Source organism: Cibotium barometz, chromosome 55 (assembly GCF_041138505.1).
Source record: "Cibotium barometz isolate CiBa-2024 chromosome 55, ASM4113850v1, whole genome shotgun sequence".
In the NCBI taxonomy this organism is placed as follows: Eukaryota; Viridiplantae; Streptophyta; class Polypodiopsida; order Cyatheales; family Cibotiaceae; genus Cibotium; species Cibotium barometz.
In genome coordinates this window covers 9795079-9867167 of record NC_141100.1, presented here as the reverse complement: position 1 = coordinate 9867167, position 72089 = coordinate 9795079, and the positions used below count along the sequence as shown (strand labels likewise).

Sequence of the window (72089 nt, the reverse complement as noted above, 5' to 3'; positions counted from 1 at the left end):
ACCTTTGATGTGTATATCTTTATCTTAACCTAGGGAGAGAAAGGGAGATGAGGAGGCTGTGAGGTTTCATTCAAATGTGTTTTTGATTCTAAGAAGTGACCGAAGTCCAAACCCCAACTTCGTGTCACATCTTTTGGTGGAGTTGACGGGCAGGTTTTACTTAGAATTATTCTATTTCAACCTCAAGGTCTCGCATGATTAAAGGAAAGTTATTTTGAAACAAGTAAATTTCCCTTGTCACTACTCATCTTTTGGTGCAAGATGTTCAACATTCCAGTGTTCCGTGGATCGGAAGGAGAAGACCCGGGGAGTTATCTCCGAGAGTTTAACCGAGCATGCCTCTTGACGGGTTGGTCTATGAAGGAGAGGGCAGAAATACTTCCAGATTTCTTGGAGGGTATGGCCTTAACTTGGCATGAGGCTTTGCCAGAGGAGTCCAAGAATGATTGGGAAAGGTTGACCAAAGCAATGAAGGAGAGATTTGGGACAGTGGAGTCGCCAAATGCTTTACTATTGCAATTGGATCAAATTTTCCAAAAGGAGGGAGAGTCAATTTTTACCTTTTCAGTGAGGTATGAAGCCTTATTCATCAAATATCAACAAGTTGCTTTACATGTTGTTGCTTCTTCTTCTTCACCTTCTATGGAAGATTCAAAGAGTTCTTTAGCAATGGAGCACCTTAAGATGAGCAAGTTTATTAGGGCTTTGGATCCCCGCTTGCATGGAAAAGTTCTTAGCAAAGATCCCACTAGTTTTAAAGAGGCCCTTCGTATTGCTTTGAAGAAGGAGGCCACTCTTCATATTGAGTCCACATTCCAATCTTCTCCAAGTGTGCCAACCCCACCACCCACAAGTAGAGATAGCCTCAACATCTCAGGTACAAGCTCCATCCTTGGATCATAACATTGCACAACTTATGGCAGAATTTGCTGATTTGAAGTTACACTTGGTCAATGCAAGGCCACCTAGGGTTCCACGAGCTGAGGATAAACCTAGGGATAGAAGTAGTGTCACATGCTATGAATGTCAAGAGAAGGAGCACTATCGCACTGAGTGTCCAAAGTTGAGGAAGAGTGAGGATAAAAGTTTAGCACTTTTAGAGGAAATATGCTCAGAATAAGAGGAAACATTGATGCCATTAATGGCAAAAAGGGGTCGTAAAACTAGAAGCCAGGAAGAAGAAAAACAAGAAGATAAATCTGAAGAAGAGGAGAAAAATAAGAAGAAGAAGAAGTCATCTAGGAGAAAAATTGGACAATCTGACTTTCCTCTTGGTTATGACCTCTTAATAGATCTTAGGGAGAAAACAGCACAAATCACATTTGGGCAGCTTTTGGCACTCTCTCCCCCAAGCTCAGAAAAGAATGGGGTAAGCTGGCTAGCACAAGGGAATCTAAGAAAAAGAAGAAGAGGGATAATGGGACTCCTATGGTTCAGAAGGTGGATATTGATGTAGGAGATGATGTGCCTGTGAGATTGATGTCATCATTGAGGGGCAAACAATTTCTAATGCATACATTGATGGAGGTGCGTCAATCAATGTCATGAGTGAAAAAACAATGAAAGATACTGATTTAAAGTTGTCTTCTACTAACTCTCCCTATCGCATCAAACTTGCTGATAATACTAGGGTGAAAACCTTAGGAATTGTCAGGAATTTGGGAGTGGATGTATGTGGTATTTCTGTGCCTATAACTTTCCAGGTCATTCCTACAAAGCCTGATGCTAGGGCTTACCCATTAATATTGGGTAGACCATGGCTTCGCCAAGTGAAGGCAATTCAAAAGTGGGAGACAGGTGATCTTATTCTACAAGGTGAGAATAAGAAAGTCCACTACAACATCAAGAGTTGTCGCAAGAAAGTGGTAAGAGGTGAACCTTCAACTTCCGAAAGTTCAGAGTCAGAGTCATCCGATGAAGAAGAGACAAGTGGTAGCTCCGAGGATTCCATCTCAGAAAGAAGGAGAGGTGGAGGGAGTTGCATTTGGTAGGGATCGAGGGGATGCTGAAGACAATGGAGCCTTGGAAGGGGAAGCTTCTTCAACCATGTGCAAGAAAGGAGATGTGGACCTCACTAGTCTTCACCAACAGAATGAGCTTCTTCTTAGTCCATAGCAGGTACTGAAAGGGAGAATTACCTAAAAATGTTGGATGGATTTCCTAACCTTTTTGCAAACAGCTACTCACAAGTATGCCAAGTTACCCTAGTAGAGCACAAGATTGATCTCAAGCCCCAAAGTAAGCCAGTGGTACAGCGGCTAAGGCGTTTAGGAGTAGTGCAAGCAGAGGTGCTTAAGAAGGAGGTAACTAATTTGCTTGAAGCTGGATTTATTTTTCCAATAGAGAATTCAGAGTGGATTTCCCCAGTTGTAGTCACTCCCAAAAAGGGTGGAAAATGGTGTGTGTGTGTGTGTGGACTTTCGCCCTCTGAATGCATGCACAAAGAGGGATTGTTATCCACATTTCTTCTATTTTGGAACTTCTCATATCCTAGGTTTGACCCTGACATCTCTTAGGCAGAGGAAGGCTGGAATCATCTTCTAGGAATAAAAACCTTTTGAAAGGTGATGGTGCTGGCTTTGGTGGGACTTTAACATGAAAGGCTTTGGCAAAATCCTTCGCCATCTGAACTGCTTCGACCATGGAAATAGGTTTGGCATTTTTGACTAAAGTATCCAATGGCTCGTTCATTCCCCGAATGAATCTGGCCATCAGTTGTTCTTCATCCAATTGTGGGGAATATTTAAGGAGAAGGGCAAAAGCTTGGTGGTACTCTTTAATTGTCCGACTATCCTGCTTTAGTTCCAAGAACTCATTCATCGTAGTTTCATCAAGAAAGCCTGGGGGACAAAACCTCTTTTTGAGGTAAGCCTTGAGATCAGTCCAGGTTTGGTTATTTCGGTCGAGACGATTTGTCTCACAGTGGTTTCTCCATGCCACTCTAGCTGTCTCCACTATCCGATCAACCTTGCAATAGCCATTTTGCTCTTTTCATTGTACCCGGTGACATCGAAGTATTCTTCCATTGATTTGATCCACTTCTCCACAGTCTCGCCCAAGTTTTCCCCTTCACCCTTGAAAGATCCAGGCTGCGAACTATGAAGAGTTTTACGAACATCCAGGTCGAGCTCTTCTTCATTGAATTGGGGGTTAACATTTCTACCACGACGACCTCGGTCCATGTTCCTATCAATACGAAAAATTCTTGTTAAGTCTCTTTATTTATGATTCAATCCGATTTTTTTGATTCAACTGATTTCGGGGTTCTCTAAATAGGTCGGCTCCCCACAGAATCAAGGGATAAAGATACTCATATAGAATGCATTATCAGATAACAATTCATTCAGAATATCTCATGAACAATCCTCCATGGGGATTGTAATTTTTCAGATTTTTAATCTATCATCCCCCTTAACTTGATCCACTAATCAAAAGTTAACAGTAGCAATCTACTAACACAATCCACTAATCTCATAGTGATTGGCTGAATTCAATTAACGTCATTCCAATTAAGAACATCATCACAGGGACTCGTCCCATTCATCCTCATTGTGGTTTTGCTCAGCTTATTACATTTCAACCAATTTTCAGGAATCATCATTTTTCAATCAAAATCCAAATCAATTCATCAGTTCACAACTAGAATTTAAAAATCATATCAACCACATTCGAATTCATCATCTGGATAGCATTAATGCTTATAATTTCAAGTCTTAGATTTACTCGTATCTACTGCCAGTAAAGAGTTGCAGTTATACCCTCGGTATATATGGGTAGTCACGGTCTGTGGAATTATAAGGTAATGTCTAGGCCTCAAGCAAGTCAGGGATTCCATACAATTACGACCTTCCACATCTGAAGACCCAATTATCAAATTACAAATTTCAGTTTGAATAGCAAATTATATGAATTTTGTCACACAATTACAACCTTTTAGTGCTTTTTGATAAATTTTTGACATATTTGGCTTCTCGGTTGATCCTCATTAGCCAAATAGCTCTGATACTAACTGTGAGATCCCTGTCCCGAGTGCTAGCAGCGGAAGTAGCACATCTTGCACGGGGCAGGGTCCCACACTCGGGGCCTCGCCCATGGATATCCGGACAGGTGACTAGTTCCTCGATTCTTCCAAACCGAACTCGGAAAAACTTCTCTTGCTCGGAAAGCATGGGCGATTCTACCAGGATAACTTTTCCCTAACGTAGTCAAAAGCCTTAACTAACTGAGCTCATCTGACCGAACCTGTAAGTCCCATAGTCAGATCAGGGAAAAAGACTGTACTTGGATCATAGAGATCAACGCTTTTTTCCTCATTGAGAGGCACAGCCGTTGATTCTTTTCCATAGAACAATTTTTGTCCGGGATTTACTTCATCTATCGAACTAAACAAAAATTGAGTCTCGATTTACGGATCCATCAGTCCAGCCTAACCCCATCTAGTCCCATGGGTTAGCCAACCGCCCAACCACTGTAGTGATGGGATCCAATATACAATTTGGTTAGGTTTTGTCCTGGGGGTACCAGGGAAAAGAGTTCCCAGGCCCCCTAGCCGGATGTTCATGCAAACATAAAACTAGTCACACCACTTACACACCCAATATGAAATTGCCTTTTTCACAGATTCAGTCATCTTTAAAACAATCATTTAATGAAACCATAGTATCACTGATCACAATCCTCCAAAATATCCGGTTGAATCCTAATTTCTAATCATTCCTTCACCAGAGTATCTATGGCATCATTGGCAACCAGAAAGCTCACCACCTATTCACTCAGGGGCCTTTTCGATAGTTCCTAGCTCATAGTACTCGGCAATATAATCACTTATAAAAATCAAGATGGAATCTCTGTTGAAGATCAGCAAGATCAACCAACATATCCATATAAAAGAGCCATGGACTCATCCGTTGAGGACCAGCAAGGTCAATCAACCAGATCCATGCCCGGTTTCAGAAAACAACTCTTACTCCTTATTTCAATATCTTCCACGATGCACGTGTGGGTATCATCGGCGACCCGGAGCCCGAGCACCGTATGGTCAGCACCCTCTAGGATCCTTCGCAGGTCACCTAGCACTTCACTCATAGGCCGCTTCCTTGGTCCCTCATCCACCGTACCAGAAGCTACCGAGGCTGGTCAAGACCTCGGCCGACCTTGCTACGCGAGACGTCCTCCATTGACTCTCCGTCAGCAGTTGCAACTTTATCAGTTAGGTCTCCACAACCTTAATTACAAGACGGTCAAAATGCTTCCCCAGCATTCTTGACATAAAACAGTCATTTACAAACAGGTCACAAACATAGTTTCTATATTGAACTCTAGTCTTCCCACATTATTTCACATCAATCCATATTACTTAGTCCAATTCCAAATCATATGTGTATCCATTCTTGACCGGATACATCATTTTCCATCCCATCACATCAGATTCATTCACTTCACATAACATCCATTCTTATCTTTCTTAATTTACATTACGTCTCATCACATACATTTCTCATTATATCTCATTCGTTCAGATCTTATATTATTCATTCACATTCTGATTCACATGACATCTCATCTCATCTATTCGCTCATATCGACTTCATATCCATCACATTCATATTTGCATTCATTATTCCACACACATCCACATTCGTACATCCACATTCATACATCCATTTTCACATTCACATCTACATTCATACATCCATTTTCACATCCACATTCATACATCCACACACACATCCACAGTCATACATCCATTTTCACATTCATACATCCACACACACATCCACATTCATACATCCATTTTCACATTCACATCTACATTCATACATCCATTTTCACATCCACATTCATACATCCACATCCAAATCCACATTCATATTCACATCCACATTCATACATCCACATCCAAATCCACATTCATATTCACATACATCCATATCTACATCCATATCCCCATCCATATCCCCATTCACACATTCACATTCACATTCACATACATCTACATTCACATTCACATTCTCATCCATACATCCATATCCACATTCCACATCTACATCATTTCTTTCACATACATATAACTACATCTATTCTTTCACATACATACATCTCCATCTATTCCTCGTTCATTTTCATCTAATTGATTCGTTTCACATCCTCATATCTATTTATAGAATACAAGAGAATTCTTATTTTCGATATAAAAATTTTTTACGCATATATTTATGCATAAATTCCATTTTAAGGAGATTAACACTTTCGAAATAAAAATCAATCTTTTATGCATCTTCCTATGCATAAATTCATTTTAAATGAGAATGACACTTTTGAATAAAAAATCAAATCTTTAATGCATCTTCCTATGCATAAAATCAAAATTGACGAAAATAACTCTTTTAAACTAAAAATAGATTTCTTTATGCATCTTTCCATGCATAAATCCAATTTAGTAGAAATTACACTTTTAGAATAAAAGAATTTTTCTTATGCATCCTATTTATGCATAAAATCATTTATGATGAAAAATCACTCTTTTAATATAAAAAATATATCTTTTATGCATATGATTATGTATACAATCATTTATGATAAAAATCACTCTTTTAATATAAAAAAATATTTTTTATACATATGATTATGCATACAATCATTTATGATAAAAATCACTCTTTTAATATAAAAGAATTTATTTTATGCATCTAATTTATGCATAAAATTATTTATGATAAAAGTAATACGTTTATAATAAAATAATAATAATCTTTTATGCATACCTTTATGCATGAAAATCAAATATGATAAAAGTAACACTTTTATATAAAAAAATAATCTTTTATGCATACTTCTATACATGAAAATCAAATATGATAAAAGTAACACTTTTATAATAAAAATAAATTTCTTTTATGCACTCTCTTATGCAAAAAATCAAATATGATAAAAGTAACACTTTTATAATAAAAATAATTTCTTTTATGCACCCTCTTATGCATAAAAATCAAATATGATAAAAGTAACACTTTTACAAAAAACTAATAATCTTTTATGCATACCTTTATGCATGATAATCAAATATGATAAAAGTAACACTTTTACAATAAAAACATAACCTTTTATGCCTTAAAAATTCATTTTGATGAAAGTAACACTTTCATAAGAAAATTATTCCTTTGTGCATAAGAATCTATTTTGATGAAAATAACACTTTCATAATAAAAGAAAATTATTCCTTTATACATAGAAATCTATTTTGATGAAAGTAACACTTTCATAATAAAAGAAAATTATTCCTTTATGCTGCATAGAAATCTATTTTGATGAAAGTAACACTTTCATAATAAAAGAAAATTATTCCTTTATGCATAAAAATCTATTTTGATGAAAGTAACACTTTCATAATAAAAACAAATTATTCCTTTATGCATAAAAATCTTATTTTGATGAAAGTAACACTTTCATAATAAAAGAAAATTATTCCTTTAGACATAAAAATAATAATAATCAATATGCATCCTCTATGCATGAAAATGACACTTTTAGAGTATAGAATTGATAGGAATTACTCTTGTAGAGCGTAATAATAAAAGATAGTTCTTATTTTCGAAAAATCTTATTTCGCCATAACCTCCTTTGTATGGTTGACCATTTTTCAATTTTTTCTACTTGATTTTATCATAAAAATTAACTCTAATTGATTTAGAGTAATCTATACTAATCAAAATTCACTTATAAAAGAGAAAATATTATAAAAAGTTTAATTCTAATAATTTTCACTTAACTAGGATAAAGAAGGGTTGATTCTAAGAAGAGAGAGGGGAAAAGCCTTTCGATCAAGGCAAAACATCCATTTGTCACTTCAAACAATCATAAACATTAGAAAAACATAAAATCAATAAAGAAAAATACAAGAATCTCTACTTACATAATTTCTTAGAGCTTTCCTTTGGCTTGATGGTTTGCTTGATGGTTTGAGGGTTCAACTCTTGTTTGTAACAAGAGTGGCCACCAATCTTTGGAAGAGGGAAATGTCAAAAACTAGTGAATTATTAATAAATTCACAGTTCTTGGCTTGGGAGGAGCAGAGTAACAGTGCATAAAACTTCACCTAAATATCTCTTTTTTAACTATTAACCTTGTCCTTAGTCAACTCTTCATCTTATGTGAGTATTTACTCATTTTTGGGTGGATTTTATTTATTTCTTCCATTTATCTCCTCCACACATTTGGATGAATCTTATTGGTCCATAGGAACCTTAATTTAAAATTTCGAAAAAATCTTCACCCCCAGGATAATGCCTCTTGAACAGATTATACTTAATTTCTAATGCACCTTCTGAAATTCTTTTTGAACTTTTGTTTCAGGGGAACTTATTTTAATAAGATGAGAAATTTTTCTATCCAAAAATATTTAAAAATTGAATTACCACTCTCTAGAAGATTTTCTCTCTCTAGGCTAAAACTGGTAGAAACAAGATCTTTTATATTTCTGAAGAGGGATTTGATTACAGGGAAAGATACTAAACATCCTGAGAGGCTGGGGGAGGAATCTTACGGGTAGGATATAAGATTCCTCTCCCCTAGTTTTTGAGATGTAAAGGTGAAATAACCTTCCCTTCATTCTCTTGTAATCATCCCCCCCTCAGAAATGGAAAAAGATCTTGTTTTCCCTGTTTTGGCCTTGAGAGAGAAAATATCTAGAGAGAGATAATTCAAAATTGAGATATTTTTTGATACAAAAATTCTCCTGATATCTAAAATGAATTCCCGTGAAATAGAAGTTCAAAATTAACTTTCCAATGCGCATTAGAAATGAATTGAATAGGTGTATAAGAGACCTTAGCCTAAGGGTCCACATTTTCAAAAAAAATTGGATTAAGGTCCAAAAAAGGTTCCAAAAGGCCAATAGGATTAATCTAAGTGTTAGGATGATAAAAATGAAAAGAATAAAAGAAAATACTCCAAAAATGAGTAAATGCGCACATAAGATAAGAGTTGAATGAGTACAAGGTTTATTTAGTTAAAAATTAAGGTATATTAGTTAAAAAATGGGATATTTTGATAAAATGATGCATTTTTGACACCTCAATAAAGGAGTGAAAGCCACTTGAGGTAGGCTCCTTTTTTATCATCATTACTTGGATTTTTTAATTCAAAAAAACCAAGATATTGCATCTTTCCTCTCTCCTAATGCAAACTAGATCAAAAAAGGAGCCAAAGTGATCCAAATCTTGTTCGAATTGGGTGGCTCTAGAACTGAGTTGTGGACTTGGTTATTACTGGCCTCCCTCACCTATAAATAGACCCCCATTCCTTTGTATTTTCATATGGAGTAACTTTATGCTAGTGTAATTTTCACTTTAGTATATTTCTATTATCTCTCTACCTTGCCTCTCCATTGTGAAGCTTGGGTCTTCAATAAACCTCTAAGACTTCTTTCTTGAAGATTACCCTTTCTCCTTGGTCCAATCCTCTTCCATGAGGGCTACACCATTTTTGCAAGGTAAAGAATCAAGCAAACCAAGGGTAAGCCTAAACAATGTTGTTTATGCTCTCTTTTTTTAATGTTATTCTTCTTCCCAACCTCCCTCATGCTTGGGAAGAATTTTATTTTGTGGTTTTTCTCTTAAAACATGCTTTTCTTGATTATGTTTAAGCTTAGGTTAAACATAAATAAACTAATTCTTAGGCTAAAAGTGTGATTTTAACCATTCTCAATTCATAGAAATTGTGGGGAAGTTATGGCCAAATTTTCTTATTAGAAAATGAAGGTTTATACATAAATAATTTTATTCTAAAAAAGAGAAACTTTGAGTATTATCTTTTCATAGAAAATGTGGGAAAGTTATGGAAAAATTTATAACCTTAGAAAATGAATTTATGCATAATAATTTTTATGCTAAAATAAGTGAAATTTTAATCATTATCATTTCATAGAAAATGCGGGGAAGTTATGGTAAAATTTATATCATTAGAGAATGAATTTATGCAAAATAAATTTTATGTTAAAAGAGGAGTTTTGAACATTATTTAATAGTCAAAAAAACAAAGAAGGTTATGTACAAATTTTTTAGAATGATTGAATGGATGTGAAATGATGTGAAATGATGTGGGATGATGTGATTGGATGTGAGTTGATGTGGGAATGATGTGATTGAATGTGAGTTGATGTGATTGGATGTGAGTTGATGTGGAAATAATGTGATTGGATGTGAGTTCATGTGGGAATGATGTGATGTGATATGGATTGATGTAGAAAAATGTGAGAAGATGAGAATGATGAGGAATAATGTGAAAGGATGTGGAATGATGAGAAAAGATGAGGAATAATGTAAAAGGATGTGGAGTGATGAGAAAATATGGGAATTTTGTTTGGAACTATCCTGAATCTACGGAGCTTCTCTGTACCCTTTGGTGAAGATGTCAGCGACCTGATCCTGTGTGCTGACATAAACAAGGTCAACGTCTCCTGCCAAAACCTTCTCTTTGACAAAATGGTAGTGGACCTCTATATGCTTCGTGCGAGCATGAAAACTGGGTTCCTGGCCAACTATATACTACTAATGTTGTCATAAAAATAACAACTTGTCTATCCACTGATAGACCCAAATCTGCAAGTAGCTTTCTCAACCAAGCTATGTTGCCATAGTAGCACCTCTATACTCGGCCTCTGTAGTACTAGATAGAGTAACCGTAGGCTGCTTCTTGCTGCTCCAAGTCACAACAGCACTCCCCAAAGAAAACATGAAGCCACTAGTAGATCTCCTATCAGAGATACTACCAACCTAATCAGCATCTGTGTACCCATGTACACATATCTCTGTCCCAGTTTCATGAAATAGTCCATAATGCAAACTAGACCTCACATACCTCAGTATGCATCTCAATGCATCCAAATACTACCAACCCAATCAGCATATGTGTACCCATGTGCACATATCTCTGTCCCAGTTTCATGAAATAGTCCATAATGCAAACTAGACCTCACATACCTCAGTATGCATCTCAATGCATCCAAATGCAGCTTCCGAGGAACTTGCATAAACTGACTCACCAACCCAACAACATAGCTCAAATCTGGCCTGGTGATCGTCATGTAGATCAAGCTTCCTACTATGCATCTATACATAGTAGAATCCTCCAAAATCTCTCCTGAATCTGCACTCAACTTGCCATTTTGATCCAATGGCACTGACATAGGCTTATAGCCTGTCATACTATACATAGTAGAATCCTCCAAAATCTCTCCTGAATCTGCACTCAACTTGCCATTTTGATCCATGGCACTGAGATAGGCTTACAGCCTGTCATACCATACTTAGACATGTCCAAGCCATACTATCTCTGTAGTAATCCAATACCATACGGTGACCTAATCACCTCAATGCCCAAGAAATATCTGAGCTCCCCAAGATCCTTCATCTAAAACTTCTGTCTAAGAAAGATCTTTACATCAAAGATCTCTGCATCATGGTCCCGATCAAGTCATCTACATAGATGACAACAAGCACAACCCCTCTATCACTATGTCGCACATACAGCGAGAAATCTGCATTGGCTACATGAAAGCCAATAGTGACAAGATATTCAAAAATCTTGTTAGACCATGCTCTTGGTTCTTGTTTTAAGCCATACAAGGCTTTCTTCAACCTGCAAACATGCTCGGGGTGACTCACATCCTCATAACCAAGTGGCTGCAACATATACACCTCTTCCTGCAAATCCCCTTACAAGAATGCATTCTTTACATCCATCTAATGTAAATATCATTGCTTTGACGTAGCCACTGCTATCACAACTCTCACTATTGCCATCTTGGCAATTGGGCTGAAAGTTTCCTCATAATCAATGCCATATGTCTGCGCATATCCTTTGGCTACCAATCTAGCCTTGTACCTACTTATGCTTCCATCAATGTTATGTTTTACTTTGTACACCCACTTGCATCCAATGGCTTTCTTGCCTTTAGGCGATTGCACTAAATCCCAAGTCTCATTTCCATATAGTGCATCCATCTCCTTATCCATAGTTTTCTCCCAACACACATTTCTAACAGCCTCATCAATGCATGTGGGCTCTACAACCTGTACAACTTTTGCCATGTATGCATAGTGATGTGCCACATAACCATCATAGGTAAACCTCTGCGCACAGGATTCTTCACTCTCCCATATCTTCGCAGCTTTGCATTCGTGGCTTCCATAGCCTTCTTTACACTAGGTGTTCTCATAGTTGGTATCCCAAGATCCTCATCAAGGCTCATCTCTAAGCCACTAGTCAACATGAGAATGCCCTGCAAAAATGTCAGGTATACTAAGGGGCTCAACCACTTTCTCTTTGCCTTTATGTGATATACTAATCACATTTTTAGGACTGGTATTATGACGTAGCCTGCCACTCCATGGTCTATCAACTAAACCACTAGATGAGGACTATCCTGGTCCACTCAAAGACTGTGATTGCTGACTTGCATTCTGTGCAACGACCTTCCCTATTTGTGTTGGTGACTACACCCTTGTCGGGAGCTCTACGAGAGGCACCGGCAAACGATCTCTGATTGAGGAGCTTTCTTCGCAGGAGTAAAGCTATAGGGCAACTATACAGTCCTATACGGACTAAAATTTTCGGGCCAAAAACGCGTTTCGGGTGCGTCTGGACCTCCGTTTTTCAGAAAGCAGGCGATTTCGAGCACTGCGGGTAAGTCATCGATTCTCTGCAGAACTCTGTTTTAAGAACTGCAGGAAGACAGATTGACTGTGCAGACACTGTGGGTGCTGCAAAGAGGTCTACAGTTTCCATTGGGTGTATGTATGCACATTGAAGTCACTGGTTGTGACATTTGAGAGTACTACAGTATCGCTGTGCAGAAAATACAGCAGTTTGTGCAGAAAAACCAGAGTGCAGTTTCTGGTAAAATTGTGTGTTTGGCAAGATGTCGAATGATGGGATAACTCAGATTGTGGCTGAGAAGCTTGACAAGAATAACTTCCATGCTTGGAGGTTCAGGTTGACAAATTTCCTGATGGGAAAAGGCTATTGGGACTACATAGAAGGTGAGCATGAAGAGGCACCGGAGATACCGGATATAAATCCGACTGCTGCAGATGTGAAAGAGTTTAAAGATTGGAACCAAGGAGCCAGGAAAGTAATGTATTGGCTATCCATTAGTATACAGGACACCATGATTGGGCATATTCAGGATGCCAAGTCCCCCAAGGAGGCGTGGGACACCTTGGTAAAGCTTTATGAAACAAATACCAAGGCACGTAAGATACAGTTGAAGAATGAACTTCATACTGTGGAGAAAAAGAGCATGTCTGTGAATGACTATGCGCTGAAGATAAAGGGTATTGTGGAATCCCTTGCATCTATTGGTGTGTCAGTAGATGATGATGATAAGGTGGAAGTCTGTCTACGTGGTCTCGGGCCACAATACAAGGCGTTCAAGACGTCTATTCAGACTCGGGAAAACATTCCCAACTTTACAGATTTGGTGTCTATGCTGATTATCGAAGAGAAGAGCTTGGGTGAAGACCAACAGTCTTCACAAAGCAAAAACATTTCAGAGCAACAGGCCTTCTACACGAGTTCAGGAAGAGGACGAGGTAGAGGAGGCCGACGCGGTCAAGGAGGTGGCCGAACAGGTAATCAAAATTATGGCCAGCAGAGCAGCAGCAACAACAACAGTCCCAAAATCAACAACAACAACAACACGCAGGTGGAAGAGGCAAATTCAGAGGCAGGGGGAGTCAAAGAGGCCGTGGAAATTGGCAACGGCAATATAATGATGCACGTGAATGCTATTATTGTGGTAAGCCTGGACATGTGCAGGCAAAATGTTATAAAAAGCAGGCTGACATGCAAAATGGGAAAGTGTAGCAAAACAACTATGCATCCTCAAGCAGAAATAATGAGGATAATGAAAGGTTGTTTGTTATGCAGCAGGTCGTGAATGCCATGTCTGAAAATGTTGATGCAGCACAAAAAGATAATGTATGGTATGTGGATTCAGGCGCTTCGAACCACATGACAAGTCATGGGGAGTGGTTCAAGGAGATGAAAAACCCGGAAAGACCAGGTTTTGTAGAAACAGGGAATGACACTGCTCATCCAATTGCCCACGTTGGAGATGTGCCATTGTCTATGCAGGATGGCAAAGTGAAGTACCTTGCAGATGTACTTCATGTACCGAACATAACAAAGAATCTGGTTTCAGTTGGCCAGATGATTGAGCAGGGTTTGCAGGTTCGGTTTAACCCTAATGGATGTTATGTTGAAGATTTCAAAGACAAGTGCAGGTTGGTTGCAAAAGGCAACAGAGTGGGCAGAATGTTTACGTTGAATGTAGACATGCCTGAAATGAGTGCTGCGATGTTTGCAAATGGTTCAGGAATTGTTGCAGACACAGACATTTGGCATAAAAGGATTGGACATGTAAATGTGCAGAGATTGAAGTCTATGCAGACAAAAGGAATTGTGAGACAGGGCTGCCAAAATTTAAAGTGGAAGGTATGCAAAAAATATGTGAAGCATGCTAATTTGGGAAGCAAACAAAGCATGTGTTTCCACGTAACAGATATGTGAGCAGAAATGCACTAGATGTTGTGCATTCAGATGTATGGGGTCCTACGAAGACCGTGTCTATGGGAGGCCTGCAGGTACTATGTCACTTTCATTGATGACCACACAAGGAAGGTCTGGGTATATTTCATGAAAGAGAAGAGTGAGGTGTTCACTCACTTTCAGAATTTCAGAGTTTTGGTTGAAAAGCAAACAGGGAAATATGTCAAGTGCCTAAGGTCAGATGGAGGGGGAGAATACTTCTCCAATGAGTTCTCTGAATTTTTGAAGAAGAATGGTATTCGGAGACAGTTTACATGCAGATACACTCCGCAGCAAAATGGAGTTGCTGAGCGGAAAAACAGGCACATTGCTGAGATTGCACGAGCATTGATGGAAGAGAAGAATATGCCGCATTACTATTGGGCTGAGGCTGTTTCTACAACAGTATACATCATGAACAGGACTCCAACTGCAGCCATACATGATGTAACTCCAGAGGAGAGGTTTACTGGCAGAAAACCAGATTTGTCTCATCTGAAAGTATTTGGATGCATTGCATATGTGCATGTGCCAGATGAGCTGAGAACTAAGCTGGATCCAAAAGCTGAAAAATGTGTGTTTATTGGACACTCCCTTGAGCAAAAGGGATACAGGTGTTATAACCCTGCTACACGTGAGTTGAGGGTAAGCAGGGATGTTGTCTTTGATGAGATGAGCAGCTGGTATGCTGCTGAAAAAGAAGCTGTTGGGGCTGATGTGAGTGGAAGTGTGGTTGCACAGAATGCAGGTCAGCAATCACAGTCTTTGAGTGGACCAGGAGAGTCCTCATCTAGTGGGTCTGTTGATAGACCATGGAGTGGCAGGTTGCGTCATAATACCAGTCTTGCAATTGTGATTAGTACATCACGTAAAGGAAAAGAGAAAGTGGTTGAGCCCCTTGGTATGCCTGACATTTCTGCAGGGCATTCTCATGTTGATGGAGAGTCTAGTGGTTCAGATATGAGCCTTGATGAGGAGCTTGGGATCCCAGCTATGAGAACACCTGGTGTAAAGAAGGCTATGGAAGCCATGAATGAAAAGCTGCGAAGATCAGGGAGAGTGAAGAACCCTGTGCAGAGATTTACATATGATGGTTATGTGGCACATCACTATGCATATATGGCAAAGGTTGTGCAGGTTGTAGAGCCCACATGCATTGATGTGGCTGTTGGAAATGTGTGTTGGGAGAAAGCTATGGATGAGGAGATGGATGCACTATATGGAAATGAAACTTGGGATTTAGTGCAATTGCCTGAAGGCAAGAAAGCCATTGGATGCAAGTGGGTGTACAAAGTTAAACATAACAGTGATGGAAGCATAAACAGGTACAAGGCTAGATTGGTAGCGCAGACATATGGGATTGATTATGAGGAAACTTTCAGCCCAGTTGCCAAGATGGCAACGGTGAGAGTTGTGATGGCAGTGGCTGCGTCAAAGCAATGGTCTTTACATCAGATGGATGTAAAGAATGCATTCTTGCATGGGGATTTGCAAGAAGAGGTGATTATGTTGCAGCCACCTGGATATGAGGATGTGGGTCACCCCAAGCATGTTTGCAGGTTGAAGAAAGCCTTGTATGGCTTAAAACAAGCACCAAGAGCATGGTTTGACAAGATTTCTGAATATCTTGTCACTATTGGCTTTCATGTAGCCAATGCAAATTTGTCGCTGTATGTGAGACATGGTGATAGACGGGTTGTGCTTGTTGTCATCTATGTAGATGACTTGATCATTACGGGGGACCATGATGCAGAGATCTTTGATGTAAAGATCTTGCTTAGATAGAAGTTCGAAATGAAGGATCTGGGGGAGCTCAGATATTTCTTGGGCATTGAGGTGATTAGGTCACCACATGGTATTGGATTACTGCAGAGACAGTATGGCTTGGACATGTTGTCCAAGTATGGTATGACAGGCTGTAAGCCTATTTCTGTGCCATTGGATCAGAATGGCAAGTTGAGTGCAGATTCAGGAGAGATCTTGGAGGATCCTACTATGTATAGACGCATAGTAGGAAGCTTGATCTACATGACGATCACCAGACCAGATTTGAGCTATGCTGTTGGGTTGGTGAGTCAGTTTATGCAGGTTCCACGGAAACCGCATTTAGATGCAGTGAGACGCATACTGAGGTATGTGAAGTCTACTTTGCATTGTGGACTATTCTATGAGACTGGTACAGAGATATGTGTACATGGGTACACAGATGCTGATTGGGCTAGTAGTATCTCAGATAGAAGATCTACCAGTGGATTCATGTTTTCTTTGGGGAGTGCTGCTGTGACTTGGAGCAGCAAGAAGCAGCCTACGGTTGCTCTATCGAGTACAGAGGCCGAGTACAGAGGAGCTGCTATGGCAGCATGTGAGGTAGCTTGGTTGAGAAAGCTACTTGCAGATTTGGGTCTATCAGTGGATAGACAAGTTGTCATTTTCTGTGACAACATTAGCAGTATACAGTTGGCCAGGAACCCAGTCTTTCATGCTCGTACGAAGCACATAGAGGTCCACTACCACTTCGTCAGAGAGAAGGTCTTAGCAGGAGACCTTGACCTTGTTTATGTCAGCACAGAGGATCAGGTAGCTGACATCTTCATGAAAGCATTGGGTATAGAGAAGCTCCGCAGATTCAGGGCTTTGCTTGGTGTACATGAGATGGAGTTGAGCTCGAGGGGGAGTGTTGAGATATCGAGAGCTCGTCTAGTGAGGCGGTGGACACTGATGACCCGCTTGGGGGATAGGCCCCACACTTACACCACTGGCATGGTTGGTGAGATCTTGGGTGATATGCGGCCAGTGGGATGACACGCTGTGTGACAGCCACTCTAGAGACTGGCATAGTTATAGCGCCAGCTCATTTAGTCGGGTTCACACTATAGAGAACCCATGTATGTATTGGTTGAGTACCTTTCATATTATGTGTACTCTTATTCTTGTATATGGTGTGTTGAGTGTTGAGTAGAGAAGAAGAAGATTTTCAGCCTCTCACCTTTGTGTGTTCTCTATTAGGGTTTGTGAGTGTGTGTGTGTGTGCTTGCAAGAGCTCAAGCTCTCTTCCCCCCTGCATCTTTTCAATCCATCGCAAACAACATGCTATCCGGGAGATCATCACAAATCCCATCTTCAAAGGCTAGCTCCCCACTTGGGATACTGAAGACATGATCAGCCATGACATGGTCCTTCCCTAACCATAATCTCAAAGCTAAATTCTTAAAAGATAAGGAGCCATCTCGAGATCTTGTCAGGGCCACCTAGGCTTTATTTAACAAATACTTTAGGGCTTGATGGTCCATGATCACCAATAAATAATGTATGAATTTCTAAAATGAGTATACTATGGCCAAACCCTCCCGCTTTATGGTGGAGTAGTTTCTCTTAGCCCGAGCCAAGTGAAGGTGATAATTTTGCTAATGATCTAGATGCTCATGCAAGCCAAGAAGCCAACAGGATTCATAGAGAAATTAATGTCATTAAAGCAAAAAATATCAAAGAATTAAGGGATTTGGAGAGTATTATTCCCGTCTCAATATGGCATTTACAATTCGGGGCACAAGCCTTATTACCAGCTTAGATGCAACTGATTTACGTGCTATGTGAGATCTGGCGGGATACTGGAAATCACAGACACAGTCATGAATGTATCACTATGGTATGTTGGCATGATGTCCCTCTTCCACAAGCATATAGATAGATTTGTTGAAGTAGGATAAACTAATGCTTGTTTTGTTGACCCTTTAGATGTCCTCAAAAGTTTGCATCAGTTATGGAATACCTAATATTGGAGCCAACAGACCATGAGATATCAACAGATAAGGGTGTCAATTGAACCTGCAGATGTCAGTTGTGGATGGAGAGCATGTCTTAACACATTTCTTTTGTTAAAAAAGATATTTCTAATAAAAGTGATATCTATAATCTACATCTCCATCAGATAGCGTAGCTATGAGGTTTCTAACAAAACATTTTCCTTTGTGTATAGGAAATTAATTTGCAAAAATATAATCCATTGCATGTAAAACAACTGTTCATTAAAAGTTGTATAAAGGATTATTTTGGGGCGGTGCACGATCGTGCACGATCGTGCAGAAGAAGAGATCAAGCACGTAGGTGACTTCGCAAGGGAAGCCGAAGTGCGAAGACATCAGCAAGAGAAATAGTACCAAAGGGAAGTTCAAGCACACCAAGTTGCTATCAATGAATATGAACGGTACACAGCTGAATGAATGGGTGGAATCTAGGAGGCAAGCTGAGCTGGAGGCCTGGAGGCCTGGAGGCAAGAACAAGAGGACAACAAAGTAGGGGAAAGATTGTAAGAAGAAATGGAAAGAGCAAAAGATAGCCTTAATCCAAGGCCACCCCAGTCTCATAGACACATTCACATTCATCATCACACACACCTCGCCCGCCATCCCCCATAATCTTCTTCTTGTCGTCGCCCCTGAAATTTGTCCATTGTATATATACATAGAGCGTCACACATGTACATTTTCTAGAATATATGAATACATTAGCTAAAATTCCATTGATATTCAATATTGTTGCCTCTTTTTTTTTCATTAGAAGCATGTCAAGTATGAACATAATTGGATGGCATCATACTATTTTACGTAGCTTTGTATCTAACAAGTTGTCAGAATATGGAGCAGAAATGATAACCAAACTTGGGTTGACAAGAGCAAGTAGAATGCAGAAAATAGACAACACAAGAAACACAGAGAGATAGGTGTGTAAACTCTTCTCTATACACAAGATCCCGCAAATAACTGATTAAATACAATGGTGGGGACATGGGGCCTATTTATATGCCCCATGCTTGCATTCGGCCTGCTGAAAAAGCTCTCCACAACTGCATACAGTAGTCAGCCACCAGCAGCAGCAAATAAATGGCCTCCACGACTGTAGGAGCAAGTCGACCAGCCACCAGCACCTCCACGACTACTGAACATGTAGTCGGCTAGCCACACGACTGCTACTGCTGATGGACAGTCGGCCAGCCACTAGGTGCTCCTGCCAACCATCTGGCATCCATCCACACCATCATGGAAAAAATGAAAAAAATAGGGGAAAATACGGGGAGTGAGGAAAAATGATAAAACACCTTATACAGGGTGAGCACACTCACAACAGGGCCCTGGTGTATAAATATAGATAGGAGATGACTTCTAACACCCCCACTCAGCTCCTGGCTGTGAAATCAACCCAAGGGAGCTGGAGTGTCGCTTGAGTTTAGCCTGAGGTAGAGACTTCGTGAAGAGGTCCGCAACATTGTCCTCCTCCATCGAACAATAAAGTAGCAAGATGTCACCAGCCAAGATCTTCTCACGTACAAAGTGATATTATATCTCTATGTGCTTGGTCTAGGCATGGAAGACCGGGTTCCGAGCAATAGCTATGCAACTCTAGTTATCGCACTGGGATGACTATGGGCTTCATCTGTGGAAACCCAATTTCACCTCTAGCAGCCTCCGGCCACACAAGCAGCACCACAAGCAGCCCGGTACTCTGCCTCTGTTGAAGAGAGGGAAATAGTTGGCTGCCTCTTGCTGCTCCAAGAAACTGCTCCTGAACCGAGGGTAAAACTGTATCCTGAAGTAGATCTCCTCGTGTCTGGATCTCCTCCCCAATCTGAGTCACTCCAACCTTGGAGCCTAACTCCATCCCCTCCTGTGTAAAAGAGTCCCAGATCCTTCGTACTCTACAGATACCGCAAGATCTGCAATCTTGCATCCCAAAATGAGACTTCAATGGCATTTGCATGAAAGAGCTCAATAGCCCCAGAGAGAAGCTCAAGTATAATCTGGTGTTCAATAACCAGATCAATGAGCCAACCAACTTTCGGTACTGCGAGGCATCAACTGGCTCACAAGGATCAGTAATGGTTAACTTTGTGTTCGGGTCCATCGGCGAAGTAATAGGCTTGCAGTTCTCCATCCCAAAGGCCTCAAGCAACTCATGAACATACCGCTGTTGAGAGACAAAAAACCCCCTCTGGGTCTGCCAGATCTCAAACTTTGACAAGGCAGCCTTCATCACTCCAATGTGCTCCACATGACCGCTAGTGAGAATGAGATCATCCACATAAAGGATGATAATCATGACCATGCCGCGTTCCCAAAAGAGATAAAGGTTTGGATCTGCACAACCGATCTCTGAAATCCAGTCTGAACAAAGAAGGAATCAATCTTCTGATTCCAAGCCCTGGGAGCCTGCTTAAGACCATACAAGGCCTTACGTAACCTGTAAACCATCCCTTCAGATCTCCTGGAACAATTAAGCTTGGAGGCTGCTCAACATACACCTCCTCCTGCAGGTCACCATTAAGGAACGCAGATTTGACATCCATTTGATACACGGGCCACCTTTGAGAAGAAGCAACGGCAAGAATGGTCCTAATCGTGGACATCCGTGCTGTCGGGTGGTGCAGAGGTATCCTCATAGTCGATGCTTGGCTGCGGCGGCTAAGCATAACCTTTAGCCTCTAATCTGGCTTTGTGTTTGTCCACCGACCCATCAGACGCATATTTGGTCTTAAAGACCCATTTGACACCAATGACTGACCGCTTTGACAGCCTTGGTACCAACTCCCAAGTGTTGTTCTTCTCGATGGCATCAAGTTCCACCTGCATGGCTTTCCTCCAACAAGTATCCTGTGAAAGGGCTTCCTTTACGGAAGTGGGCTCCTTGTCCCGCATAATACGAGACATCAAAGCATAGTTCACTTGAAGAAGAAGCTCTGTTGTATTGCTTTTCTGCATGGAAGGCCAAGCCCGCGCCTCGGCCGATTCGTATTATAGGAATGATCTCTGTATAACACCCCTCCTTTCGGGAACGTGAAATATCTGTTATAGGAGGCAAACCACCTATGGGTGATCTATCTCGTTCGATTCCCGTTATCCGCTCACCCGCCCTGCCGGGAGCTCCCACGGAAGGGAGGGTCTCCTTAGTAATTACGTGAGGGGGCCTCCTTCCCCAGGTCAGCCTAATTCCTCACCTGGGTTCTAAAGCGACGAAGACCTTCCGCCTTCGAGGCGTCACGGAGGCCTATGATCAGTTTGACCGCCCGGACCTCAAGTCGCCCGAGATACTCCGCCAGGCCCAGCTCCTGGAGAGGGCCCTGGTTTATCTCGGACTCTATGTGATCTTCGAGGGCCGTCCTCTGTGGTCCACTTAGAGGGTAGCTCAATGACACCTGACTCCCGAAGGGTGTCTAACAACCACCTAGGTACTCGAACAGATCGTGGAGACTCCTCCTGTGGTCGTGTGAGGGCTCTACTCCAGCTGCTGCGGGCTTAATCTCCTATTGTGAAGTGAGGTTGATCAACTGGAATGATGGTCTGGGAATCATCATCAAACTCCTCTAGATCTCCAAGAAGTGGCGACTCCTCGACAGTGGATACTGGAACATGCTCGTCCAAAGACCACATCTCGAGACGACTGACAACAATCTCATTCCTGTCTGGATCATACAACCTGTATCCCTTGGAAAGAGAATTATACCCCACAAATACAAGCTTGTGGGACTTGGAGTCAAGCTTCCCCCTTTGCTTCTTCGGAATATGTACATACGCGTCACTCCCAAAAACACAAAAGTGCGAGACATCAGGTTTCCAGCCAAAGTATGCCTCAAATGGAGTCATATGGGGTACTGAAGTCGTCGGAGATCGGTTGAGGGTATGGACAGCTGTTTCCACAGCCTCTCCCCAAAGTGGACGAGGAAGATCACGATGCTCCAGCATGGTCCTCGCCATCTCCACCATAGTCCTGTTCTTGCGTTCGACAACTCCATTCTTCGAAGAAGGCGATCTTGTATTGGCCAGTTCCCTTTTTGATGCCATGATCTGCACAAAATCTGAGAAATACAGTCGAGGAGAATTCACCTCTTTTATCAGCCCTGTGTTGAAATATACAAGTGAATAGGGTGTGTGTGGGAACAAACCCTTGGTTAGAGGCTGTAAAAGAGAATGTGTAAATGTGAAAAAACTTGTGAAAAGGTGAGAAGAATCTACTGAGAGGGAATAAAGGGTAGCATGAGAAGATTTAGGAAGTGTGGAGATATTCTGGGAAAAGTAAAGAGGTGGAGAGAATCAAGCAAAAGAGGTGGAATGAATCAAGGAGAAATCAGTGGATTAGATGCTTTGATGTAAACTCTATAAATTGAGGCATTGGCCTAATGAGAATTTACTCGTTTTTTATTATCCATGCCTACATTAAGCTATTTGCTAATTACTCACTATACATCTTAATTATCCATGCCTACATTAAGCTATTTGCTAATTACTCACTAATTACGTCTTAATTATACATGCCTACATTAAGCTATTTACTAATTATATCTTAATTATTTATTAATTACTCACTAATTACATCTTAATTATTTACTAATCACTTTGTTAATGATGTTGATTCTAGTATTTGATCCACCATAGCTCATCACATTGCTCTAATTTCAACATGGTATCAAAGCCATGCCTAGAATCCATCAGGTTTATGAGCCCATTATCTAATTAATTAGGATTAATAGATAATTAGATATTAATCAAAATTTTAGTTACTTTTCAACTAGCCTTTGTACCCCCAGCCAGTGGAGGAGCTCCCTCTCCTTGCACACATCAAATTAGGCCAAGACCTTTTAGGTACTCAAACTAGACTCAAGGGGCTACAAGCATCTCAAAGGAATTGAAGTGAATCAGCGCAGAACGTCGGCGCGACAGCACGTTTTGCAGGTGCCGTTTTTCAGAAGGTGATTTGAGATTTCTTCCAGCTCAGTTTTGCAATGGCTCTTATTCCTCTTAGCCCTACGTGTTTTCAAGCATGCTCTACAAGTTGGTGAAGATAGAATTCAATTTGATCAAGTCTACAGTGAGATCCAAGCTCTTCATCAAATCTGTCTAGGTGACTGGTAAAACAGAGATTAAGCTTTCAATATTTGGTCAAATCTTGTGTTTATTGGCTTAATCCTCTACTAGAATCATTGCTATTGATGGCTTTAAAAGCATTTGAGATCATTTGAAGTCTAAGGCACCAGATCTGGACTCCCCACATACTCTATTTTCTACGCACAAAATAGTGGATTAATTTGCTAATCAAATTAATCAATGCTAATCACTATATTTTGGTACAATTGAGGATTTAAATTAGCCATTAGGTATCTAATACAGATCCCTATAACTTCATATTACAATTCGGAGTTGGTTTGATACTCCAACCATTCCGTACAAATTAGTTACCCTTGATTTATGTAATTTCTGGAAAAAATGTGCTGATAAATTTGTGATAATCATCATTTTGCATTTAACCCTTGGTTAATGCCTGTAAATCTCACTCAAATTCAAGATTATTCACAACCAAAGTTGCATTTGGGAATGTGCATAAGAATGGATGCTATACGCATTATGTATTGGGCACATTACATCAATGTAAGTATAGGATCAAACACTGCCCTTGTCTAGAATCAGGCAAGAAGTAAGACCTCCCGCATAAATTTGGGTTTGCATTGCATAATGACACAAGATAAACATCAAAAACCCAAAGGAACTGTCAGCAAAACATTTAAATATGTTACTCACATGGAGCAAGAAGACTTGACGGACAAGCTCATGGCCCCAGCCATGAAAGAAGAAGAATATCTCTTTCCAAGAGGAAGATCCACACCCAGAAGATCTAGAGGAAGCATTGAAGGAAGACATGAACACGAGAAGAGAAGCTGCCACCCACGGACGCATGGAGAGAAGCTACCACGATAAGAAGACTAAAGACAAGAGAAGATGAGAGGCTCCAAAGAGTGAGGAGCCATGTGAAAATCTCTGTGAGAGAGAGAGAGAGAGAGAGAGAGAGAGAGAGAGAGAGACCCCATAACCCAATGTAACCTGCCCCAACAAAGTAAAACCACCTCTGAGCCACCGATGATGTAGGCCACGTGGTAGATAGATGTATATGTGAGCACTTTAGTCAAGGTCGCGGGCACTTGTAGTAGCCTTGGACACATAAAGAGAGAGAGAGTTTCAAGGACTATAAGATTAGGGACTCGAGGCACTGGTCGCAAGCTATCAAGTAAGAGAGAAACTTGGTATAGGGTCCAGGTGTGCTAAGATAACTTGAGGGGAGGTGTAGACACTGGTCCGCGGACTATCAAATAAGGAGGGAAACTTGGTATAGGGTCTAGGTGTTCTAGGAGTATTCACTTGAAGGGAGGTGTTGAAATATACAAGTGAATAGGGTGTGTGCGAGAACAAGCCCTTGGTTAGAGACTGTAAAAGAGAATGTGTAAATATGAAAGAACCTGTGAAAAGGTTGTTAGAAGTCATCTCCTGTCTAGATTTATACACCAGGGCCTTTGTTGTGGGTGTGCCCGCCCTTATGAGGTGTTTTCCCATTTTTCCCCACTCTCCGTATTTTTTCCCTATTTTTTCCCATTTTTTCTGAGGCTTGGGAGGGCTGCCAGGTGATGCCAGGAGCACTCTGAAGCTGGCCGACTGCATCTGTAGCAGTCGTGGGCTGTCTGAGTGCTGGCCGACTTGTTCTGTGCAGACATGGGGCACCAGATGCTGGCCGACTGCTGTTTTTCAGCAGTCGTGGGTTTTGTCCAGTCGTGGGCCTCTTCCAGTGCTGGCCGACTGCCCTCTAGGGGAGTATATATAGCTCCTCAGCCCCCATACCTCATTTGTATCATATTCGGGATCTTCTTGTGTATATCAGAGCAGAGTTACACGCCTACATCTCTCTCTTTTTGTGCTGTTTTTTCTGCCTGCGTTTTTGCTCTTGTGTTCCCAGATTTGGTCATCATCTCCGCTGCATATTCTGACATGGTATCAGAGCCCTAGGCTCTAGATAGGTCTTGGGATTTGTGTGAGCAAGAGGGGGCTGTTTTGTGGCTGATTGGTGGACTGTTTTGGATTGTTCGGGAAGAGGAGAAGCAAGAGTAAGGCGGGCTGATTTGCTGGACAGCCACTTGCAGGTATCAGTTCTTCTTTGTTCCCACCCAACCACCCTTTTCAGAGTACATCCCCGCTATGGCAAATCTGTTTGAGATGGCCGAGAGACATGTGAAGATCCCGACACTCCCCACGTTTCCGGTGGACCGTCAGTTGGACGGGAGCAACTACGGCATATGGAAGGTGATGATGGAATCCGTTCTGGAGTCCTACGATCTCGCCGATTTCGTCGTTGTTGGTGTTCCACGGCCGGAAGTAGCGGAAGGGGAGTTACCGTCAACCCGAAAGGACCGGGAGGCCCAGACGCAGATGTGGGATCGCGTCAACGCCAGGGTCCGTTCGTTTATTTTCCTCAACTGCACACCGCAGGTAATCAATCATGTCAAGCACATGACGCTGGCCAGAGGTATATGGCAGCATTTGGCCTCACTTTATAACAGGGTATCGCCCATGAAGAGGATTTCCTTGGAAGTACAGATGCGGGTTATGAGCCCTGCAAAGTCGTCGACGATGCGGGAGCATATTAACAAGCTGCAGGCTCTTCAGCAGGAAGTTCTTCAGGCTGGGAAGGAGATATCGTCAGAGGACATGGCCATCACGTTGCTGTCACATTTGCCCTCTTCGTACTCAGCATTCTACTCGTCTTTGATTACCAGTGGCAGGCTCAGCACCATCACGTGGGAGGAGCTTGTGCCCATGGTCCTGGACCAGGAGGAACGATTTACGAACCCTCCTCAGGGTGGAGGTTCGGAGGCCTTTACTGGCCAACGGTCGAAAGGCCGTAACTCGGGCAAAGGGAAGGCTTCATCGGAGAAGTCTTCTGAGAAGATGTCCGACGCTGACCGCGAGAAACTGAAGGCAGAGAGGACCTGTAATGATTGTGGCGAGAAAGGCCACTACTGGAGACAGTGTCCCAAGCGGAAGACCGAGAAGGGTGAAGACTCCTCAGCAGCAATCATGAAGACTCCGGCTTTTGTGCACCTGGAGGTGATGGACACCGATGCTTCATTTTCTTCAGGCAGGGAGGAGATTGGAGGATTCTCCGCAGCGGATACTCGGGAGTGGATTCTCGACAGTGGTGCTTCCAGGCACATGACTCCTTCCCGTTCCGGTTTACAGGATCTCTGCAGGGTTTCTGGTCATATTCTTACTGGGGATACGTCCACTATCCCAGTTCACAGTGAGGGCAGGATGGAGATAGTTCCCGATGGCAGAGGGGGGAAGCATTCCTCCCAGGTGTTGTATGTTCCGGCACTTGGTTTTCATCTGTTGTCAGTGCATCAGGTTTGCAAGACTGGCGTACGGGTGGAGTTTGATGAGCATTTTGTTGCTCTCCGGGACAAAGCAACAGGCCAAGTGGTTTGGGAAGGTGGAGTGGAGAATGGAGTCTACAGGCTTTCAGCACTCTCTCTCCCAGGTCCTCAAGATTGTGATGAGTGGCAGTGTGGTAATAGCTACTCAGGTGTGGATACGCTGCAGGAGCGAGCTTTCCGAGACCAGGTGGTGGATAGCTTGCCAGTAGATGGCAGCAGTTGGCAGGAACTTTCCAGTACTGAGGTTGGTAGTTCTTGTGTTTGTGAGTCAGAGGAAGCTGAACAGGTCACTTATGCTCTGATGTCTCGTCGTGTTCGGGACATAGAACTTCCAGTAGTTGAGGATGTTCTTTCCACGGGGACCTTTCGGAAAGCCAGGCAGGTGACAGGTGCTTACTTGCAGAAGGAGGTGGTTTCTCCAGGCTTTGTGGTTCCGGATTCAGAGGGGGTTGTTGACAGGTTTCATCAGGTTTCCCGGACTTGCTTGTGCACCGTAACAGGTGTTGATCCTTGTGAGCAGTGTGATGTCTCTGTGATTCAGAAGCTGTATGGTTCATGGATCTGGTTGATGGACACCGGATTGGACGGGAGCTTCCTGATGAGGCAGTTGAGCTCTTGGTTGCAGATGTCTCTTTGTGAGGCAGGATTGCGTTTCCTGTGGTTTCTGCGGCATGCGAAGGATCATGGACTCTTGTACACAGGAGGGGGATTGTTGGATGGAGTCCGACTCCGCGGTTGGAGTGACTCGGTTTGGGGAGGAGATTCGGACACGAGGGGATCTACTTATGGCCCAGGAGCAGTTTTACGGAGCAGGAGGAGGTTGCATGGCAGGTTTGGGCTTCCACTGGAGGAACCCATGGTCATCCAGAGGCACTTTGTTCGTGAACAGATTGTTGCTGATGACATCTTGCTGGAGTTCTGTTCGACGGAGGACAGTACGGTGGACCTCTTCACGAAGTCGCTCTCAGGATTTGCTCAGGCGGCACCCCAGCTCCCAGTGGTTGGTTACACAGCCAGGAGCTGAGAGGGGGTGTTAGAAGTCATCTCCTATCTAGATTTATACACCAGGGCCTTTGTTGTGGGTGTGCCCGCCCTTATGAGGTGTTTTCCCATTTTTCCCCACTCTCCGTATTTTTCCCCTATTTTTTCCCATTTTTTCTGAGGCTTGGGAGGGCTGCCAGGTGATGCCAGGAGCACTCTGAAGCTGGCCGACTGCATCTGTAGCAGTCGTGGGCTGTCTGAGTGCTGGCCGACTTGTTCTGTGCAGACATGGGGCACCAGATGCTGGCCGACTGCTGTTTTTCAGCAGTCGTGGGTTTTGTCCAGTCGTGGGCCTCTTCCAGTGCTGGCCGACTGCCCTCTAGGGGAGTATATATAGCTCCTCAGCCCCCATACCTCATTTGTATCATATTCGGGATCTTCTTGTGTATATCAGAGCAGAGTTACACGCCTACATCTCTCTCTTTTTGTGCTGTTTTTTCTGCCTGCGTTTTTGCTCTTGTGTTCCCAGATTTGGTCATCATCTCCGCTGCATATTCTGACAAAGGTGAGAAAAATCTACTGGGAGAGAATAAAGGGTAGCATGAGAAGAGTTAGGAAGTGTGGAGATATTCTGGGAGATATTCTAGCAAAAGTGAAGAGGTGGAGAGAATCAAGCAAAAGAGGTGGAGTGAATCAAGGAGAAATCAGTGGAATTAGATGCTTTGATGTAAACTCTATAAATTGAGGCATTGGCCTAATGAGAATTTGCTGGTTTTTTATTATCCATGCCTACATTAAGCTATTTGCTAATTATTGACTAATTACATCTTACTTATTTACTAATTACTCACTAATTATATCTTAATTACTTACTAATTATATCTTAATTATTTACTAATTACATCTTAATTACTTACTAATTACTTACTAATTACATCTTAATTATTTGCTAAATCACTTTATTAATGATGTTGATTCTAGTATTTGATCCACCATAGCTCATCACATTGCTCTAATTTCAACACCTTGAGAGTCTTGACCTGAAATCCAGACTCTTTCTCCACCATCACGTGCCAATCCTTGAACCGAGCAAAAGCTTGGTCCTTCTGGGAAAGAAAGTAGACCCACGTGAATCTGGTACAATCATCACAACAAGGAGCATAAAGTAGAGAGATCCTCCCAAAGATGGTGTTTGCTGAGGTCCACACAAATCAGTGTGAATCAACTCCAATGGTTTTGAAGCCCGCCTGAAAGCCTGCTTCAGAAAGGATTCCTTGTGTTGCTTACCACGTATGCAAGAACTGCAACGTCCTTGCCTACTACCAACATTTGGCAAGCCAACCACCATCTCCCGGAAAGCTCGCCCTAATGCATCCACATTTAAGTGGCCAAAACGAAAGTGCCACAAATTTTCGACCTGAGAACCTGTCAACGAGGAGAGTGCAGAGAGCTTGTAGATACCATTCTCCACACCACCTTCCCAAACAACCTGGCCAATGTCTCACGGTCCCGTAGAGCAAATGAATGCTCCTCAAATTCCACCCGAAATCCAGTCTTGCATACTTCATGCACTAACAAAAGATGAAAACCTAGAGCAGGGACATAAAGAACATGGGAAGCATGCTTGCCCCCTTGCCTCGGGAATAATCTCCATCTGGCCCTCACTATGTATCGGAATAGTGGAATTGTTGCCAACAAAGATGCGACCTGACTGTCGTTTCAGATCCAGAAAGGAGTCACAGGATGGAGTCATGTGCTGGAAGCACCACTGTCAAGAATCGATTCCCGGGTATCCTTCGCGGGTGAAGCCAACTACCTCCTCGCTCGAAGTTGATGAAGCATCGGAGTCCATCATCTCTAAGTGCACAAATGCTGGAGTCTTTGCAGCTGAGGGAGGCTGAGGAATCAGCACTCTTCCCTGTCCGCTTAGGGCACTTCCTCCAATAGTGGCCTTTCTCGCCACCACAATCATTGCAGAGTCTTTCGGCCTTCAGCCTTCTCTCGTTCTTTGAGTCAGGCTTCTTCTCAGAAGACTTCCCTTTGCCCTTGTTGTTATTCCGGCCTTTCAACCGTTGGGGGCCAATTAAGGCCTCGGAACCACCGCTGTGTGAGGAGGGTTCATGAAACGTTCCTCCTAGTCCAAGACCATCGGCACAAGCTCCTCCCCAGGTAATGGTGCTGAGCCTGCCACTCGTAATCAACGAGGAATAGAAAGCAAAATACTGAGCAAGTAAGTGGGACAACAAAGTGATGGCCATGTCTTCAGATGATATCTCTTTCCCAGCTTGTAGGACTTCCTATATTGAAGGGCCTGCAGCTTGTTAATGTGTTCTCACATTGTCGAGGACTTTGCAAGGTTCATAACCCACATCTACACTTCCAAGGAGATCCGTTTCATGGGAGATACCCTGTTGTAAAGAGAAGCCAAGTGCTCCCATATGCCTCTCACCATAGTGTCATGTGCTTTACATGATTGGTCACTTGTGGTGTGCAGTTGAGGAAAATAAATGACCGGCGGACCCTGGAGTTGACACAATCCCACATGTGTGCCTGTGCCTCTCGGTCCTTCCTCGTCGACAGTAACTCCCCTTCCTCTGCTTCCGACCGGGGAACCCCGATGATGATGAAATCAGCAAGGTCATATGACTCCAGCACAGACTCCATCATGACCTTCCATATGTCGTAATTGGACCCGTCCAACTGATAGTCCACTGGGAACGTGAGGACTGTCAGTTGGACCCGTCCAACTGACGGTCCACTGGGAACGTGAGGAGAGTCAGAATCTTCATGTGCTTCTCAGCCATCTCTAATAAATTTGCCATCACAACAAGGAACAAACTGAAAGGGTGGGTGGGTGCGAAAAAAAAATCTGTAAAACCTGCAAGTGGCAGTCCAGCACCTTAGCCTGCCTTTCTCTTGCACCTTCTCTTCCCAAACAGTCAAAAACAGTCCACCAAACAGTAGCCTAACTATCCCCCTCTTGCTCAGAAAACTCCCAAGATCTATCACGAGCCTAGGGCTCTGATACCAAGTCAGAATATGTAGTGGAAATGATAACCAAACTTGGGTTGACAAGAGCAAGTAGAATGCAGAAAATAGATAGCACAAGAAACACAGAGAGATAAGTGTGTAAACTCTTCTCTATACACAAGATCCCGCAAATAACTGAATGAATACAATGGTGGGGGCATGGGGCCTATTTATATGCCCCATGCATGCAGTCGGCCTGCTAAAAAAGCTCTCCACGACTGCATCAACAGTCGACCAGCAACAATAAATGGCCTCCACGACTGTAGGAGCAAGTCCGCCAGCCACCAGCACCTCCACGACTGTTGAATATGCAGTCGGCCAGCCACACAACTGGTGATGGACAGTCGGCCAGCCACTAGGTGCTCCTGCCAACCATCTGGCATCCATCCACACCATGGAAAAAATGGCAAAAATAGGAAAAAACACGGGGAGTGAGAAAAAATGATAAAACACCTTATAGAGGGCGGGCACACCCACAACAGAGGCCCTGGTGTATAAATATAGACAGGAGATGACTTCTAACACAAGTATGCTAAAAATTAAATGGCATACTATTTTACACAATTTCATGTAGCTTAGGGGATAGGACAAACAAATTTTTGTTAACTGTGTGGGTCCATTGGAAATTTGATTGCTCATACAAGATGTGTCGCTATCAAGGCCTCCGACTTGTCATCCCACAACTTGTAGGTTTTCTCATCTTTAGGTGAATAATAGAACTCTTTCACAATAAAACAACCTCGTGCAATGGCATTCCGCCATCCACCCTCCTTTGTAGGTCTCTTGCAAAGCTCTTTCTCCTTTGTGCATTTGAAGATGTAGAAGTTTGCATTCTCTGGATTTCCTTTTTCAAATGTCATAGTGAAATTGTCTCCTTCAAGAAGGATATCACTAAGGGTATCATGGTGCCCTTCGTAGTAGGTGGCCACCTCAATGTTTGCGATGTTAACATAATCAATGTCAACATTGTCTTCTTCAGTGCCATCTACTAATGATTTAAGGGCAATGTAATTCCAGCTATAAATATGAGATTGATTGCTACATCTACACGATAAGTGTTCCATACAATTACTACAATAACATGATAACCGACACACTCTCAATGTTGTTGGATCATACTGAGAGTATGCAGAGACGACTGAGTGTAAGGATCTTGTGTTTTTTATACCCATGCCTCATCTCTATCTATATCACCCAACTTTATCTCCCAAAAGACTCTACTAACGTACCCAGCTGGTGATGTATATGTGGACTCGGCTCCAATGGTGAGCGTTTCTTACAAAAACTTTACGACATCAGTTTAACACCATTAGGCTTGAGTTGTTCATGATTTAGTACTCTCTTCACTACAACCCCTGCACCGTCGTACTCTCTCTTTCCATGACCAAAGCCAAAGAAATTCATTTGCAACCCTGTGATGGCAATGTACCTAGAAACAAAGTAGAAAGGCCTTTTTTTTTTAATTGAGACAAAGCACCATTAGACCAAACCCAATGACGTTGTAGGGAAATACCAAAGGGTAATACCCAATTATAATGTAGCATGAAACAATGTTGCACAAAATGGGTATTAACTCTTTCCTTTTCTTTGTGTATTTACTCTTTCCTTTTCTTTGTCTTGCCATGACATTTCCTTGTGTATTAACTCTTTCCTTTTCTTTGTCTTGCCATTATCAGTGGTTCCATATTCTATGTCGTCGTGAAATATCTTCATGGTGACAAGCCAACCAACGTATTATACAAATTTAGTTGGACAAATTGTTATGTTTTGAGGACCACATACAGTGCAACTCCCCATCAGACACTTCAAAGCATGGAAAATAGTACCTTAACTTTGGGACATAGGTTTGACTCCCATGCAATGCTCTTGTAGGACTTCTCTGCATCCTTACATGCACCTGCTGTGCTACTGGTGGCTAAGAACCCACATTACAAATCACATTGACATGATTTGCCATGCAACCCAAAAGTAGATCCTCTAATCTAGTTCAAGTTATCTTTTTAAGAGTGACATCTAAACATGTGTTATGCAGCAACAAGTATATCAATCCTTGAGCTTGCGCACAAAGTATGGCTTTAATTTCTCAAAAGCTCGTTGATGAACTAGTGCCCGTGGTGGTGGATGCATCTCCTTAAACAATAAATATAGTTCAACCTGCAATACAAAACCATCGTAGCAAGTTAAACATTTAGTTTTAAATTGGTTTGTAGTTATAGATTTCTAGGTGTATGTAGCTGGTTCACCAACCAGTATCTTATTGGTTTAACACACCAATATCATATTATTTCAAAACTAGTGTTGTCTAAAGCAAAGCTGATCTTTATGTTATATCTAATGCATGTTGCATAGAGCTAATGTTCCAAACAGTATCATACCAGTACAAAACACTGGTATCATATGGCCACCCAAGTTCTCCTTTCGATCTTTACCCGATATCATACCAATGTTCAACCAGTTAGAAAATTTGCTAAATATAGAGTACATTAGAGGAGACCATGCTCTTAAGCCAGTATGATAGTAGTGTTTAACCAATAGATGGTCTTTTCCCTATCAGTAGTGTTAGTTGTATACAGCTATCATTCCACAACCGATATCATATTGGTTTGGGAACGGTCATAACATGATACTAGTGAAAAGCATGTTAAGCTTGTTTTTTCTATAGCCTAAGTGTATAAAGCTTGTTTTCCATCAAGTATCTTACTAGTTTAACACCAATATCTTACTAGTTTTACACCAACTTTTGGTCATATACATACTCTTTACATGTGGAAACACATTCAAAATTCTTGATTAAGACTGAGACCAACAAAGCATTAGACACCTACTTAGTCAGCCCTTGATCTCGGACCGTCATATTGAATGGGCTTCCTTTATTCCAAGTTTTCACCCCATGATCCAATATCAACCAGGTCATGCTAACGTTGTTACAAATGCTTTGAGCTGTAGACCATAAATTAATAGCATTTCTATTGTTCATATTGAATCTTTTGATGCTATGCGTGACAATTATACCCATGATGTTGATTTTTCAAATGATTGAATTGCACTTATTCATAATAACTCTTTGCCTCTCAATAGTTATTCATATGTAGATGGTTCCCTGTTCTTTGAGAAAAGATTATGCATTACTGTAGAAATGGATGCAAAACTAGTGGAAAGTTCGAACCCCAACAATCCTACAAACATGCTTGTCAATAAAAATTCTAAATGTTATTGACAAGGTAATCGGCAACAAAGGAGTAAGGCGCCTGCACATAAGAGCACAAGTAAGCTTTAGTACGAGCGATTTGGCCACATTGGATTTGCCATGCTAAACGAGATGCAAAAAAAGGGTATGGCAGCTAATTTGCCTGCATTTTTAGAATTGTAAGAAACGTGTGAAGCTTGTATGATGGGTAAGCAACAACGCAAGGCATTTCCATAGGAAAGTAGAAATCAGACAAAGACTCCTCTAAAGCTAGTACATGTTGATCTTTGTGATAAAATACCTATCACTACATTAGAAGAATCTTCTTACTTTATGCTGTTAGTTGACGATTACAATAGAAAGACATAGGTTTAATTCCTTCAAGATAAGGCTGAAGCTTTTGGTAAATTCAAACAATGACATAAGCTTTTGTGAAAAATGAGACAAGAAAGAAGGTGAAGAAGTCTCGTACAAATCGAGGAGGATAGTACAAATCGAGGAGGATAATTTCTTTCAACAGAATTTGACAGCTATGCAAGGAGAATGGCATCAAGCGCCAACTCACCACTGCTCACACGCCTCAACAAAATGATGTTATAGAACACCGCAATCGAACTGTCATGGAATCTAGCTTGACGCATGTGTTGAAGGCAAAGGGTTTACCCAATACATTTTGGACTGAAGCAATCAACACAACAATTTATGTCCTCAAAGACACTCAAGGATGTTACACCTCAAAAGACCTACTCTAGTAAGAAACCTTGAGTTTCTCATTTCAAAACATTTGGTTGTGAATGTTATGTACATATTCCAGATGCATCCAAGACCATGCCAGATGCCAAAAGCAAGAAGTATATCTTTTTTAGAACATTTGGTTGTGAACATTTGGTTGTGAATGTTATGTACATATTCCAGATGCATCCAAGACCACCCTAGATGCCAAAAGCAAGAAGTATATCTTTTTTAGATATAATCAAGAGTCGAAGACATATCACCTCTATGATACAAAGACAAAGAAGATTGTGGCCAACCGAGATGTATTTGCAGAACCACACTCAGTGGAGGAGGGAGGTCCGTCCACTCTCATCAACCGAAGAAATAGTCCACCATGAGCCCAATTCACCAGTCAAATTTTCTCTCAAGAAAGAGGAGTTTTCACAGGATGAAGACTCACATCACAACAGCCTGCTGTTGTTCCACAAAGAAAGCCACTTCCAAAGTGGACACAATAGCGCTCTTTAATAAGTGTAATCCAATACCTAAGAAGACAAAATCTTCAACAGATGGACCACGTAAATCAAGGAGAATAGACGAGCAGAGAAGAGCATCTAATCTCATTGTCAATATGGCCTTAATAACTAAGACAATGGAAACAGTAAAAGAGCCAACCACCTTGGATGAAGCCTTAGCAAATCCAAAGTGACAAGCCACAATGCAATTTGAGTATGACAACATCATAAAGAACACCACCTGGAAGCTAGTTGACCGACCACCAAACAAAAAGATAATTAGTACCAAATAGGTTTTGAAAGCTAAGTATAAGACTGATGACTCACTTAAAAAATACAAAGCTAGGTTGGTTGCACAAGTAGAGAGTTTCAACTTTGATGAAACCTTTGCTCCCATAGCTCGTATGACAACTATCAAGGCGATACTTACCTTGGCTGCTCACACTAATCTTTCACATGGATGTCAAATCAACATTTTTAAACGGCCATCTCAAGAAAGAGATATATGTAGCTCAGCCACTAAGTTTTGAGATACCCATATCAAAAAATAAAGTTTACAAACTGAAGAAGGAATTATACAAGCTAAAATAGACCCAAAAGACATGGTATCACAAGATAGATCAATTTTTTAAGAGGATTAGATTTATAAAAAGTGCTAACTTGTATGTTCTAAAAAGTCATGACAAGATTATTTTTAACTTCTAATGCTAACTTGTATGTTCTAAAAAGTCATGACAAGATTATTTTAATTATCTTGTATGTAGATGACTTAAACATGCCAGGTGACACTGAAGAGATAATCCAGAAGACAATGGATATGCTGAGCCATGAGTTTGAGATAATAGACTTAAGTCTCATGCATTTTTGTTTGGGAACTGAGGTCTGGCAAGCGTAAGTAAAATCTTCATTTCGCAACAAAAGTATGCTTAAGAGATTCTCAAAGCATTTGGAATGACAAACTGCAAGCCTGTGTCTACGCCAATGGAAGTGAACATAAAGCCTTTCCGACAAAGGATTCTTTATCACTTGTTGATATCAAAAAGTACAAGAAGTTGGAGAGTTTAATTTTTCTCACTAACAGTATACATGATATCAACTTCACAGTTGGTATGTTGAGCAAGTTTTCCAACAAGCCACGAGAGTCATTGAAAAGAAGGAATGAGGATAACTAAGTACATTAGAGATACTCTTGACTATGGCATCACTTACAACATAGGTGACACTCTAACAGGTTATTGTGACTCAAATTAAGCAAGAGATTATGATTCTACGAAATCAATTTCTAGATATTATTTTTCGCTTAGTTTCAATGCTTTCTCTTGGACCAACAAAAAGCAACCTACTATGACACTTTCTTTCACAAAGACTAAGTATAAGACAACTTGCTTTGCTACATGAGAATCTTGGTTAACATGTAAGTTCAAATTAAAGACTACAATCTTGTAGTGCGACAATTAGAGTTGCCTGACTATCTCCAAGAACCTTGTGTTTCATGCTCGCACGAAACACATTGAGATTCAATATCATTATGTACGAAAACTGATAGAGAATGAGACAGTGGAGCTAGAGTATTACTCTACAAAGCAAAACTGCATTGACATCTTTGCCAAGATTCTTAAGAATGACCAGCTCATTCGACAACTTCATCAACTTGACGTTCAACCAAAAACCTAGTTCATCTCCGGATGGACATTGAGATGAGATGTTAGTATACACTCAATGTCCGTCTCTCAACATATATCACTTTGATGTATAATGCACATTTGTTAGCACAAACTCGTCGATTGAGAGTACACTGTGCGAACTTACTGATTGAGAGAACACTCTTTATATGCAAACTCATTGATTGAGACAACATGATTTTGTGTAAACTCGTTGACTTACAACACAAATAGAGAAAGAAGACTCGTCGATTGAGGCATCTTCCTAGCTTCATGACCAACTAAGATCAGTTGCTTTCCAAACCTAAAACATGTTATGGATTTTAAAAATTATTAAAATATATTTACATGTTTTTTTAAAATTATTTACCATATGATCAATGACTTACCGCCACGTACTGGTCGCATAATGTTACGTAAATAGTCACTGGATATAATCTTGTGCATGTGTCTTTTAAAACAAACTAGTGGCAAGAACGTGGATGCTCACTTACATACAAGTGTGCTTACATGTGAGATCCCACTCTTAGGTCGATAAGATATTATGTGCACGTAAAGTATCAATGATGTCATAATGGATGTTTGATTTGAGTCAAAAGATAGATTAATATATATAACGACAAACATCAAAGAGTCTACATGCGAAGAGAATTTTGGTGATGAATGTGCATCTCTATCTTTGTAATCTCTCTTCTTGTTCTCATTGGAGTCACTTGGAAACCTCTCTCTTTTTCAGAGATTACAACTGAAGCATTGATGATTAAAAGTAAGCCAAGCCAAACAACATATTTTGCATATCCTATTTCTATTAATTCATGAATGCTTTGCATATATGATAGTATGTGAAAACAAGAGTTATAGATTCCTAAGTTTTGTTCACAATAGTGAGACTAGTCTATAAAAAGAGCCATTCTTCTACGTGGAGTTCTAAAAAAGAATCTAAGAAAAGGATTTTATTTCATGGAGTTGCAAACAACATGCGTACTAAAATGGTTTCATAAAATGTGTTTTTTTTCTTTTTAATGATACATAAAGACTAGGCCATAACAAGATTCAATCTTCTCAATGGAGCTCTTTATTTTAAAAAAAATAAGAAAAAGATTGTATCTCATGAAGTTATAGAAAACATGCACATTGAAGAGGTTTCATCATCTTTTTTTCTTTTTAAAAAAAATCATACATAAAATGTACATTTACTCATACTTTAGACCCATTAGTTAATGCCACAGATGATTAGGCATGAGTGGGATACATAGTGGTAATGCATGGCTTTTTTTTCAAGCCTTGAAAGATATTTCGCTAATGTGCAAGGAAGAGGCTATCTCAACAAAACAAAAACAACCCTTGCTTCATATATATGTTGATTTTTTTGGTTTTTTAGGGTAAAGGCACCAAAACTCCCTCTTCAAGGAGACTATTAAAACCAAGTTCACAGTTGAAATAAAAGGGATGAACACCACTAATTTTTGATTGTTGGCAAGGTAGCAGAGCCACTAATTAGCCTCTAAGTGTATCTTAATGAAAGCATTAATGAGAGCTGAGTTAATCTAAGGAACCCGCCTTCTGTACCTTTGGAAGGACTCGAGCCGTTGCAAGCGCATTTGCTCCTTGAACTTGGCGATGAAGGCTTCAGCCTGTCTGTTGAGCTCATTGGGGCTCATGGGGCTGATATTGTCTTGCGGTGGAGCTCCATGGATGTCTTGCTTCTGGTTTTCACAGTAGAGTGCATCAGCGTGTTTGCTTTTCACCATGTGCAGCATGCAGGGGTAATAAAGAAGATGGAGAACCCATGGAAAAGCTTACCCTCTTTGAAGACTCGATGATGTGTCCGTCGTCGGTTGGAGGGCTTGCCAGCACACCATCTCCTCCTGCAGCTGCCTCGGGCTCTGGCTCATAGTTTATGCTGTCATCTAGTGAGCTCGACCTTCTGTGAAGCTTTCTCTGCACCGCAGGGACTGCCTTTGCTTTACCATCAAGGAAGCCTTCCTCTTTCGATGCGTGTAGGTTGCTTCTGCGAGCAGCTGCTATGGCCTTCGACTGCAGATTTGTTATGGAACCCCCCACCATCGCTGTCGATGAAGTTTTTTCTTGCCGCGAGAGATCCACCGCATTGCCATCCTCATCATCCCACCTCGATTCCTTTCTCGCCATCTTCTTCTGCTTCCCCTCATCTGCAGATTCTATGTAACCTTCTGCATCTCCATATCCAGGCTCTCCGAAGATGAGAGCTAGAGGGTGGTACTCCAGAGATGGCTTCTTTCTGACTGCTTCTTTACGGTGACTGCTGAAGATGGCAATGGCTATGGCGGTAGTGAAGGCCAGAAAGGCAAGGGCATCACGAAGGCGGTAGAGAACCTGGATGGCCAAAGGCTGAAGAGGGGGAAGAAAGGGAAGGATACAGAGAGGGAAGAGGATGGCAAGGACGCCAGCTATGGCGGATGCGATGGCAGCCCACAGGATCTGGGCTTTCTGAGAAGCCATGGAGGAAGCTCCACCTGCACACTCTGTGTTGTGCCGCTTCAATCGAGAGAGAGAGAGAGAAGAATACTTCGCCTCTCACGTTACTCGAGGAAGAATTTTCAAATTGTAATTTTTACAATTTGATATACCAGAAGGAATAAAAAAAACATTTTCACATATCTAAAACACCTTAAATCTTTGAATTAAAATTTCCTCAAATTAAAATCTTGGCCGTTAATTTCAGGGCAAGCCAAAATTCAATCGGAAATCGAGCCGTAAAAATACACTTAAAAAAAGGTCATATTCTTACACAAATAATTAAAAATGATAAAATATTAATTTTGTGGATGTAATAAAATACTAGCATTTTTGGAGATAAGACCGCGCTACCATACTCGATATTCGTGTCCGGACAATGATAAAAACAAAAACAAAATAATAAAAGTGGCGCGGCGTGCACTAGCCATATTATATAATTATTTTTATTATCAACTTCTGCAATTTCCGTAGCAGTAACGAGCCGAGGCTAAAAAAAGCTAATAATAATTTCCGTGTGAGAACAAATTAATATGCAACTTCTACCCTTAAATTTTGAATGCCTCAATTTATTTATTTTTTTTGAGATGAAGTATGATTTTTTCCCCTCTTCTACAACCTCATAAATTTTGGAATGCCTCAAAATTTGAGAGGTTGTAGAAGAAAAATGTTTTTTTTCTTTTCGGTTGATATATTGCTTTTTTTTTAAGGTGGATCTTGTAGAAGAAAATTGATTTTTACTTTTTTGGTTGATAACACTTTTTTTTTAAGGATGGAGGTTTTATACTTTTTCCTAGAATACTCTTTTTCCAAGGGTTGGGTGTATACTTTTGTTTTTAAAAAAATCAATCGTGTCATTCTCCCACACGTTGATTTATTTGCTGGCTAGTCATGTCAACCCCTTTATTCATATCAATTCATATCAATCCCTTTATTCCTTGCCTGCTTTCCAAGATGCTATTAGATGCCACCTCCTATCCAAAAAATACCAAGCCCCCACGTTTTGATGTTTTTTGTCCCATTGAACCAACGAGTAACCTCATCCGTCTTTGAAGGAGCCTACCCCGCCTCGAACCTCCAAACTGCATGCCCGAGCCTATCTCAGATCTTACCATGCTGCACGTAGCAGCCCCACGAAACTCTTCGTTTTATAGAGATATATAGAGATATAATATAGAGATGTTTAGCCCCACGAAACTCTTCGTTTTATAGAGATGTTTAGCCCCACGAAACTCTTCGTTTTATATAATATATAGAGATGTTTAGCCACAAGTAACCTTGTAGACCACCTAATACAATATACCCTTTCTCAAGCTCAATTCGATGATTAGTAACATAACCATCTCTACATCACAAGAACCTACCTCTCTCTCTCTCTCTCTCTCTCTCTCTCTCTCTCTCTCTCTATATATATATATATATATATATATATATATATATTACAACTAAAATTAGATTTAGTTGTAACATAATTTAATAATTAGTAACATAACCATCTCTACATCACAAGAACCTCTCTCTCTCTCTCTCTCTCTCTCTCTCTCTCTCTCTCTCTCTCTCTCTCTCTCTCTATATATATATATATATATATATATATATATATATATTACAAAATTAGATTTAGTTGTAGTAGAGAGCTCTCTCACTATATATATTATACAAAATCTCTCTCTCTCTCTCTATGTATGTATGTATGTATGTATGTACATACATACATACATACATACATACATACATACATACATACATATATATATATATATATAGAGAGAGAGAGAGAGAGAGAGAGAGAGAGAGATGGAGGGGGAGGTAGAGCCAAGTGCTAGACATACATCCTTGTAGTGATCAAGGGTGCTGGTGAAGATAAAGGAAGTGGGTGGACCTACAAAATTCCCAATAAAACTTGATAGGTATAGTAGAGGGGGCAAGTGTTGGTAATGACAATCAACGTGCTTGTAGAATCCTTTGTAAAACTCCACACGGAGCACATGACGCAAAGTCATGTGGAGTAATCAAATTTTTAATTAAGGAACATGAACCTTCCTGTTTCTTTAGAAGGTTTAATGTATTTGGCTTGTTAGGCAAGGAAAGGGAGAAAGACAACAAGAATATGAAGAGCTTTACTAGATTCCTAATACATACTTTCTTAGGCCTTTAGTGTATGATATGGTCACACACTCACATGCCCATAGGGACTTTACAATCTAAAATATGACCTTTTTATAACAGAGTTTTTATTAAGTAAGCATAGATTGAAACATATATTGTTCTCATCTATAATGTAGTGTAATGCACTAATTGAAGCTCTTTCAATATTTTTGTCTAGAGGAAAAGAAAAGTTTGTAAGGCAAATTTCTAATCTCTTTTTTAACATGTTTAAAAAGGTATGCGGTAGCATTTTATTATTCTTAATACAAAAGAAGGAAGTGGCTACATGTGCAATCTTTCAATGTGCTAGCTTATTGCATGAAAATGTGAAAACATATGTTCTATTTTTCGGTATGATCGTGAACGTTACACCTAACTTGACCAACTAGCTTTAATGTGTTAGATATAAATGCATTCTTTTCACACATGCATGTACACACATCTTTCTCCATTTAGCCATTTTCTTCATATGGACACATCATTGAAATAATGTATTATATATTATGAGTGCATGTGACAATGCATTCTTTTCACACATGCATGTACACACATCTTTTTCCATTTAGCCATTTTCTTCATATGGACACTTCATTGAAATAATGTATTATATATTATGAGTGCATGTGACACCATTTTTTATTAGCTCTTAATAAAAGCCATATCATTTATTAGCTAGTAATGGTAATGTACATAACTTACAATAGGGTTGTTACCTTAAAAGAATGTGTACACATAGGAAATTGTGTGTGTGTGTGTGTGTGTGTGTGTGTGTGTGTGTGTGTGTGTGTGTGTGTGTGTGTGTAACATAAAACATTTTCAGTAACAACTACTTCAATAAAAACCCATTTTTCAGTAACAACTACTTCAATAAAAACCCATTTTTCATGTCAAATAAATGGTATCAAGACACAAGAATAACATCAACTTGTTTTATATAAGAGCTAAAAACATTCAATTTAAATTAGTTGGAGGATTGATCAAATTGAACCCTCCATAAAACATTTTAAGTAACAACTACTTCAATAAAAATCCATTTTTCATGTCAAATAAATGGTACCAAGACACAAGAATAACATCAACTTGTTTTATATAAGCTAAAAACATTAAATTTAAATTAGTTGGAGGATTGATCAAATTGAACCCTCCATAGCCTAAATAGTTTGACATTTGGCAAGCTCATAAAATAAAAACCTAGTAAACATGTACAAAGGGCATCTTCTCACCTGCAAACCATTCATAAAAAACAAGAGGTTAGAACCTTGTAAGGTTTTATGAGCATGCAGCTTCAATAAAAATGCCTAGGTGTTATGCATGTCATAGTATACTCAATACCTCCTTTTGAGAGCTCAATTTTGCCATATGGAAGGGAAAAAACAAAGAGGACATGATTAATGATTTAATAGTGTCAGAGAGGTAGCGTGCACCTAGTGATATAGAGTGCTAGAATGTAAGTGCCCATGGCTATGGTCTGAGCCGGTTCATTACATGAGTTTTCATAGTGAATGATGGAAGGATGATGTTGTCTTCTTGCTTCTCAGCTAGACCTACCAACCAGTGGGTTAAGGGGACCACCAGTGTTCATCTTTGTATCATTGAGGTAATAGACTATGGAAGAAACCTTGTGGGAAAGAATGAGAGCGCTCACATGAAGGAATGCACTATCACATTGTCATTTAAGCGCATTTAGTATATAGGCCACGATTTTAGGGTTCATCTAAGGCTTAGGTGTAAATCAGTCGAGCAACATTTTATACCCATTGTATGGCCGTTGAAGATTTTTTCATACATGAAGGCAATAATATCATTAACCAATACCTTTAAAACCTATTTCTACATGGGCAGTAAAGTGTTAACATTTGGCTCTTTTGCTCCCACATTCAACCATGTTACATGATATGGGCCATTGTATTCCAAATGATGTAAAGTGTTAACATTTGGCTCTTTTGCTCCCACATTCAACCATGTTACATGATATGGGCCATTGTATTCCAAATGATGTAATGGCTCAAAAGGCTTCTGATTTCTATGCTTTCTATAAGTACTCTTTAAACTCCTTAAGAAAAGAACATTGTCTCAACCTATGTTGAACACCATAGTAGTTTGACTTCTTTTCAAATATAACACCCCTATTTGAGCTCTTTGCACAATGGCCTACACTTAAGTCTAGTAGAACCAAAAAGATAATGGTAGAACCAAAAAGATAATGGTAGCATGATTTTTGTTTTAAATATGGAAGACCAGATATGACATTGAAGGGAGGTTTAAAAATGTCAGGTATTGCTAGGGAGGTTGCACTTGACTAGTTCCTTGGTGATGGTGAAGTTTGTAACATCTATTTTTATAATCACTTAGTGGTGTATGTTACAAGCATCACTATACATAAAAAAATATAAGTTTTTTTAAAGGCATTCAATTTTAAAATGTTATTGGGGATAATTAGGAAGAAATCCTTGATATACCCCCATGCATTAAAAAATTTCATGTGTGAACGCAATGTTTTTTTGAGACGAAAGTTAGTGCATGAATAATTTTTTAACATATGGATTAATAAGGTATAGTAAAAGCAAGGGGAAGATTTGTGAATCTATAAATAAAGTTGGAGGTCCATAGAAAGATGTTAGAAAATAAAAGAATTTAGGTTTGGAGAAGAAGTAACTAGGGTTTACAATAGAAATGAAAGGTGATGAGAGAGAGAGAGAGAGAGAGAGAGAGAGAGAGAGAGAGAGAGAGAGAGAGAGAGAGAGAGAGAGAGATTCCCTCAAGTGGAAAAGAGCTTAGGCCTAACCCTACTCATGATCTACTCATGTAGAGAAACTCACAACTGCATCTTGAAGAGTTGGAGGACACATTTAAAAGTAGACACAATAAATAATTTTTCATTTAGAAAATGAGCCTCATAAAGTCACTTACAATGCATGCAAAGTAATTTTTCATTTAGAAAATGAGCCTCATAAAGTCACTTACATGCAAAGTAATTATCTCACTTTGTTGATATGTATCCACATATCAACAAAGGTACAAGTGATAGAATATGATTTCTTATCACTATCCTAAGGTCTAAACCATATAAACTAGGGAAAATTTGGGTTCCAAATGGGCCCAAATTAGAGCCCATTAAAATAATATAAGGCTAGTCAATGAGAGTGCTTGGATTCTAGATCCATGTAGCATGGATCTTTTTTGTCAGAGTGGTCCCCAAATTTTTGAGCTCCAAAAAGAGAAATAAAATATATTGGCATAAAACTCAAAAATAGAAGAATGTCAGGCCTGAATACCACCTACCAAAACATATATAATAAGGAATATCAAGAAAAGAGGCCTGACTTATTGAAATCTAGTATGATTGAAGATTGTCTCCGCAATTTGAACTTAGTTCTCTTCGTTTCCCGCCTCTCTTATAGCTTCACATATTTCCACCATATCTGCTTCATCTCTTCTTCTTCTTCTTCTTCTATCAACCTCTTTTTTATTCCATCTTAATAGTTTGGTAAACTTCATCAAGCTATGTTTTCTAATCATAATTTCTATTTTGTTTGTTATGTTCATTAATCTTCCTGACCATGATGTCATTTATGAAAACTTATAGAGTTATTTGTCAGCTCGACTATAAGGAAACCGAAGTGCAAGGCTCACAATATTTTTTTAAAGTTTTATTTTGTCATTTATATTGTTGAGCTCAGCAAAATGGTAATAATGTTCTGTTTTCCCTTTGTAGATAAGCTCTAGGATCTCGAAAATACATCTACGACATTAAAAGTGTGAAGCTTTTCAACAGGAAGGATGCTGATTGGGAGCTGGATCCCTCAACGGTTCAAGAAGTCAAACTAGATCACACTGAGACCTAGCACTCATTCAAGGTAAAACAAAAAGACAAATTGGTGATCCTAACAAGCATTGGAAAGGTAGGATCATGGAGTTCTAGAGGCGGCCAAATGGTGCAATCGAGGCCCTTACAAGTGCAGCATATGTTTATATGCACATGGACATAATGCTACATTACTGTCACGTAGGCTGTAACGCCTATGACCGAGACGGCAGACCGGATGGCCATGTTCGGGGTTCAGTGGGAGAGGACGCCCATGTGGAATCATGGGCGGCCAGGCTAGTGTGGACGGCAGGCCACACACTATATAGCCTGGGGGATGAGGGGCAATCCCCATTCTTCGTCTATGGCTGGGGTGGTGAGCCAGAGGCCGTTCCCTCTTGTGGTAACGCCCGTAGTGGCGTTACGGATATCTAACACTGGTATCAGAGCGTGGTTCGATGGGGTCGTCAGAGTCCGCACGTGATCGGGGGACCGATGGTTTTCAACCATTCATTTTTCTCACCCTTATCTCCACAATGGAGTGTGTGGAGGGAAGCGGCCAAGATATTTTCAAGGGAAGAACTCTCTCTCTCTCTCTCTCTCTCCCCGTCACACACAGTAAGCAAAACGCAGGTAAGCATCTCGCTTTTTTTTCTTTCTGCGTTGAAATTGGTAGATAAAGAAGTCGCCTATCTCTATACTGTGTGTGGGGGAGGAGGAAGTCGAATACCAGCCCCACGCTTGGCTGTAGCAATGCAACATTTGGGTCTGCGTGAATAATAGGTGGCGTAGCCACCCAGGTGTAATGACGAATGCCCAGCGCAGCTAGTGCTGAAGCAGCCAGGCGGCGATGGCGGGCATGTGGAGGTGGGCGGCACGCACTGCTACTGCTGCTCTATCGCCTGAGCCATGGGCCAGCCAGGCGGCGACAAGTCTAGCCAGCCTAGGCGGCCAGCCAGGCCAGCCAGGCGGCAGCCAGCCCAAGCGGCCTAGGTGGCCAGGCCAGCTAGGCGGCGGCCACCAAAGCAGCCAGCGAAGACAAACAGCCGACCAGCGCAGCAAACAGTCAACGAGAGGAGAAAAAAAACATTTATTTTTTTATATATTTCAATTATTCATTTTTAATTTATTAAAAATGAAACTGAATTCAAACGAATCCTCTCTCGACTGGGGAGGGATAATCCTGGCAAGGGATAACCGATTGTTTCAGGCACAGCTTCTCGAACAAAAATTATTTTTTTTTATGAGTTGCAGGCATTTTTTCTCTCGGATCGGAGCATCCCGGAGAAGCGGCGCTGTCTAGGCTCGCAAGAAACACAAATCGATAGGCAACCGTAAAGGGGGGTGACTATTATTCTCTCTCCACCACTGCTCATTTTTATTAGCGTTTTTTTTAAAGTAATTTCTGAGTTCTTGCATTGTTTTTTGCAAGAATTAAAGATGTCTGCTAGACGTAGTGTGTCCACACAGCCTTCTACTTCTCTAGGTTTTTCAAGTCTCTTGTCCTCGGTCACGGGTTTGACCCCGAATTGTTAGGTCGTACATCGGTCCGGAGCACGCTCGTCGATCACGCGTGATCCGCCAGTGCCCTCCTCATCTATTGACCTCGCCTTAGGACCCAGCGAGCCCGCAGCGACCGCATTGGCAGATGACCCCTTTCTGGCCGACGAGCCAGAGGACATGAACACTGACGTCGCCGAGGGGACCGAGGAGGACCTCTTGGAGTATGACGATGATGATTATGACCTATTGGACCTTGCTGATGTCCTGACAGAGATGGAGCTCTCTAGTGGATTGTTTAAATATCTTAATGCCAAACTAAACAATATGGGTAAAGTCCAGGCTGATTTAGTCACGATGCTACAGAGCATCTCCACACGGTTAGATGCACTGACAGCCGCCTCGGCTAGTACTCCGACTCCTCATGGTAGCCGAGCTCCTGCGGCATGGGTGAGCATAGTCTCGCCAGTGGTTGCAGGAGTACAGGCTGCCTGCGGGGCCGTCCGTAGCGACAGCTTCGTCGTTATTAAAAGACTTAAAGCCGCCTAGTTTTGGTGGCGAGGAGAAGGAGAGAAACAAGGACTCAGTCAATATGTTTCTAGCGAAGTGGTTAGATTTACACGCGCTGCGACAGCAGCCTAGCCGTATACATCCCGTAGAGGCTAGCCTCTCATTAACCGCCGGCAAAGCGTACAAGTGGTGGATGAGTTTGACAACTCGCCCTGCCACTTGGACGGAATTCGAAACGATGTTTCGAAAAGAATTTTTGCCTGTTAATGAGGCAGAGAGAAGTCGGAGTTATGGGATAAGTGCTCGATGGAGAACAAATCCCTAACTCAATACATCTCAGACTATAGGGAGATAGTACTCAAGCTAAAGGGAATCGATGCATTCCAGACATTGCGAGGCTTTAAAAGAGGCCTTAAAGATGATTACCTTGAGTACGTAGAGCCCTTACAGCCTAAAGACCTGGCAGAGGCAATTAAGTATGCGTAAATATTTGATGACATCAAGCACCGTAGTGCGCGTGGTGGTTCTAGCAGGGCCGAGGGTAGTGAAAAGAGGAGGTCAGGCCTCAAAAGAAAAGGGTTTCGCAGTGATAAACAAGGAGATAGGATGGACCAGGAAGGACAGGGTGGTCATTAGTCTAAAAAACCGCGACCATTCAGGAAGAAAAGAGACATCGAAAGCCAAAAGAAAGAGCAATATATTAAAGCGTGAAAGGAAAATTGCTGCTTTAATTGCAATGAAGTAGGGCACACGAAGGCTAAGTGTCCAAAGCCTAAAGCCAGCACGAGTGGCAACAAACCCAAAAAAGATGGTAAATCTTCTAGCAGTTGCATACAGTGCAGAGACTCCCTCTCAGTTCCGCAGAGTTCAGAGAGGTGATAGTGTGTCATTGTGATGAGCATCACGCTTGTTCAGTGACACTAGCGACTGTAGGTCCGCATGACATGGTGCGCATGTATGGCACCATAGGTGGCCGTAGAGTCACAGTTTTTATTGATGATGGAGCTAGCCACAGCTTCTTGAACTACTCGTTAGTCAAGAAGTTGGGGTTCCCGAGTGACCATGAGTATACTGTTGGCCTAGCCAACGGATATGACAAAACGGTATGGAATACCGTAGTATTGGGGGTCCCATTATCTATGCAGGACTACGAGGCTCCGCTTGACTTTCAGGTCATGCACTTAGCCAGAGCAGACGTATATCTAGGCAGGGAGTGGCTGTATGGCTTGGGCCCTAGTCTAGCTCGGGATTACTTACATAATACGCTATGTTTTCAGCACAGAGGTAGAGTCATTACCCTGCAGAGCGACCGTACTGTCCCTGCCACACCACTTATTTCCTCCATGGAGCTGTGTACAGCGGTCCGCAGAGACCAGATAGCAGAGGTATATGCTTGTTACCCTCTTTTGAATTCTGTTTCCGTAGATGAAACGATAAATGATGTTTGCTTAGACAAATAAGGAAAACAAAATAACCTTGGACGAAACCCACTGTTTGAAAACCCTGTTTGGCATGCATGTGATTCAAACAAGAAAAAATCCAAGGTGAATGAGACATTAAAGAAAAAGTACGTAGATACTTTAATGAATTTATTAGAGGAATTTCAGGATGTTTTTCCTGATGATTTACCACCATCTAGAGAAGTAGACCATGGCATCGAAGTTATGCCAGGATCAAAACCTATAAGCAAACCTGCTTATAGATTAAGCCACTCCGAGGCACAGGAGGTGGAAAAACAATTAACGGAATATTTGAACAAAGGCTTCATTCGTCCTAGTTCAAGTCCGTGGGCATCGCCTATTCTTCTGGTAAAGAAGAAAGATGGATCTATGCGGATGTGCATAGACTATAGGGCTCTTAATCAGATAACGATTAAGAACAAGTATCCAATGCCACGCATGGATGAGTTGTTTGATCAACTCTATGGATCGAGATACTTTACAAAAATAGACCTGAGATCTGGGTATCATCAGGTTAGAATTAAACAAGAAGATGTTGCGAAGACAGCATTTAGGACCCGTTTTCGGGCATTTTGAGTTTTTGGTTATGCCATTTGGGCTAACCAATGCTTCAGCGACGTTTATGACGCTGATGGACAACATTTTACGTCCACATCTGGGAAAATTCGTAGTAGTTTTCCTAGATGATATTCTTGTGTACAGTAAAACACAGAAAGAATACATACAGCATTTGCGTCTAGTGTTTGAGTTGTTGCGAAAGCACAAACTATTTGCAAAGAAGAGCAAATGTGAATTTTTTGAAACAGAAATTCACTACCTTGGCCATATTATATCCGCCGATGGCACGCGGATGGAGCCAGAAAAAGTAGAGGCTATTCTTAAATGGCCAGCGCCGAAGAATCTCGAGGAACTGCAGATTTTTCTTGGCATGTCGGGGTTTTATCGACAGTATGTAAAGGACTACGCGAAGATTGCAGTCCCGTTGACTGACCAGTTTTACGGTCAAAAACTAAAAACATTAGTTGGGGGGACGTCCCCCAACAGAAAAGCTTTGATAAGCTCAAGGTGACCGTAGCAGCTGCACTTGTTTTGACTATTATCGATCCAAATGAGCCGTTTGTTTTGGAAACAGATGCTAGTAATGAGGCCATTGGGGCCATACTTATGCAAGGGGGACGCCCAATTGCATTTGAGAGTAAAAAGTTAGATCGTGCGCAGCGTAACTACTCGGCTTATGAGCGAGAGTTACTAGCGATAGTTCATGCACTGAAAAAGTGGAGACACTATTTATATGGTGCTACTTTTGAGGTCCAGACGGACCATGAAAGTCTGAAATGGCTTTCAAGTCAAAATGAACTGAAGGGTAGAAAAGCTCGGTGGGCAGAGATTCTATAGGAGTTTGACCTTCAGATACGTTACTTGAAAGGTAAGTATAACGTGGTGGCAGATGCACTTAGTCGCATGCCACAGATTAATGAACTTAGTTTCACAGTCTTCAAGAATGATTTCTTGGAGTCACTACGTAGTTTATGTGAGCATGATCCATCTTTTACAGAGGTCTGGTGCGCTGTACGCGTACGCACTTCTTCACAGACACGACCACCTCCCTCGTTGGCACATATTGCTAGTTTGGAGAGACTGGTCGAAGGTGCAACGGGAAAAGAAGCGAGAGTTAGTCCGGAGAGACTAACCGTGTCTTCTGGGTATAGTTTGGAGCCGGAGAGTTTTGACGTAGGCCCTTCATCACCTTTGACTGCCACGGCTTCAAAGGAGAGTGATAAACTTTGTCGGGGGGAGAAATATGCTAATTACTCCATTGACGACGGGTACTTACTCTACAAGGGTAGAATATGTGTACCAACTATTGGTGACTTTCGGGCCCAAATTCTTAAAGAAAGTCATGATAGTCCAAGTGCGGGTCATCCTGGGATTCAGAAGACCTATGCACTAGTAAAAAGATAATTTTATTGGCCTAGTTTGTTTAAGGACGTCCAGACTTATGTGCTGAAATGCAATAAGTGCCACGTCAATAAACATGAACGTCTTAAGGTTGGAGGACTACTCCATCCACTGGAGATTCCTCAAGGGAAATGGGAAAGCATTTCCATGGATTTCATTACCGGTTTACCCAAGACGAGTCGAGGGAATGACTCGGTGTGGGTGGTAGTGGACATGTTAACTAAAATGGCAAAGTTTATTACCACGAAGAAAACTGTTAAAACGCCAGAGTTGGCAAAACTCTTTATTGAACATCTCTAAAAGCTATATGGCCTGCCCGCAGATATAGTGTCGGATAGAGATAGAAAGTTCAACAGTCATTTTTGGAGGGAAATCTTCCAAAAGTTGGATACTACTCTGAGTATGAGTATGGCAGATCATCCGGAGTCTGATGGTCAAACTGAAAGAGTTAACCAAATTCTAGAGGATATGTTGCGTTCTTATGTTAGTAAGAAGCAATCTAATTGGGAAGAGTACTTGTCCTTATTGGAGTTTGCCTATAACAGCTCCAAACACTCAACGACTGGATTTACACCATTCATGTGTTAATGTATGGATTCCAGCCGAGATCTCCGATGGCTGTAGGCCTTGAAAAGGAGAAGATTCAATCTTTCAAGGATTTCCTTGAAGATATGAATGAAAATGCTCAGAGCCGCACGTGAGAGCATTCGTAGCGCTCAGGATCGCGCTAAAACTTATGCGGATAAAGGACGTAGAAAGGTGACCTTTGTAGAAGGTGACTTTGTATTCCTCAAGGTTCCTGCACCGTCAGAAACCATGAAAACAGGAAAGTGTGATAAACTTTCTCCGAGATATTGTGGTCCTTTTAAAATCCTTAAGAAGATTGGGGACATAGCATATAAACTTGAGTTACCGGAGAGTTCTCAAGTCCATCCTGTCTTCCATGTCAGTAAACTGAAGAAATCAGTTCACGGGTTAGACAACGCAGTTTCTCCAGAGATTTTGGTGGACTTGATAGAGCTACCAAAGATACCACATGAACCTAAAAAGATTCTACAGTAATCCTAGAAGTTGTGGAATCACCTTGAGATTGTAACCTTTCCATTTATAATAAAATTTTAAGAGTTATCTTTGGTCTATATGTTGTTGTATAAATATTACTTCAAGAGTTATCTTTGGTCTATATGTTGTTGTATAAATATTACTTCTTTCTTCTTTTTGCTTTTTTTTTTTCTTTCTATGGCAACCACGCGTCATTGTTGGCATCCCTACTCCTCTACCTTGAAAATGTCTAGATTTCAAAATTAAGCCATAATAAGCTCTTATTTACATACATTACTTTGAATTCTACATATAGGTAATGACTTGCAATATACGTGGTCAATATAGTGCGAATATGGAAGCCTACGTCTGATCGGCTGCATTGCATAGTTGTGCGACATGAAACTATATGATCATTGTATACAATGAAAAACTATAGTATCGTGAGCTTTAGAGGCCCGTTTATTGCATATTAGTGCAATATAGACATCGTGTAGTGCATGTCAGTACAATGCGATATAAGGCTTCCCCTTGCTAACATCCAATGTAAATTGTGTTGTACTGACATACAATATAGAAGGGCATTTTAGCTCGAATATGGAACACTATTCCATATCTCTGTCTCATAGTCGTGTTTTGCTGAAATTTTAACAATGTAAACTTAGTATAGCTTAAATTCAGAACTGTCTCATAGTCGTGTTTGTTGAAATTTTAACAATGTAAACTTAGTATAGCTTAAATTCAGAACTATGGAGAACGAAAGTGTAAAGACATTACCGTAAAGCAAGTTTTCTTAGAGATCATCATTACAACATGGAGATACAAAAATGCCTTGTTAACATTCGGTATGACAAAAAATTTGTAAATGTCGAGAGCAGTTAATACAAAGAATTTACACATTGCATCAAAGGTGAATGGGCTGACATAGAATATTATCGTTGGGTAGGGGAAGCTTGCTCTTGCCGTGGAGGGGATACTCTTCCTATTGGGTAGAGTCAGTAGTAGTAGCTTGATCTTGTTGTGCTTGCTCCCGCGAGGGGATGACGAATCCCCTCCATGGCTCTTGCTGTGGAGGGGATGATGAATCTTGTTGATTGAGGAGAGTCATTAGTAGCTTACTGTTGTTGTGCTTGCTCCCGTGAGGGGATGATGAATCTCCAAGGTGGATCCACTCCCTGTCGATTGGATTTTGTGGATACTGTTGAGTGGTAGCATTGGTCTTGGCTATCGTGGAGGGGGCACAAATGCATATGGCATATCAGGCTCTCGTTGCCCAATATTGTTAATTAGAGTTTCAATTGTTGTGGCCCTGTATAGTTGTACATCCAAATCTGTACAATTTGCTCGTCATAGATTCTACACATACAAAAACAAACATTTTCACGCGCTCCAACATTGACCTTGAAGTTCCTGGCTAAACTGGATGTTCATGCAGCCCAGTGTGGAGCATCATTCTTGTAATAGTTGTGTCACGAGGCATTACGTAATACACAACACATCTACACACTTGCACACAGTGTGCAGTTTTGTGACAAAAGTGACAAACTATTTTAGTTTTCTCATCCTCTATCAAAAATCCAACTGCAATCTTTTTTGTTAGATGTCCATGAAAGAAGGTGTTGTTATACCTTTTATTGTTCAAGTAAAAAGGACAGCTGAGCCTATGGCACTCCAAAGCACCAACACAATAGCTAATATGCACGGTACAACTTACAGACATGTTTGATATTATTGGACATGTCCATAGGTGACCATCATATTTCATTTCATCCATATTTCCTATTTTGCCATATGTTGGTGGAAACTCTAGAGGATGGAATCACCATCATAATGTCTTGGCACCTCCTGGACTTGGATGGCTCGAGTAACTTTTTCCAGCAATGATGAACGTAGAAGAGAAGGTTGCTCCTTCTTTTACGAAGAACTAAAAGTATACTCTCTAAAGTAATATATTCATCTTCAGAGATATTGTGCTTAGAACCTTTTTTGGATTATTTGTGCCTTCACCTGGTTACAAAACAGTTGGTGAGCCATTCAAGTCACTCTCAGAGGAGGAGCTCGAGATATGAACATGGGTGTTTTGTGTCCCTAATTCTTTCTCCACACTGAGGTCTCCAAATGTCGAACATCTTGGGCAATGTCATTAGCACTAGAATCAAGACTATCAACAGTATAGAGAGGACTACATTGTAGCATATATGTTTTACTTTGAGTAATATCTACAAGGTAGTTTTTATTGCCCTCCATGTCATAATGAGCGATGATTTCCTGTAGGCTTCCATTGGTCCAAGTAGCTTTCACTCCAGAAAGGGTGTGTGATGAAGGCAGAAACCCTTGTAGATATCCATGATTGACAAGCGTGGTCTGGTGGAGAAGTATTAAAGTTTGAGATTTTTTGCTGCAGCCATCAAAGCTCCCACTCAAAGGTCACAGTGTGCTCCATAGGGGGAAGGTTATACGAATATGCAGAAAGGACAGGAGAGACAAAAATGTGAAATGAAAATAAAAAAATGAAGGAACAGGTGGACTTTATAAAACAAAAATAGAAGATCAGGTATCTAGGCCGAATCAATCATTATCAGGTAAGGCGGCTGAAATGATAAAACAAGGTGGAGCAATCACGATTGAGAATGGTCATGACAAAATTTTTTATATTTGAAAAGGTCTTGGAGAACAAGTTATAGTGATTTCTTCTTACTTTGATTCATCCAATGCAATATGGATTTATTAAAGGCTAGAATATTTTGCATAATATGTTGAATGTACAAATTGGAATTGATTATGAAAGGGCTTTGAGGCAAGAGGTAGTTATGATTCAACTCGATATTGAAAAGTCTTATGATCATGTTAGTTGGTCTTTTCTTTCATAGCTTATGCAGGCTATGGGATTTGGCCCTCGCATGTCTTCTTTGATTTATACTATTAGCCAACATGCAGTCGGTCGCTAGGCTTATGGTTGATGGTGGGGCTCCTCCACCTTAAAACCCAGCAACCTCACAACAAAGGAGGAAAAAATTAGAACTATGTAATTCTTGAAATTCAACTTCTCTCCTTGCCCTTTCAATTCTCTCCATATTAACCTCCCTATTTCTAGCTTCATTGTTGGTCTTTTTTATGTTGTGCCCGTGTGTCACGCGAATGACTTACCTTTGTCTCTTCAGTGCCAGTATCTCTTTGCCTCCAAGATATCCTTCATCTTTGTGTATAAGGCTCACTAGCTCTAGGGTCTTGTCATATCATGTGAACCTAAGAAGCCGTAGTGAGTACATGTCCTTTGACATTACTGTTACTATGTGTGCATGGGAAGCTAGAATGTAGATATCCTAAAAATGCCCAATGAGCCAATCCTCGTCCCTCCCTCATGCAAGCAACCTAACGTGGAGCCCTACCAACTCACATCATAGCGGTTCCTTTCACAAATGGATTTGATAAGGCACTGGAATGGGAGCTTCGAAATGGCGCACTACATGTGCCTTTGCACCTTTCACAGTTCATGTAAAATGGACCCTACCAACTCACATCATAGCGGTTCCTTTCACAAATGGATTTGATAAGGCACTGGAATGGGAGCTTCGAAATGGCGCACTGCATGTGCCTTTGCACCTTTCGTAGTTCATGTAAAATGGAGTTATGTTGCTTGTACCTTTGAGTCCTCATTAACTTAAGGCTGGAAATATTCTTTCCTGATCTAGCTTTTTGAGCTTTCTTCCCTATTTTAGGATCCTTAGACAAGGAGGCCCTCGCAGTCCTCTGTCCGCGCCATAACAAAATTAGATGGATGGCTCAAACGACTAATGAGGAAAAATTTTGGATAAATATCACTACAAGTGATAATATGCAAAAGTGATATGCAAACAACACACTCGAACCCAAATATCGTGTTGTACTACATTCACAATCAAATAAACTACAACACACAAAAAAGGATCAAATGAAAAAAAAAAGATTTTTGTGGAATTAAATTCACAACACGATGGGAAGACTTCCCACACATTAGACCCCCCATATCGCGTTGTGTATTGAATTCGTGTTAAAGAAAACTCCAACACATAAAATTGGCTCAAAGGCCCAATAAGGACAAATTTTGAACAAAACTCACTACAATGCGATAAGAGGACTTTTATCTCACTAAATCCCCCATACCGCATTGTACTGCGTTCACAATCAAAGGAACTCCAACATGCAAAATTGGCTCAAAGAACCAATAAGGACAAATTTTGAACAAAACTCACTACAACACAATAAGACTTCCAACCATTAGGCAAAATATGGACTCTCATTTTTTTCCCTTAAGGATTTCCACACCTCCTCTCTTTAAAAAAATTAAAATCCATGTGAGCATGAAGGCCCACTTTTATTTTCCACATCACTAGCCTATCTACCATACCAAAGTATTTATCAAGCATACTTGTGGAATTTACAATGTGTGCACCCTAAATCAAGTAAAACCATTATATTTGAAGATAGAATGTTGTTATCGGGGTAGCCGCCAAGCCGCCGCATCACCACGCCGTTATTCCATTGTGGGCGCCGCAATCTTCTTGGACAAGCTTCCACCTTATTACCATTGCGAAACCATCAAAATATGCACAAAATTGACAATGAAAGATATCAATTTTTCACGTCACATCTTTCCCCCCAGCAGATCCTCCATGCTTGTCTGGGGGGTCTGCTGGCCATGGTGCTCGAGGGTAGAATATCTTTAGCCGGTACTCATTGGCACGTCCGGGAACCTCCTGGCCACTTGCATCCTCTAGAAGATAGGTGATATTTTTGAACTTTTGCTTTATCCTGAAGGGGCCTTCCCAGCGTCGAAGAAGCTTCTTATCTAGCCGTTTCTCCACACGGCCATCATACCTCATGACTAAGCTTCCTTGCTTGAGTTCTGGCTTCTTCTTCTTCCTCATGAGAGTGTCATGCCTTGCCTTGCGCCGTTGTTGTGCAGCCTCCAAATTTTGAAGTGCCTGAAGTCGCCTCTCATCCAAGATCTCCAGTTGTGCTAGGCGTTGGGCATGTGTTTCTTCTTCATTATTTAAGCGTGCAAAAGATGTGCGAAGGCTTGTGATTTCCAATTCTATTGGCAAAATAGCCTCCATTCCATAAACTAACTGAAAAGGTGTGAAACCAAGAGAGAGTTTGTGAGTTGTCCTATAGGCCCATAGGACCTCTGGCAAATGCACATCCCACTTTCTCTTCATAGTATCCACTAGCTTAGACAAAGATCCACAAAGCAGTCCATTAGTTTTTTCTACTAAACCATTACATTGGAGATAATAGGGAGTTGACATAGCATGCTTTATTTTTAATTTCTGCACCAAAGCTTCAATCAAGTCATTCCTGAAAGACCTCCCCCCCCATCTGTAAGGATTTCCAATGGACACCCAAATCGGGCACATATGTATTTCCTGAGAAAAGATGCCATAGCCACTGCTTTATTATTGACCATTGCCTTTGCTTCTGCCCACCTTGTTGCATAATCTGTGGCCACCAATATGTAATACTTCCCATGTGAGGAACGAGAAAGTGGGCCCACAAAATATAATCCCCACCTTTCAAATGGACCATATGCAGGGATAGGGTTTAAGGGTCCAGGAACCAATTGCTTATGCCCATATGCCTAGCATACTTTACAGCTTCTGCACCACTCATAGACATCTTTCCTGAGTCGAGGCCAATAATACCCTGTGTTAAGGATCCTCCGAGTTGTGCTGGCTGAGGCAAAGTGACCTGAACATTCATGACATAATTCCATAATCCTTTTAGATTCTTCCAGGCTCACTACCCTCCTAAGAATCTTATCCTTACCTTGCTTGTAAAGAACATCCCCTAGAATTGTGTAAGGATGAGCTTTCCTGGTAAGCCTTTGCTTCTGTTGAGGATTCAATCCAGGAGGGAAGTATCCTGTATCTAAATAGTGTTGAACATCTTGGAGCTCAGGCCAACCTGTATCACCATTAATGCAAGAGTAGCTTCTTTGAAAGAAGCCAAGGTTTTAGTAGCCAATTCATCAGCCTTTTGATTATCCTTCCTCTTAACATGCACAAATTTACAAAACTCAAAAGCTTCTTTCAACTCCATTGCTCCTCGCCTTATATTCTCCTTTCATTTGTCGAATGACCAATTGTGAATCCCCTTTAACCTCTACCTCTTCAATTCCATCTTTTATGCAATCTTCTAATCCCCAAATTAATGCATTGTACTCAGCCACATTATTTGATATAGCCTTTGGAAATTCCCTACCCTTGGCCCATACCTCTTTTCCTTCTGGATCGAATAAAACTATCCCCCCAGCCCCACATTGCCTGGAAGGGCTAAAGGCTCCATCAAAATGCATAGTGAAAGCAGTTGGTGGCGTTTCCAAATCTTCATATACCTCTTCCTTTGCTCCTGTTCCTTCTTCCTCTTCCTTCCTTGTAAGCAAATCTGCAAGAGAGGCCCTAGTGGTGTTTTCTATAATAAAAGTGAAAGAGAATTCTTGAAGCTCACAAATCCACTTTACAAACTTCCCTCCTGTAGGATTGGATTTACGGACCAAGAATTGTAAAGAAGGTTGAGATGTGAGGAAGAAAAAAGGGCGAGGTAACAAGTATGACCTGAACTTCTTTACTGCAAAAACAAGAGACAAACCGCCTTTCTCCATTTCACCATACCTCTCCTGCATCAGTGAGTTATCGCCTTGCATAATACACTGGTTGCATACGCCCTTGCTCTCCCTTTTGCAAGAGTATAGCACCCAACCACTGAATGTGATGAGACACTTGGGTTCACATAAAAGTCCTCCCCCCACCTAGGAGGCTGAACAATTGGACTTTGACTCATGCATTCCTTGAGCAAACAAAAAGATTGAATTTGATCGGGCCCCCATTGGAAAGAAACATTCTTCTTTGTTAACACATTTATAGGATACATCTTTTCAGAGAACATGTCAACAAAGCGTTGGGGTAATACTTTGTTTTACCCAAAATCCTCCTTACCTCCCTTACATTGGTAGGTGGTGGGAGGGCCACAATTGCCTGCACCTTCTCAGGATCCATCTCTATGCCTTCTTCTGAGATAACATGTCCCAAGAGAACCACCTTCCTTCATGCCAGTGGCATTTTCTAGGATTAAGACACCCTTTTGCATCATCAATACTTTGCAAGGCCAACCTCAACTTTTCCAAGTGATCCATGCGGCTTGAATAAATGCAAAAATCGTCCAAAAAGACCCTTATAAACTTTCCGAAGTAAGGTGCAAATACCTGACTCATGAAGCGTTGAAAAGTTGCTGGTGCATTGGTCAAGCCAAATGGCATCACCCTATAGGCATACACTCCCCAAGGGGTGATAAATGAGGTTTTCCTTTGATCTTCTTCACAAATTCGGATTTGAAAGTATCGAGAGTATCCATCACACACTGAATACAACTCATGACCTGCAACTTGATCCAAAATCTCATCCTGAAAGGGTAGAGTCCTTTTCTCGAAACTCACCCTGATTTCAACTTCAGAAGTTTCACCCTTGAACAAGAGAGTGAAATGCTATGACTGTCAAGGGTTTATCAGGGATCAAGATTCTAGACTCCAGCCCCTTCCGTCCAGAGTAATCAGCCAGAGGTAGACCCTCTATCCAACCTGTAGTTTCAACCCAAAGTAATGCAAGACCTCCACCTCAAAATAGGGAAAGTCAACGAGAGTTGTTCCCAAATCGACCGTCCACTTCCACGGCAGTAACGCTGGAAGTGATTGAAGAAGAAAAAGAAGAAGAAAAAGATCATACTCCACCTGCAAGATGAGGACATCTCGCGTTTTTTAAGTGGGATAGAATGTAAGATTCCTCCCCCAGCCTCTCAGGATGTTTAGTATCTTCCTCTGTAATCAAATCCCTCTTCAGAAATATAAAAGATCTTGTTTCTACCAGTTTTAGTCTAGAGAGAGAAAATCTTCTAGAGAGTGGTAATTCAGTTTTTAAATATTTTTGGATAGAAAAATTTCTCATCTTATTAAAATAAGTTTCCGTGAAACAAAAGTTCAAAAAGAATTTCAGAAGGTGCATTAGAAATTAAGTATAATCTGTTCAAGAGGCATTATCCCGGGGGTGAAGATTTTTTTGAAATTTTAAATTAAGGTTCCTATGGACCAATAAGATTCATCCAAATGTGTGGAGGAGATAAATAAAAAAAATAAATAAAATCCCCCCAAAAATGAGTAAATACTCACATAAGATGAAGAGTTGACTAAGGACAAGGTTAATAGTTAAAAAAGAGAGATATTTAGGTGAAATGATGCATTTTTGACACCTCTGCATGGGGGAATTCCCCTCATGAAGGAGGTGCCTATTTCACATGCTTGAATGAGTTTTAAACTCCCAAATAATGGGATATTTTCATCTCTCCTCTCTCCTGTTTCAACTAGATCCAAAAAGTGAGCAAAACTAACCTAAAAATGGTCAAAATTTGACCAAACTGATCTGGAAAATTCTAGAAACAGTTTGCTTGGTTAGAGGCTCACTTTTTCCTATAGATAGAAGCCCTCCCCTTTGTTGAAACTTAATAGTGTTTTATGCACTGTTACTCTGCTCCTCCCAAGCCAAGAACTGTGAATTTATTAATAATTCACTAGTTTTTGACATTTCCCTCTTCCAAAGATTGGTGACCACTCTTGTTACAAACAAGAGTTGAACCCTCAAACCATCAAGCCAAAGGAAAGCTCCAAGAAATTATGTAAGTAGAGATTCTTGTATTTTTCTTTATTGATTTTATGTTTTTCTAATGTTTATGATTGTTTGAAGTGATAAATGGATGTTTTGCCTTGATCGAAAGGCTTTCCCACTCTCTCTTCTTAGAATCAACCCTTCTTTATCCTAGTTAAGTGAAAATTATTGGAATTAAACTTTTTATAATATTTTCTCTTTTATAAGTGAATTTTGACTAGTATAGATTACTCTAAATCAATTAGAGTTAATTTTTATGACAAAATCAAATAGGAAAAATTAAAAAATGGTCAGGCATACAAAGGAGGTTATGATGAAATTTTTCAAAAATAAGAACTATCTTTTAATATGCTAAAATAGTAATTCCTATCAATTCTATACTCTAAAAGTGTCATTTTCATGCATAGAGGATGCATATTGATTATTATTATTTTTATGCATAAAGAAATAATTTTCTCTTATTTATGAAAGTGTTACTTTCATCAAAATAAGATTTTTATGCATAAAGGAATAATTTTCTTTTATTATGAAAGTGTTACTTTCATCAAAATATATTTTTATGCATAAAGGAAGAATTTTCTTTTATTATGAAAGTGTTACTTTCATCAAAATAGATTTTTATGCATTACTTTCATCAAAAAAAGATTTTTATGCATAAAGGAATAATTTTTTTTAATTTTGAATGTGTTACTTTCTTCTATTATGAAAGTGTTACTTTCATTAAAATAGACTTTTATGCACAAAGGAATAATTTTCTTATGAAAGTGTTACTTTCATCAAAATGGAATTTTTAGGCATAAAAGATTATGTTTTTATTGTAAAAGTGTTACTTTTATCATATTTGATTTTCATGCATAAAGGTATGCATAAAAGATTATTATTTTATTGTAAAAGTATTACTTTTATCATATTTGATTTTTATGCATAAGAGGGTGCATAAAAGAAATTATTTTTATTATCAAAGTGTTACTTTTATCATATTTTATTTTATGCATAAGAGGGTGCATAAAAGAAATTTATTTTTATTATAAAAGTGTTACTTTTATCATATTTGATTTTCATGTATAGAAGTATGCATAAAAGATTATTTTTTTATATAAAAGTGTTACTTTTATCATATTTGATTTTCATGCATAACAGTATGCATAAAAGATTATTATTATTTTATTATAAAAGTGTTACGTTCATCATAAATGATTGTATGCATAATCATATGCATAAAAGAAATTCTTTTATATTTAAAGAGTGATTTTCATCATAAATGATTGTATGCATAATCATATGCATAAAAGATATTTTTTTATATTAAAAGAGTGATTTTTATCATAAATGATTGTATACATAATCATATGCATAAAAGATATATTTTTTATATTAAAAGAGTGATTTTCATCATAAATGATTTTATGCATAAATAGGATGCATAAGAAAAACTCTTTTCTTCAAAAAGTGTAATTCTTACTAAATTGGATTTATGCATGGAAAGATGCATAAAGAAATCTATTTTTAGTTCAAAAGAGTTATTTTCGTCAATTTTGACCTTATGCATAGGAAGATGCATTAAAGATTTTATTTTCTATTCAAAAGTGTCATTCTCATTTAAAATGAATTTATGCATAGGAAGATGCATAAAAGATTGATTTTTATTTCGAAAGTGTTAGTCTCCTTAAAATGGAATTTTTATTTCGAAAGTGTTAGTCTCCTTAAAATGGAATTTATGCATAAATAAATGCGTAAAGAAATCTTATATCAAAAATAAGAATTCTCTTGTATTCTATAAATAGATATGAGGATGTGAAACGAATCAATCAGATGAAAATGAACGAGGAATAGATGGAGATGTATGTATGTGAAAGAATAGATGTAGTTATATGTATGTGAAAGAAATGATATGTGGAATGTGGATATGGATGTATGGATGAGAATGTGAATGTGAATGTGGATGTATGTGAAGGTGAATGTGGATGTATGTGAATGTGAATGTGAAAGTGTGAATGGGGATATGGATGTAGATATGGAATGTGAATATGGATGTATGTGAATATGAATGTGGATGTGTGAATGGGGATATGGATGTAGATATGGAATGTGGATGTGGATGTATGTGAATGTGAATGAGGATGTGGAATGTGGATATAGATGTATGAATGTACATGTGAAAATGGATGTATGAATGTGGATGTACGAATGTGGATGTGTGTGTGGAATAATGAATGCAAATATGAATGTGAATGGATATGAAGTCGATATGAGCGAATGGATGAGATGAGATGTCATGTGAATCAGAATGTGAATGAATAATATAAGATCTGAACGAATGAGATATAATGAGAAATGGATGTGATGAGACGTAATGTAAATTAAGAAAGATAAGAATGGATGTTATGTGAAGTGAATGAATCTGATGTGATGGGATGGAAAATGATGTATCCGATCAAGAATGGATACACATATGATTTGGAATTGGATTAAGTAATATGGATTGATGTGGAATAATGTGGGAAGACTAGAGTTCAATATAGAAACTGTGTTTGTGACCTGTTTGTAAATGACTGTTTTATGTCAAGAATGCTGGGGAAGCATTTTGACCGTCTTGTGATTAAGGTTGTGGAGACCTAACTGATAAAGTTGCAATTGCTGACGGAGAGTCAATGGAGGACGTCTCGCGTAGCAAGGTCGATCGAGGTCTTGACCAGCCTCGGTTTGATTTAAATGGTGAGCTTCCGATACGGTGGATGAGGGACCAAGGAAGCGGCCTATGAGTGAAGCGCTAGGTGACCTGCGAAGGATCCTAGAGGGTGCTGACCATACAGTGCTCGGGCTCTGGGTCGTCAAAGATACCCACACGTGCGTCGTGGAAGATATTGAAATAAGGAGTAAGAGTTGTTTTTTTCTGAAACCGGGCATGGATCTGGTTGATTGACCTTGCTGGTCCTCAATGGATGAGTCCATGGCTCTTTTATATGGGTCTGTTGGTTGATCTTCAACGGAGATTCCATCTTGATTTTTATAAGTGATTATATTGCCAAGTACTATGAGCTAGGAACTATCGAAAAGGCCCCTAAGTGAACAGGTGGTGAGCTTTCTGGTTGCCAATGATGCCATAGATACTCTGGTGAAGGAATGATTGGAAAATAGGATTCAACCGGATATTTTGGAGGATTGTGATCAGTGATACTATGGTTTCATTAAATGATTGTTTTAAAGATGACTAAATCTGTGAAAAAGGCAATTTCATATTGGGTGTGTAAGTGGTGTGACTAGTTTTATGTTTGCATGAACATCCGGCTAGGGGGCCTGGGAACTCTTTTCCCTGGTACCCAGGACAAAACCTAACCGAATTCTATACCCATGGGACTAGATGGGGTTAGGCCGGACTGATGGATCCGTAAATCCAGACTCAATTTTTGTTTAGTTCGATAGATGAAGTAAATCCCGGACAAAAATTGTTCTATGGAAAAGAATCAACGGCTGTGCCTCTCAATGAGGAAAAAAGCGTTGATCTCTATGATCCAAGTACAGTCTTTTTCCTTGATCTGACTATGGGACTTACGGGTTCGGTTAGATGAGCTTAGTTAGTTAAGGCTTTTGACTACGTTAGGGAAAAGTTATCCTGGTGGAATCGCCCATGCTTTCCGAGCAAGAGAAGTTTTTCCGAGTTCGGTTTGGAAGAATCGAGGAACTAGTCACATGTCCGGATATCCATGGGCGAGGCCCCGAGTGTGGGACCCTACCTCGTGCAAGATGTGCTACTTCCGCTGCTAGCACTCCGAATCCGTTGCATGGTGGGGATAGGGATCTCACACTACCCCACTTGAAAAATGTGAGATGTCCTTATCTCACGTAGTTAGAGGATAATCTCGGTAAGAATCATCTTCTTACTTCCAGGGCGGGACTCTTTCTCTTCTTAATAAAGTCCATTTTTCCAACTTAACAGACGCTCAAAGAATCAAGTTAGGTGAAAATACCACTTTATTAATAATTCAAATCCATCTTTAAATCCAATTGATTCTAGGGTTCCTTAAAGTTTGGTCAACCCTCTCAGACTCCTAGGATAAAGATCCCTTCTATAAGAAGAAGCATACAGAACTCATCATCAGAAAATAGTTCATTCATATCCATAACACAAAAATGGTCCATCATACCAGTAATTTCATGTGAACACTTTCCATGGAAATTTCAGTTAGTTAGGTTCTCAATTTGTCATTCCTCAATTGGCTCTACTAGGTCAAAGGTCAAACTACTGAAAGTTATAATCGTCTTCTAGTTACTAACATCATCACTGGGATTCTCTTCATTCATCCTCATTGTGGCTTTATTCAACTTATTTTCTTTCAACCACAATCAGAAATCATCATCTTTCAATGAGAATCCAAATCAATTCATCAATTCTCAACCAAAATTCTAAAATCATATCAACAACATTTGAATTCATCATTTTGGATAGCATTTTTGCTTATAACTTCAAGGTCTTAGATTCACTCGTATATATTGTCAATAAAGAGCTGTAGTATACCCATGGTATATACGGGTGGTCACGGTTCTTGGAGCTATAAGGTAAATACCATCATATCTAGGCCTTAAGTAAATCAGGAATTCCACACAATTATGGTACTTCCATCTAAAAACCCAATTCATGAATTAAAAGTCTTCATTAATGAAGCCTAAGGAATGAGAATACAATATGTAAATGCTCTTTCTGAGCTTATAAATTTCTGATAAAATTCATTTTTCCTTCTTAAGCTTTCAACAAAGCTCTGACCAGCTATGAGACCTCTGCCCCTCCACACATCGGCGGAATCCGGGGAGCTAGCAGTGAAAGTAGCAACCTCACGTGCCGTGTGAGATCCCCGCCCCCTCCGAGGGCACTGGGGAGGAGGAAGCAGCGTCAAACTCTCGCACGGGGCAGGGATCCACACTCGGGGCCTTGCCCACCACGGATATCCGGATAAGAGACTAGCCCAGCGGTTCCTCTGAAACCGAACCCGAAAAAACTTCCCTCACCCAGAAGGCACGAGCGATTCCACCAGGATAATCATCTAGCAAGAGAATTGATCTAACGAGTCAAAGTCTTAATTATCCAAATTGATCCGATCAAGCCCAAAAGTCACATGGTCAGATCAAGGAAGAGACTTGCACTTGGTCCATAGAATCATCAACACTATTGTGGAGAAAATAGGTAATATTTCCCGAAACTGCGAAACATTTGGCATCTTTCAAAGATTCCATAAAAAAAGTTTAGTTTTTTTTACCTCTTTTTAAAAAGTGGTCTATGCATGTGTACAACACTGCCAAAAAACGATAATATTTTGGACACTTTACATGTTTCTTACAAAAATTGACATGAAAAAAAAAGACTTCATTTTGCTTACTGTTTGAGACTTCATTTTGCTTACTGTTTGAGACTATAATTAAAAATCTAACAAATAAGTTTTCAAAAAACATGCAAAAATAGAGATAATGTTTATTATTTCCATCTTCAATCCATTAAAAAAATGATACAACTGTAAAAGAAGCCATTTTCTAAACACATAGCTTATGGCATAGGTATGGTTCCTCATAATCATTGCTACACCATCACTAGTCTATGTGCCTTTCCCCTGAGAAGGTAGACGAGGCATCCTCTTCTTCACTATCCACAAATACAATTTGTTTCTTCTATATGTACACTTGGTTCCTCATAATCATTGCTACACCATCACTAGTCTATGTGCCTTTCCCTGAGAAGGTAGACGAGGCATCCTCTTCTTCACTATCCACAAATACAATTTGTTTCTTCTATATGTACACTTGAAGCTTAGACTCCTTGGTTCATCTGCCATGTTAGCATGATTGAGGATGTGCTACCGAGTGCAACTATAAAAAACTATTTGTATAATTATATTACAAAAGCGTTATCTTGATACAATTATTATCTTAATTGTAAAACCCTATTTTGGCTCTCAATGAGAGTAGTATTAAAATCCATTTGAAGCTCTTGAGTATCACAATTTCTTAATTGATAATATATACTTTTTAAAAAAGAGTTCGTTACGTACATATGAATTTTAAAATATCATGAATAAGCTATTTAAAAGTTATCTAATTTTGAAAAATTATTCCACACTCATTTTTAAAGAAAATGTGTCCTTTGATGTGACAAAAAAAGGGTTAAATGGTAATTTTAGTTATTAAATGAGTTTAGAAAGTATGAAAAATGTCTCTTTAAGAAACAAAAGATTATACTTTTCAAAATACTTTTTTGTAAAATATCAAGCAGGGACTTAGGTTCGAATCCTACTAGTCCTTACTACACATAGTAAGGATGTTTTAGCTATAACAATTTGCAGCCAACTTAATGCTAAGTAAGAACTTCTCAACTAAGAGTTCATGTTTTCCATCAACTTGATACAAAACATCAACTTTTACGAAAATTTGATATTTTGCATCAAGTTGATGTAAAACATTAACTTTATATTCAAAACATTAATTTCTATGCAAAAGATCAACTTTTTTACAATACTTGATGTTTTGTATCAACATTATACAAAACATCAAACTTCCCACAAAACTTGATATTTTACATCAACTTTGATGCAAAACATCAAGTTTTATGGAAAAGTTGATGTTTTGCATAAAATCGATGTAAAACATCAACTTTTTCATAAAACTTGATGTTTTGCATCAACTCGATGATGCAAAACATCGAGTTGTGTGGAAAAGTTGATGTTTTGCATTGAGTTGATGCAAACCATCAACTCTTCCACACAACTTGATGTAACTCGATGCAAAACATCAACTTTTCCACACAACTCGATGTTTTGCATCATCGAGTTGATACAAAACATCAACTTTTCTACATAAGTCGATATTTTGCATCAAAGTTGATGCAAAAAAACATAAACTCTACCACAAAACGTGATTTTTTGCATCAAGTTTCAGATGCTTCGGAGAAGAAAGTTGAAGGATTGGAGATCGATTTTCACAAACGGCCAGTTTTAGCGATTCCGTTCACGTTGGCATGCTCAAACTTGTTGCATCAGTCAGTTGCTTTGTGATGTTTGCAAATCGCATCAAAACATAGTTGTATTCATACTCAAAATTTATGGAATAGGTTGTCTGAGCATGCTAGCGTATAGGTTGTCTGAGCATGCTAGCGTAGACGAAATCGCTAAAAAAGTCCGTTTGTGAAATTCAACCTCCAATCCTCCAACTTCTTTCTCTGGAGCATATGAAACTTGATGCAAAATATCAAGTTTTGTGGTAGAGTTGATGTTTTGCATCAACTTTGATGCAAAACATCAAGTTGTGTAGAAAATTTGATGTTTTGCATCAACTTTGATGCAAAAGATCGAGTTGTGTGGAAAAGTTGATATTTTGCATACTCGATGCAGAACATCAAGTTGTGTGGAAAAGTTGATGTTTTGCATCAACTCGATGTAGATGATCGAGTTGTGTGGAAAAGTTGATGTTTTGCATCGAGTTGATGCAAAACCAACTTTTCCACACAACTCGATGTTCTGCATCGAGTTGATGCAAAACATTAAGTTTTATGAAAAAGTTGATGTTTTACATAGATTTTATGCAAAACATCAACTTTTCCATAAAACTTGATGTTTTGCATAGAATTAAAGAAAACATATACCTAGGATAAGGGGTGATATAGGTAGAACACAGGTTTACAGCTAAGGACGTGAAAAACACATATGGTCGCAAACTAAGGATAAGGGGTGATATAGGTAGAACACAGGTTTACAGCTAAGGACGTGAAAAACACAGGTTTACAGCTAAGGACGTGAAAAACACATATGGTCGCAAACTTTGACTACAAATTTGAGAGGAGGTCATTAAAAAAAATGCTTGTCTATGTAACCATGTAACCTTTGGATCATAAATAATATCGCTACATAGTAGATGCCAAAAAATTATGATAACAGAAAAGTTAGAAGAGATAATCCATGATGACCTATAATCCTTTGGTTTTAATCCAAATGTACAAGGCTCTATTGATTTGGAATACCACAAGTCGATTGATTCGCCAATCCTGATTTTTATTCTACAATTCAATTTTAAAGCTAAAGAACTATAAGCAAATACACGTGTTGCGACCATCTATGTCAAGGGGGGGTGCATGTGAGCCTGGACTCTACCATGCCTATGTGCAGTAGTATACCAGCATAGGGGACCTTCAATCTACCGTCATTGTGAAATCTCTGAGCTCTTCTCTACCACCATTCCAAAAGCCCTAAGCTCCTCTTTTTTCTCTTTGTACACAAAGATAATGCCGCGGAGCGAAGATTGCATCTCTCAGCATCCTTTGCATATCCTCTAAATAAGGGAGGTCGCAAGATGAGGGTACTCACTTTCGTTCACTCTCTCTAAAATTGGGACATCCATGCATCTCCGGCGGAGTACCTCGATCGTGATATCGCCGTGAATTAAAACTTGCCACGTGCCTCCCAAGCCTAAATCGACATATCTCGATCGAGATACCAACTAATGCCACGCTAGAGTAGGTTCGGGTTTCCAGTCATCATCCATGTCACCATTACATGTCACCGCCGCCACCACATTATCTCGATCGAGATATCTATGCCACTCGGATCCACATCAGGGCCACACTGTATCCCCCTAGGCATATTTGACTAGTCCATCTCCACCGTCCACGTATCTCGAACAAGATATCAAAATCGAATCTCGACCATTCATTGTTCGAGGTAAAGATATACAATCTCCACCTTCCACGTATCTCGAACGAGATATTGAGATCAAATCTCCACCCCGTCCAAATAGCTCGTTTGAGATACAGCGATACAATCTCCACCATCCAAATATCTCGTTCGAGATACCTAGATGCAATCTCCACCGTCCAAATATCTCGTTCGAGATACGTAGACGCAATCTCCACCGTCCATTTAGGCACATTGGAAGATGCGATCTCAGCCGTTTAAATATCTCGATCGAGGTATATAATGAATCTCGACCGTCGACATACCTTGGTCATGGTAATGACTTAAAATCAAAGCCGTCCATGTACCTCGAACGAGATACTAATATCAAATCTCAGCCGCCGCCGTCACCAAACCTAAAATTAAGTGTGTATCGTGGCCGTATGTTTCACTAACCCTAAAATCCAGAGCGTACATCTTGCAAACCCTAAATTGCATGATGCTACCGAACCTTGATCGAGGTTATAAAACGAAAAAACTTTTTTTTTTGCCTCATTGTCAGAAGTCGTTTTCACTCTCCTTGCTCTCTTGATTTGGATTAGCATTAGTGGGCCCATTAGCATTGTTTTATAGCTTCATTAGTGCTACTTAGCACTAAGCATTAGACCCTTCACATTGGACCCTTTCACATTGGACCTTTGTGTTAGGCTTAGGTTTTAGCATGGAGTTACACGAGGAGGGCCGCTCGTCTATTGTGTTAGGCTTAGGTTTTAGCATGGAGTAACACGAGGAGGGCCGCTCGTCTATTGTGGACCTCATCGCGGAGATAGATGAGTTAGCGGCTATCGGTAGGAGTGCTAGAGACACACCGTCTACATTACATATTGTGGGTAGACTTGGAGGCGATGCTTTCGTCCCTTCATAGCCTTCACGATATTGTTTATGTGGATGAGTAGATAGCCCACCATCGCACTGCTCTTGTGTCATATGGCTTGACATATCATCAGGTCTGTGATCTTGGTCCAATTAGGGATGGAGCCTATTTAGATCTTTTCCTCGATAGTCGTGGGATGAGGACTGGGGCGGGGCAAGCCCCATACTATTTCGCGGTGTTCGCATCCTCGTATGGCAGCACATATCTATAGTCGATATGTTGCCGCATATGGGAGGATGCCGAACAACCGCCAGATTCCCATATACTTTGCAAAGCAATTATACGCGGAGTTTGTCTTAGGGGAGGAGGTGGATTACACTAGCCATCGACCGGGTGGTGGTGCTGGTCGAGGCCGTCTCCAGGACCAAGGTAGGCGGCCTCCACCACCAGCGCTTCATGTAGCTCCTACAGATCCTTCATTTGTGCTCTTGGCACCTAGGTTGGCATCGACATACGGAGTACCATGGAGAGCATCCAGCACGTGGTGCGCCTGTTCTCACAATCGATATCGACGACAGATGTCGAGGTATTTACATATTTATTACTTTAGTAGTCATTTATTTACATGTTTATATGTACTTTTCTATATTTTTACATGAACGACATGGTTGATTATGTCACATAGGGTCCCACACCTACCACTGAGAGGCTCACTCAGGAGTTGGTAGAGGCGAGAGCGGGAATTGACCACCTTAGAGCTGCATTACAGATGGCAAAGGCAGCTACTGCAAAGGCACAACATCTGAGAGAGTCCGACATCCAGCAGGTAGGTTTCTCTTGCACGTAAAAGAGTTATAATTAAGGTCCTAAGTTATAGATTTCTTTAAGTAATACCTAATGAGAGAGACTAATCAATTATTTTTATGCTTTACTTTTTTGCGTAGGCTCGGACCGAGGTAGAGGGCTCTAGAGCTGAGGCACAGCATCACCAGATTATGGAGCGGATTGCCCAGCATAGGGCAGAGCAGTTGATTTGATGCTGCATGTTTGAGAGTTTCGCATATCCTCGAACGTGATAGTGCCTTACCTACCTTTATATCCACGGCCTGTTAATACAGAGGTTTTTCGACGACCTCTCCCTCAGGATGCACCACCCTTCCTACGTGACGCGTGCTGTGCTTTATGTATCGACCGAGGACATTGACACTATTGATGGGATGTGGACATTTTTTCCATTTGTCTTGCATCACCCAGGAGCTAGTACGGTTCTCAGCATGTCCCTCTTGCCGTGCACGCGTTGACCTAGCGACATACAGAGTTTTGGGCATTGATGATCTTCACCCAGGCCTCGTTTGAGTAGATGCTAGGACTGGCAGGCCTATTGATTTTACATCAGCTATTGACTTGGGACTCGACGCCTTCGATGATAGAGATCAGGAGCCCGAGGTGCCTCCAGAGATTGAGTGGAGCTCACATGAGTTTACCAGAGAGTCCTACATGAGAGCCAGATCACAGCATATGAGCATGTGGGTGGTGTTGGTCCTAGGCACCTCGGGTGATGGTGCTAGTAGAGTGCTGCTTCTCATGAGCAGCGTGTCCTTACAGCAGAGGAGCTTACACGAGCAGAGTGGCAGACACGTACCATTGCAGATTATAGATTTTGGGTTTACAGACAGAGACGTCTTGCATTAGCATGACGTAGAGAGAGAGAGAGAGGGCTATAGCAGCTTTTGGGACTTGTGAGCTTCTGAGTACACCAGCACCAGCTCACGATCCTGCCTTTGAGGCGGCAGACCTCCCCGCAGACATTCGACGACCCCCGCAGCTAGCACAGCCCCCTCTCGACGTGCACAGCAACCTCGACGTGCACGTAGACCGGCAATTAGAGATGACAATTTTGATTGGGTTGCCATTGATAGTGACTAAACTCAAACTAGCTGGGTTAGCTCACTTACATTATTGTACTTATATTTATGGGCAGTGACTAACCTCAGACTAGTTGGGGTAGCTCATTTTCATTCTGATGTACTTATTTGATGT

General features: G+C 40.4%; 1 protein-coding gene across 1 annotated transcript; it reads right to left on the bottom strand.

Moving 5' to 3' along the window:
• Positions 1 to 38243: 38243 nt before the first annotated feature.
• LOC147607352 (uncharacterized) lies at positions 38244 to 39498 on the bottom strand. Its single transcript, XM_086790667.1, has 2 exons — positions 38722 to 39498; positions 38244 to 38624 (listed from the first exon to the last, which is right to left on the bottom strand). The coding sequence occupies exons 1-2, from the start codon at positions 39397 to 39399 to the stop codon at positions 38466 to 38468; spliced, it is 837 nt and encodes a 278-aa protein (XP_086646793.1). The 5' UTR covers positions 39400 to 39498; the 3' UTR covers positions 38244 to 38465.
• Positions 39499 to 72089: the final 32591 nt, after the last annotated feature.

Excerpts from the sequence above, each read along its gene's own strand:
- LOC147607352 (XM_086790667.1), bottom strand. The coding sequence starts at position 39,399 with ATGGCTTCTCAGAAAGCCCAGATCCTGTGGGCTGCCATCGCATCCGCC. Across the intron at positions 38,625-38,721 it reads TCATCGAGTCTTCAAAGAGG|AAGCAAGACATCCATGGAGC; the intron begins GTAAGCTTTTCC and ends TGTGAAAACCAG.